Below are 72,089 nucleotides of genomic sequence, written 5' to 3'. Positions count from 1 at the left end.
GAGGAATAAGGGGTAGGCTTGCAAGCCGAAGAACACCATCCCAACCGTGAAGCACGGGTGTGGCAGCATCATGTTGTGGGGGGTGCTTTGCTGCAGGAGGGACTGGTGCACTTCACAAAATAGATGGCTTCATGAGAAAATAAAATTATGTGGATATATTGAAGCAACATCTCAAGACATCAGTCAGGAAGTTAAAGCTTGTTCGCAAATGGGTCTTCCAAATGGACATTGCATACCCAAGCATACTTCCAAAGTTGTGGCAAAATGGCTTAAGGACAACAAAGTCAATGTATTGGAGTAGCCATCACAAAGCCCTGACCTCAATCCTATAGAAAATGTGTGAGCAGAACTGAAAAAGTGTGTGCCAGCAAAGAGGCCTACAAACCTGACTCAGCTACACCAGCCCTGTCAGGAAGAATGGGCCAAAATTCACCCAACTTATTGTGGGAAGCTTGTGGAAGGCTAACTGAAATGTTTGACTCAAGTTAAACAATTGAAAGCCAATGCTACCAAATACTAATTGAGTGTATGTAAACTTCTGACCCACTTGGAATGTGATGAAAGAAATAAAAGCTGAAAGAAATCGAACTGACCTAAGACAATGAATTTTTACTAGGTTTAAATGTCAGGAATTATGAAAAACTGAGTTTAAAACCTGTTATGGCAAGGCGATCCCCGACATCACAATGCTGTAGAAACCTTGGGGAATACGTAGAAAGCGTAAAGGTGGCGCAGGGAATTCAAAAATATTCTTTAGAAATATTTAACTTTCACACATTAACCTTTTGTAACTAGGGGCAGTATTTTTATTTTTGGATAAAAAACGTTCCCGTTTTAAACGGGATATTTTGTCACGACAAGATGCTCGACTATGCATATAATTGACAGCTTTGGATAGAAAACACTCTAACGTTTCCAAAACTGCAAAGATATTGTCTGTGAGTGCAACAGAACTGATGTTACAGGCGAAATCCAGATAAAAATCCAATCAGGAAGTGCCCCATATTTTGAAAGCGCTGCGTGCCAATGACTCCTTCTATGGCTGTGAATGGGCTACGAATGAGCTTACGCTTTCTACGTATTCCCCAAGGTTTCTACAGCATTGTGATGTCTTTTTACGCATTTATGTTGAAGAATAGCCGTAAGGGACCACATTGAGCAAGTGGTCACATGATGGCTCCCGCAGAAAATCTTGCATAAAGTACAGAAGTAGCTATTATTACAATCGCTTCTAATGAGAAACCAATTGTCCCGGTGGATATATTATCGAATAGATATGTGAAAAACACCTTGAGGATTGATTCTAAACAACGTTTGCCATGTTTCTGTCGATATTATGGAGTTAACCTGTTGGATCTCTAGGGGCGCTATTTCATTTTTGGATAAAAAACGTTCCCGTTTTAAGCGCGATATTTTGTCACGAAAAGATGCTCGACTATGCATATTCTTGACAGTTTTTGAAAGAAAACACTCTGAAGTTTCAGAATCTGCAAAGATATTGTCTGTAAGTGCCCCAGAACTCATTCTACAGGCGAAACCAAGATGATGCGTCAACCAGGAAATGAGCAGAATTTCTGAAGCTCTGTTTTCCATTGTCTCCTTATATGGCTGTGATTGCGCAAGGAATGAGCCTACACTTTCTGTCGTTCCCCCAAGGTGTTAGCAGCATTGTGACGTATTTGTAGGCATATCATTGGAAGATTGACCATAAGAGACTACATTTTCCAAGTGTCCGCCTGGTGTCCTGCGTGGAATTCGGTGCGCAATTGCCAGCTGCTTGTACTTTTCCATTTGATTGAGGGGAGAAACCATGCTCCCAAGAACGATATATCAATGAAGAGATATGTGAAAAACACCTTGAGGATTGATTCTAAACAACGTTTGCCATGTTTTCAGTCGATATTATGGAGTTAATTTGGAAAAAAGTTCGCGTTTTGAGGACTGAATTTTCTGGTTTTTTGGTAGCCAAATGTGATGTATAAAACTGAGCTATTTCTAATACACAAAGAATCTTTTTGGAAAAACTGAGCATCTGCTATCTAACTGAGAGTATCCTCATTGAAAACATCAGAAGTTCTTCAAAGGTAAATGATTTTATTTGAAGGCTTTTATGTTTTTGTTGAAATGTTGCGTGCTGGATGCTAACGCTAATGCTAACGCTAAATGCTACGCTAGCTAGCTACTTTTACACAAATTATTATTTTCCTATGGTTGAGAAGCATATTTTGAAAATCTGAGATGACAGTGTTGTTTACAAAAGGCTAAGCTTGAGAGATGGCATATTTATTTCATTTAATTTGCGATTTTCATGAATAGTTAACGTTGCGTTATGGTAATGAGCTTGAGTCTGTATTCCTGATACCGGATCCGGGATGGGGAGATCAGAGAGGTTAAAAAAAAAAAGTTCGGAAAAAAGTTTGGCGTTGCAGTGACCGCATTTTCCAGTCGATTTCTCAGCCAAATGTGAAGAACAAACGGAGCTATTTCGCCTACAAAAATAACATTTTTGGAAAAAAGGAACATTTGCTATTCTAACTGGGAGTCTCGTGAGTGAAAACATCTGAAGTTCTTCAAAAGGTAAATGATTTAATTTGATTGCTTTTCTTATTTTCGTGAAAATGTTGCCTGCTGCTAGCAGGGAATAATGCTATGCTAGGCTATGATAAACTTACACAAATGCTTGTCTAGCGTTGGCTGTAAAGCATATTTTGAAAATCTGAGATGACAGTGTGATTAACAAAAGGCTAAGTTGTGTCTCAATATATTTCATTTGTGATTTTCATGAATAGGAACATTTTCTAGGGATATTTATGTCCGCTGCGTTATGCTAATTAGTTTGAGGCGATGATTCCGCTCACGGATCCGGGATGGGTAGTATCAAGAAGTTAACAAGTCCAATACAGCAAATGAAATATAAACATCTTGTTCATCTACCCATCATGTCCGATTTTTTTAATGTTTTACAGCGAAAACAACATATATTTATGTTAGACCACCACCAACTCAAAGGAAAAACGCAGCCATTTTTTTCCAGCCAAAGATAGCGTCACAAAAGCAGGATTAGAAATAAAATTAATCACAAACCTTTTGAAAATCTTCATCAAATGACACTCATATGACATGTTACACAATACATTTATGTTTTGCTCAATAATATGCACATTTATATCCACAAATCTCGGTTTACATTGACGCCATGTTCAGAAATGCCTCCAAAATATCCAGAGGAATTATAGAAAGCTACGCCAGATAACAGAAATACTCATCATAAACTTTGACTAAAGATACATGTTCTACATATAATTAAAAATACACTGGTTCTTAATGCAACCGCTGTGTCAGATTTTTTTAAAACGTTACGAAAAAAGCCTACCATGCAATAATGAGACAGCGCTCAGACGTAAAAGTATTTCTCCGCCGTGTTGGAGTCAACAGAAATACGAAATTACATCATAAATATTCCCTTACCTTTGATGATCTTTCATCAGAATGCAGTGCAAGGAGTCCTAGTTCCACAATAAATCATTGTTTTGTTCCATAATGTCCAATACTAGTGTCCAATTAGCTGCATTTGCTAGCACTTTCAGCTCACGTGCCCAAAAGCTGACGCTGGTCCAGGACAACTCACACGAAAACTTCAAAAATATATATTCCAGGTCAAATAAACTGGTCAAACTAAGTAGAGAATCAATCTTCAGGATGTTATTTTCATATATATCCAATAACGTTCCAACCGGATCATACGTTTTCATCTGCAGCCAAATGGAATGACAGTGGCACCCACAGAGAAATGCGCCACAGGGAAATTGCATTCTGCCAAGACCGTGACTATTTCCCCTCCCATTCGGTCAAAGTTCACACCAGAAGCTCCATTCCACATTCTACTGAATGAGGACATCTAGTGGAAGGCGTAGGAAGTGCTACCAGATCCATATCTTGTTTGGAAAGGAAGGGGCGATGACGTCAAATTTGACCCACATTCAGAATTTCACTTCTTGTTTGGAAGATTGCCTGCCCTATAAGTTCTGTTATACTCACAGACATAATTCAAACAGTTTTAGAAACTTCAGAGTGTTTTCTATCCAATAGTAATAATAATATGCATATATTAGCAATCTAGGACAGAGTAGGATGCAGTTCACTATGGGCACGCAATACATCCAAAGTGAAAATACTGCCCCCTATCCTCAACAAGTTTTAAATGTATTTGGCTAAAGTGTATGTAAAACTTCCGACTTCAACTGTAGCTCGAGACATAATGTTTTAAATTCAGGGATTAAATACATATACTGGAATTAGTTATGTCATGTTGTGATGTGAGCCCTGTACTAAACACTATCAAGCCAATTCTCATTGAACGTCAAGAAAGAAGTAGGACCCCATGGGCACATCAGTCCTGCTGTGGTAAGAGAGTTTGATCAACCAGTCACAATAAAACTGTCAGAGTTCATACAATCCTGAAAGTCTCAAACTTCTTCAGACAGCACATCAAAAACTTGACATGTGTCTAAGTGCGTGCACACATGCATGAGGGCTTACGAATGATGAGTGAGTGATTGAGAGCGAGCCAACAAATGGATAGCTGTAGTGTAACAAGACACAGTACAGACCCAGAAACTGAAAGTTACACTGTATTCTCCATTGAGGAAGGAGCAGAACTTTTCCAATGGCTAACAACCATATGATACCGCAATAGAGGCTAACATGTCCTAATTGACTGTATTTTCTCCTGATACTGCTAAAGAAAAGCAATAACCAGACAATAAGTCTACAATGCCATTTGCGGAGGAATAAGAGTGGAATGCAGCCCGGGGTTTTGCCTTGAGGCCACACGAGTAATTAGCGAACACTGAACAACATGTTTATCTGTTTTTCCATTGACAAGTGTTCCCCAATTATTCTAGATAGCAGAAACAAGAGAGGAAGTGGGCAGATGTGTGTGTGTGTGTGTGTGTGTGTGTGTGTGTGGAGTAGGGATGGGGATAAGTGTGTGTGTTCCCGTTGAAGCAGCTTGAGTGCAAGTCCACTTCTCCCCAATATGTTGAATCACATACAAAACCTAGGTAAGTGGCAGATTTTCACTCATGGTGAAAATAGTATAGGTAAATGTAGGCATAATACTGTTTGAGCTTTCTCAGAACAGTTTCTTATCAAAATCCTCAGGCTTACTTCTTCCTCATCATCGCCAGCCCTCCAGGCTCCAATGTCACAGTGAGGATGACAGTGGGGAAAATACAAGGATATTTTAAGATAAAAGCCTATCCTATCGAGACAAACTTCAAAAATGTCAAGTAAAATGTTTGAATGTTTATGCAATTCAAGCCAAGGCAAGTCCCAGTATTGAGATACTGTTGTTGTTTGACAGTTATGCATCATTTAAATGCAGAAATGTAATCTGAAAATGACAATGGACCATAAAGTATTCTTCCACTTCAAGTATAGTACAGTACAGACAAGTTTTTCAGACCACAAAAAACAAACAGTTAGCCAAAATATATCTCTAAATGCCTTGTGGGTACCAGACACTCTGTAGTCTAAATATTCCAGAACTTGCCTTTGCTTCAAAAATGCCAGGCATGTGTCAGCACTGTAGCTATGAGGCCACCTATACCTATTGTCACACCTGCACGATTCAATGAGCCTAGCTTAAGCCTGTCTCTTTGTTTAGCTTTAAAGTAATGCTGCGCACCGTGCCTGGATAGCTGAAATTCATCGGGATGCAGCTCTCACTCAGGCATTATTAGCCAATAGGATGATTTTAAATGTGAAGCTTACTCACATCCTCTATTCTATTCTCTACAGAGGAAGCTGGGAGAGAGGGAACAACACAACATATGAAAACTGTGCGGAACTGCAAAGACGAAATATACAGTGCATTCGGAAAGTATTCAGACCCCTTCCACTTTTCCACAGTTTGTTATGTTACAGCCTTATTCTAATATGGATAAACAAAATGTTTTAAAAAATCTACCTAAACACAATAATAAAACATTTAAAACAGAAATACCTTATCTACAGTTGAAGTCGGAAGTCTACATACACCTTAGACAAATACATTTAATTTCACAATTCCTGACATTTAATCCTAGTAAACATTCCCTATCTTAGGTCAGTTAGGATCACCACCTTATTTTAATGATGTGAAATGTCAAAATAATAGTAGAGAGAATTATTTATTTCAGCTTGTATTTATTTCATCACATTCCCAGTGGGTTACAAGTTTACATAAACAATTTAAAATACTAATTGAGTGTAACGTGGGTCAAACGTTTCGGGTAGCCTTCCACAAGCTTTCCACATTAAGTTGGGTGAATATTGGCCCATTCCTCCTGACAGTGCTGGTGTAACTGAGTCAGGTTTGTAGGCCTCCTTGCTCGCACACGCTTCCCATTTCTGCCCACAAATATTCCATAGGACTGAGGTCAGGGCTTTGTGATGTCCACTCCAATACCTTGACTTTGTTGCCCTTAAGCCATTTTGCCACAACTTTGTTAAGTATGCTTGCCGGTAGCTGAATATCCATGCCATCCTTCAGCCACGATTCCGTGAAACATAAGATATTACAGTTTTTGATGTCCCGTTGGTAAGATATTTGTGATCTTACCTCGTCTAATTTATTATCCAATGATTGCACATTGGCGAGTAGTATTGACAGTAACGGCAGCTTTCCCACTCGCCTTCTGTGGATCCTTATGAGGCACGCCGCTCTGTGTCCTCTGTACCTGAGTCTCTTCCTCTTTCAAATAACTGGGATGTTGGCCTTGTCGGGTGTTTGGAGAATGTCCTGTGCGTCCTGCTTGTTGAAGAAAAAGTATTTGTCTAGTCCGAGGTGAGTGATAGCTGTCCTGATATCCAGAAGCTCTTTTTTTGCGGTAAGATACGGTTGCAGAAACATTATGTACAAAATAAGTTACAAATAATGCAAAAAAACCAACATAAAAGCACAATTGGTTGGGCACCCGTAAAACTGCTGCTATTTCTTCCGGCGCCATTTTATTGTGCCAGGTCAGCACGGCGCTGAAATATATACAAATTACTGCAGATATAAGGAAACGTGACTAAAAGTCTTAAGTGACTCATAAGGGTACTCTTTACTACTTCTCCAGAGTTCATTGGCATTTTCAAAACCCATTCACTTATCCTTTTATTTAGTAAGAGCTTTTATATTGAATTAGGCTTCGCTGGTGAAACGCAACCCTAAAAACCCAACAGATCAATACTAGGCATACAGTATGTTGTTTTCCCAGTGTACAGTATGCAACAGCTGCTGTTCTGTAAATGGCAGCAGTCACTTTATGCGTAGTTATGCAAACATTTATACATAAATGCATAACTGGTCAATAGACGTTCGTGGTACGCAAGGATTCAAATGGGTATTTATTGCTCCAGGTAGTCAAAAGATATTGTTAGACATGAGAATGCTGTAACACCCTGGTAAAAACGCCTTTGACGACAACAAGTGAGAGATTATATCTTCAGATGCAATTTATAGAACTTCACCTAAATGACCAAGCGAACAACCTTTCCTGCTTTACTACGTGGACCTGACAGATCAAAGCGAGCACTGATGAGGCTGCCAGGTGCCGTTGATGTAAATCACAAGAGTGACATTCTATGGAAATATATTTCAGAATTTTCTTTTTCTCTAACATTGATATTAGCCTATTATTACAAACTGTGTGTGTTTATGTGTGTCATCAATGAAGGGAGTTAAACATGAATGTCCTCACTATGAGATTACAGTGTCTCCATCCTTTCAGGATCAGTGACCATCAGAAGGAGCCTGACCTGTGTGAGCCAACCAGGCCCCATACTTCACCACTGCAGCCCCCCTCATCATTTCTCCTGACAGAGTCATTATGCGCCTTTAGGGCGGATCGTAGGCGCAGGCAGCCAACCGCAGCTCATCTGAATACTGATGCAAATGAGACTTTTGCCATAACTAAATCGTAATTTAGGCCAAGTTCCCCACTTTTAGTCAGGCCGGCCTCTACCATACTAATTATAAACCACATTGTTTAAATGGGTATTTATACCCCCACGATGCTGTACCTGCCACATGCCATTAGTCCTGTGTGCTACAGATGTCAGGGCCTTGAAAAACACTACACGTCTATTGATCAGTTATGCATTTATGTATAAATGTTTGCATAACTACGCATAAAGTGACTGCTGCCATTTACAGAACAGCAGCTGTTGCATACTGTACACTGGGAAAACAACATACTGTATGCCTAGTATTGATCTGTTGGGTTTTTAGGGTTGCGTTTCACCAGCGAAGCCTATTTCAATATAAAAGCTCTTACTAAATAAAAGGATAAGTGAATGGGGTTTGAAAATGCCAATGAACTCTGGAGAAGTAGTAAAGAGTACCCTTATGAGTCACTTAAGACTTTTAGTCACGTTTCCTTACATTTGCTGTGATTTGTATAGATTTCAGCGCCGTGCTGACCTGGCAAGCCTTAATGGAATTACCAATCTCCATAAGGTGTCCATTTTAGAACTTCCTTTCTAAATGGACTCCATTAGTTCAAATCTTCAGGTTACATTGTCAAACCAACAAATACAGTAAGAGGTATCCGCCTCAGAGATACTAACGGCTGAAAACACAGGGGTCAAATCTTTACAGAATTGTTTGTGGATGAACATGAATCTACTAACAAGAGAGTATTTCTTCCTTGGTGGATTGAGGTGTGCAATCATCTTAAAACAGAATGGGCATGCTGAAAGGGCTTTATGAATTCATATACAAACACTGATAGTTGCTTCTGGGATTTATCTAACTTGGTGTAGAACATGAGAATATATCCATATATTATCTACCTCCTTTTGACACTAACGTTTTCCTTTGGTCATGGAATTGAGTGTTCTATTGAGGTTAGGCCTAGAACACATCACATTTCCTCTGTCTGTTTAGGCTTACAATACCAGTGAATATGAAAACAACTAAGTCTTATGGGACATCACTTGAGTATTTCACTACCTACAGCACTGGAAAAATCACCATGTCCAAGATACAAATCTAGCAGCTTAAACGGTGCCTACGCCAAAGGCATGTACATCACTCATGCATATACATTTCACTTCAATACACATTACATTAAGTCATTTTATTTGAATTACTTTATATGCCTTTGTTTTGTCATGAATCTGCTTCCATACAGGGGGAGTAAAAACAACTATCTTGAATGCAAGCATTTTACGTATATTTTCTTTGTGTAATTTAGACCATTAAGCAGCCGACATTTGATGCGGTCATCTCTATGCAAATACATAGACTAAAATCTGATATCCTTTTATTTAAAAAAAGTTGCTCTTAAATTAACAAAGTAATCAATGTCTCTTTGAGCAAAGAAAAATATAGAATAGAATGAATTACGGACACAGGAACAAACTCCTTTCAAATTGTTCTCAAAATACAATTGGTGGAAATAAATGATTTAACATTTGAATTAAATACAGAAGAAATATATCAAAAGTTAGGTGATATCACTAAAACTTAATGAAAAGCATTAACAGTTCACCATGGTACCAAAACCCTAGTAATTCATCCCTTTAAGGCAAAGTACCACACTAAGTTGGTAGAGTACCCATCATGACAACATAGGATGGGGACTGGAGCACAATGTTGTTTGACTTGTGCTGTTGTTCTGAAGGCCCAAAGGTCAACAACATAATTATTTCCTGTTATAATTTAGTTATGATGCTTTCCTCAAAATATCACATGTATCAAGAGATAAATATTGCACGTATTACTCAATTCTGCCTGGAGTCGCCCTTGAAAAAGTAATTGGACAGGAAGTAACGTTACTGGGGCCTATTAAATCGTTGGCTTAAAAAATGCATTTGTTTTGTGATTGTGTGACTCAGTGTCTCTCAGTTTGTGTCTACCTGGAGCTATTTAAATGTCTTCTGTGTTGTTCAGCCATGCATTATGCATTGCAATATGTTAAAGGTCAAATTCCTACGCCTCAAATATTTCAACATATTACGTGCAGTGGAAGCATGGGCGCGGCATGTGGTGACTAAACTTAAATGTACATAATGAATGTTGGAGATGTCATGGACATTGAGCATAAAGTAAGAACCAAACAAATTAATCTTGACTCGAGAAACACCTAGAGCATATGCATGGTGAGCGATATGGACCTGTTCTGCCAATATGCAAATGTATGTTAATCAAGTAAGCTCACACGGATACCAATTCAACTGACAAATTATGGACATTATCTTAAAGAGAGGTCTGATTACATGTGGCGACATGCAATTATGCAGACAATGTAAATTACATAAAAAACAGACTTAAGTCTAAAGTAAAGACCTATTTTGCTTTCCATACAGTAGAAAATCCCCATCAATCTCCACTCAGACAGTGTTTTAGTCTGTTTATAAGATGCAATGGATTTCCTAGTTAGTGGGTAGGTGGCCGTATAAGGGAGAAGGTGATGATAAAGAGCTGTGCTTTCTGAACCTGGCACCAGCACACAGTCATGTTGCCTCTTGGCTATTCTCAAACAGCCCTCTGTACTAGGCCTTGTGGGAACATCTCCCCTCAGACTGTATATTGTGGAAATTTCTCTGGAATGTGTTTCTCTTAAACTCAGCCAACAAGCAAAGTCCTAGGAGGGTTAGATTACAGCTTTTCAAAATTAAAAAAAGGGGAAATAAACAGCTGCCATTACGAAAGAGTGAGTGATTTATTTACCCCTAACAGGCAGTTTTATCACAGCAATACATACACATTTCTATGTTCACCTAGGGCCTATAAATGTGGTTTCCCTTTTTAACCTGAGTCTTTCATTTTATAGACGATAACATTGGAGTGACCTAAGCATGTATTCATGTGACACAACAACCAACCACACAGCGTTCACAAGGTTGAGCCCACACTTCAATCTCCACAAATGGATGAGTGAGATTTATCTTTATAGATGGAGGAGCGGGTATAGCGGTGGTACAATCGGTTGGTTTAATGTCAGCCTTGACTGGGAGAACTCAATTTCATGTCTGTATTATAAAATGGCTATAATTTGCTCATGGTGTCATAAATCTAAGTTGCTATGATTTTAACTCATTAGTTTCATGTCTGAGTCAGCAGCTCTGGTAGAAAAACAGAAGGGAAATGAACAAAGAAAATCATTCTGTTATTCCATCTGAGAATTCAACCCTGTTAGACATTAACAATGCTGTTGTGAGAGAAAGAATCAAGTACTGCAGACGATTTCAACCAGTTACAGTACGAATAATGGTTTATAAATATGTGTTTGACCGTGATTAATAGACTAGACTGTAGATGCACTTAGTTCCAGGCACACAGGTATTACTGTTACCGTGGTCAGTCTGTTGCTCAGGCCTTATGTTTTGCTGTGGTTCAGACTACACATAGATCCAGGCTACCCAACTCATCTCAGAGTACCCACCCAACACATGGAATATTCACATCCAGCAGCCAATTTAGAAAATATTTTATTCAAAATGCATCCACAACTGAACTGGGGGTTACACTAGAGAGCAGGCCGGGGAGGTTCCGAAAAGCTCCATAACATTTAGCTATTAGCAGCGAGAGGCAGAGGGGCTGGTGGGTGTGACTGACTGATTAAAATGGCATTTAATGTGGCAAGTGTGTGCTGTAGGGGGATATCACCTCTCAAACAGCCACTGCATAACATATCTTCAAACCTAATGTAAAGTATATCTACAAACCTAATGTAAAGTATATCTACAAACCTAATGTAAAGTAGATCTACAAACCTAATGTAAAGTAGATCTACAAACCTAATGTAAAGTAGATCTACAAACCTAATAAAGTAGATCTACAAACCTAATGTAAAGTAGATCTACAAACCTAATGTAAAGTAGATCTACAAACCTAATGTAAAGTAGATCTACAAACCTAATGTAAAGTAGATCTACAAACCTAATGTAAAGTAGATCTACAAACCTAATGTAAAGTAGATCAACAAACCTAATGTAGTGCATTAGGCCTCTGTTGCTCTGGAATATAATTTTGTCAATGGATCAGCTACATGTCTCTTCAAGTGGCAGAAGAGATTGGCATGAGGCATTACGTTACATTAGACACAGTCAGAGAACAACCACTCATAGGGATTGGGAAACCAAAATGATTTGCTCGCCGCAGATGCTCAGTCTCACACTACTGAGATTGTAGTGTGAGCTGTACGGAATCCATATAAGGAACACATTAATTCCTCCTGAACAGGTGAGGGGTGAACATTTTCCTAATACGGATTCACTACACCTACTTGTCAACATTACTAGAGCTAAAACCCTGACGATCGATAGACATAACCACAGTCAGGAGTGTGCCCAGTCAGCCAGCCAGATGACCTTGGTTCATTGGTAGAGTGAGTGAGTTGGTGTGTAAGCAGGCAGTAGCACCACACTGTAGAAAGCATGACCACCCTTATCAACCTGGACGGACATGACTGTGGAACATAGACAACATTAACACTATGAATGACAGGAAAGGTGACAGACGCAATGTAAAACATGTCCACACACAGGATCATGAACTTACACAACTTGACTTTGGCACATGTACTTGTTCATGGTCAATATGGTATAACCGAAAGGAAAGGTGACACAGGCATTCCCAGAGGACCATTGTAAAACATGTCCACAGATAGAAACATGTTCTGCCCTGAGGGTGGTGTGAATCAGTAAGGGCTAGCTAACTTCAAGACCATGGACAGCGGTCGCTAAGTTGTTGACTCATCTACCTGCCATAGAATAGACAGCCAGGCCCCCTGCGACACACACACAGGTTAATCCATAGCTGCCAGTCACAAGGGATTTCCTATTCTGAGGGGACATCTTTAGAGCACCACATGTAATCTAAATGAGAGGAGCAACTTTTTCACAAAAGAGAGTTGTCACATGGTTATAGTTTGTTTGTAGTCCAGGAGCCTTGTTGACACCCTGCACTGCTTTACAAGCATGCATTTTTGATAAAAGTTAGATATTTTTGTTGGCAAAATAAATTAAAGATAAATGTAAAAACATGGGTGACAAATGCCTCCTGCATTAATATGCAGGTAACCGCCAAAATAAAGGAAACACTTGAGTAAATGAAGGATACAAAATATATTGAATACAGCTGCTTCCACACAGGTGTGGTTCCTGAGTTAATTAAACAATTAATGTTCCATCATGCTTAAAGTCATGTATAAAAATTCCCAGTGGCCCATTATTTTGGCTACCATGGCTAAATCCCCATTTCACAACAATCTAGTTTTTATTTTATTTGTATTTTTTCATGTTTTATTTTTGGTCTCGTCTCCTTCGCTCCTTCTGTGCTGTGTGCACCGTCCCATTTACACCAGAGATCTGTATATAATAAGGAAATGCACGTGTCTCCGCCCTAACAATGGGAGTCGTTGTCCCAAAGGCGGCAAGGCAGGTGACAAGCGTTGGTCCAAAATAAGCCCACAGAAATGCATTGGCCTCATTTTGGACATATTTTAGCGCGATTGAAACCTCTAGCTTCGCCCTCTTCCTTTGGTTTATACACACACACGCACACACAAAGCCCTCACCACAACAAAGATGAGAGATCACTTCTTCATCTCTGACAAGCGGTTTCAATTCGCTATTTGACGTTTGGTCCAACAGAATCAGTCATACAGACACCAAAACACATTGAGACATTATGTACCGTAATAGAGACGTTAACCTTTCCAATTAATTTTTTTCTAACAAATTGCATGCAAAGCAGACTACTAAAAGGAGAGTATTAATGAACTGGGTTTGAATGGTTGTTGCTGATGGATTTAGATTAGCTAAACACTCTGCAGTTAGTTTGAGTAATCAACTATGTTCATATATTGGAGCAATGTTAATTAGCATATTTTAATCACAATAATCCTCAAGGTGTTGCTCCACATATACTAAACTCAGCAAAAAAATAAACGTCCCTTTTTCAGGACACTCTCTTTAAAAGATCATTTGTAAAAATCCAAATAACTTCACAGATCTTCATTGTAAAGGGTTTACACGCCGTTTCCCATGCTTGTTCAATGAACCATAAACCATGAATAAACATTGCACACAGCACCTGTGGAACGGTCGTTAAGACACTGTGGAACGGTCGTTAAGACACACAGCTTACAGACGGTAGGCAATTAAGGTCAGTTATGAAAACTAAAGAGGCCATTCTACTGAGTCTGAAAAACAACAAAAGAAAGATGCCCAGGGTCCCTGCTCATCTGCGTGAATGTGCCATAGGCATGCTGCAAGGAGGCATGAGAACTGATGATGTGGCCCAGGCCACAAATTGCAATGTCCGCACTGTGAGACGCCTAAGACAGTGCTACAGGGAGACAGCACGGACAGCTGATCGTCCTCGCAGTGGCAGACCACGTGTGTCAACACCTGCACAGGATTGGTACATCAGAACATCACACATCACAGGATGGCAACAACAACTGCCCGAGTTACACCAGGAACGCACAATCCCTCCATCAGTGCTCAGACTGTCCGCAATAGGCTGAGAGAGGCTGGACTGCGGGCTTGTAGGCCTGTTGTAAGGCAGGTCCTGGGACCTGTTGGATCAGAGGGTGAGGGCTTCGGCCATTCCTCCCAGAAATGTCCGGGAACTTGCAGGTGCCTTGGTGGATGAGTGGGGTAACATCTCACAGCAACAACTGGCAAATCTGGTACAGTCCATGAGGAGGAGATGCACTGCAGTACTTAATGCAGCTGGTGGCCACACCATATACTGACTGTTACTTTTGATTTTGAACCCCCCTTTTGTTCAGGGACACATTTTTCCATTTCTGTTAGTCACATGTCTGTGGAACTTGTTCAGTTTTTGTCTCAGTTATTGAATCTTGTTATGTTCATACAAATATTTACACATGTTAAGTTTGCTGAAAATAAATGCAGTTGAATGTGAAAGGACGTTTCTTTTTTTGCTGAGTGTAGATCCATGTTGGCTAAACTTGAAATATAAATGATCTGGTTACGTGGGTTTGTGCTTGAGAGATAGGTCTCATAAACAGTGTTAATTTTCTAGAATGCCTGCTACAAGAAGTTAATAACTTCACAAGCCCTGAATTCATTAGATGATTTCTGACTGTTTGAAATGCAGTGCATTTGACCTTTAAATTGCACACAAAGCTTATTTGAAAAAAATAGAGGCACGCTTTTTAGATTATATCGCCCAGCCCTACCATGGCTAGAAAGAAGAGATCTCATTGATATTGAAAGAAGGGTCTCAAAGGAGCATAGGGGATTTAAAGTGTGTGTGTGTGTGTGTGTGTGTGTGTGTGTGTGTGTGTGTGTGTGTGTGTGTGTGTGTCTCCCCGTCACCAGATCTCAACCCAAACGAACACTTATGGGAGATTCTGGAGCAACCCTGATACAGGGTTTTCCAACAAAACACCAAATGATGGAATTTCTCATGGAAGCCTCCAGTAGAGTTCCAGACACTTGTAGAATCTATGGCAAGGCACATTGAAGCTGTTAAGCCGCCTCGTGTTGGCCCAACGCTCTATTAAGACACTTTATGTTGGAGTTCCCTTTATTTTGGCAGTTACCTGTATATTAGTCAACCTGATTTGAGAGTATTCCAATGCACAGAGGTAATTTTAATTTTTAGAAATGGGGGAAATTAAAACTTTCCTCATGTTCTCAGTGGACTGCGAAAGATTAAATCCCCAATGAAAAATTCAAGAAAAGTACTTATGTGACTAAAATGACCCAAAACAAATTATCTGGAAATGTAGACACGATCAGCTCCAATGGATATGCTACTTTTCTCAGGGGTGTGTTAACTGACTCAACATGTGTTAGCCTTTAGCACCATTTCCCTGCAAAATCATTAGCATGAGTTGTGTGGAATTCGTTGCCATCCTTCTGGAAACAAAGAAATGACTGTCGTCATATCAACAGTATATTCCCTTAAGCAATTGGTTACATTTAACAGTGGTTCAAGATATCCTTTGTCAGGTTCGTTGAGTCTGGCAACACCAGAAAACTATGATATAGACAATTGAATTGTCCTAAAAACGTGTTACAGTGGATTGTGTGGTTGGCTGGAGTTCACAGCGGCAAAAAACTAGTGTCGTGGCCCCCACTGAATTTCTATTTTGTGTAAGATGCTGTTTGTTAAGAACTTAACACAATAACTCGCCCTCAAAGGTGAGTATGAGGTGAATTGAAAATGTGCAACAAAGCATTGTAAACTTTAATTTTGGTCCGATGGATGGTCAGTCTGTGGCCATGACTGTCTGTGAGTGGTTGTATTTCTCCACCCCTATCCTTCGTCTGTTTACAGGAACAATGGCAATGTGATCGCTCTGTTCCTGTATTAACTACAGATTGCCCTTTAACCTTTGTACCCTTCTGCCCTGTTTTGGAGAAGCCTTAATTTTCCAGTTGATTTTCTTGTAAGAGTGTGTGTGTGTGTGTGTGTGTGTGTGTGTGTGTGTGTGTGTGTGTGTGTGTGTGTTGTGCCAGCGGCGGTATGCAGCACTGATGGGGTGTGTGATCAGAAGGCTGCTATTCACAGGCCCAGGTGGGACTATGCTATTAGGAACTTCTTCTACATCACAGAACAATATCCATGTTTTGGAGAATGTGTAAACGGTCGGTGGAGAAGCCAGCTACGACCCGGTCCGTTTTGTATCATGTTTGTGACCTCATGATACAGCTACATTACCATAACTCCGTTATGAGGTTTGCATCTAATTATTGTATAAAATGAATGAGTAAAGATGAAAGTATTTGTGAAATGATGTAATGCTATGTTAAACCATTAATGAGAGAATTGTATTCCCTTTAAAGTTTAACTAAGTCATTGGCCCGCCCCCATGAGCACAGACATGATCAGGCTCATGGGACAGTCCTTTTCTACTGTTACGAATAAAACCCCCACCTAGAGAAATCCTCTTCAGACCATGCATACCTCAGTCAACTGAGGGGGCAAAGGCTTGAATAAAGACCACAAAAAACTCTGTTTAAGTTAAGGTTGTAATGGTTGTTGAATTCCTAACCATACCATGTGGAGCATTGGCTACACGGGTGGAAATGGTTCAACTTTGAGACTATCGATCCCAACAGAATAGGAGCAAATCTTAGATACTAATTACTAGTCTGAAGCTAGAAATTAATGTTAACCTGGGATGCAAAGACCGACAACCGCCGAACATCTATTCTATGAGAACATTTCTGAATGGTACTCTGAAGTATCCATTCGAACCATGGAATACTTCAGGGAAGCAGAGATGCTCAGATGAACAGAAAGACGGACGATTCCAACAGATATCACAACGACACACTAAACGTAAATATGTATTGATTGCAATTATTCCCGAATGAGTGACCATTCATGTGCAAAAGATAAGCATTTATTTTTGTCTTTCCCGCCCTTCTCAGTCCCAACCCACTTCCATTGTCCACCAAGCCGTCATATCGGCTTAGCCCACTAGGGAACCTCCCCTATAATTTCCTTGTAACTGTCGGGTTCACCTAGGGATCGTGGAAAGGGTTGTACCAAAATGTTTGATGTATTTGAAAAATGTATTATGCTTATGTTTAATTAATAGAAGGGGAGGGGTTACAAGACCCCTCCCTACTTACATTTATAGGGTTTTAGACTACAGATTAACAAGAATTAACAATTAACAATAATTAACAAAAAAATCATTGTAGAAGTTTAGTATTGTTCTACAGTTGTATTTTAGTTCTCTCACTCTCTCTTTCTGCCTCATAAAGAGGCCCCTCTTAGAAATGTGTGACTTAGAACTCTGCAGGGGAGTGAAGGAGATAAGACTAGGCTAACATTCCACAATAAATAAACTTTGGGGGAAGGGGACATTTACTGCTAAGTGTTTAGCTAACAATAAAGGCCCTGTTTATACAGCTTTGTAGTCATGGTTTTGGTCCCAGGGGTAGAGGATGATGACCTAAGCAGTGACATCACCAGGGCGCGACTTAGGGTTGAATAAAACAACTGGAGACCTTTTGTTTGATGCAGAACTTACTCGGAAACATGCGTGCTATGTTCCTGATTGTTAACTTATGTCTGCAATTGCATTAATAAAGGTTTTTGAATGATTTAATTAAATATATTGGTATAATGCTAATTTCACCAATGAGCCAATGATGATTGACAAGGAAGAAAGGAACGAACCATAACATGGTTGATTCATAGTAATGGCTGGGTTTGTGCAGATAACCAACAATTTACGACGTTTGGAACGGGACTAACGTGAGGTAAAGAATAATTCATTAATTAGAAGACTAATTGATCAGACAATAAAATATATGAAGAGTTATATTAGGAAAATTATAACTTTGTAATCTGAAAATTTTCCTTGGTGCCCCAACTTCCTAATTAACTACACTTACATGATTAGTTTAATCACGTAACAATAATTACAGAGAATTTATTTGATAAAATAACAGTCTTCAATTTAATGATGCCAATGATAGTTTGTTGATATACTGTTGATATGATGACAGTAATTTCTTTGTTTCCAGAAGGATGGTAACAAATTTCACACAATTCATGCTAATGATTTAGCAGGGAAATGGTGCTAACAGCTATCACCTGTTGAGTCAGTTAACACTCCTCTGAGAAACTAAGTGGCGTATTGCACCATCGAACACGAGTTCACAAAAGAGTCCTATCCCTTTTAAATCAGTGCCATACTCCAGAAACCACCAGGACATAGGAATGACACTGAAACGCAGCCAAACAACATACGTCAGAACCGATACCACTGGATCGGGAACATTAGTGAAGTCAAGTGACTCTCAGGCTTCTTGCTGAGCTGAACATAAGAGTCCTTTAAATTTTGCACTGAACAATGATAAGGGGGGAAAACAGTACATTTCCTTTCTGAGCTTTCAACTGAAATAATGTGATTCTAAATGAACGTTAATTAATTAATTCCAATTCAAGTCAATACATTTCATTACGAAGCAAGTAACAAAACACAACCTCTTTGACAAATTGAAAAATATGGTCACTTCAATTTGACACACCGTCTTTCTTATACAAATAATAAACGTTAAGTTGTCAGTTATCAGGTTAATTGACTCTTCTCTCAAGAGACCTTATGCTGCCACAACCACCAACATGAAAATCTAGATGAAGCACACGATGAGCAATGACGACAAGCTGCTTTCTATCCTGGTAATACGATCTAAGAACATTTGTTCCATTAGCGTCAAGGACGAACCAAGTTTTGGTTCTACCAACACAGCAGAAAAGCTATGACTGATTCACGCAACAGGGCCGACCTGAAACGTACTGTACTGGTTTGAATATTTTATTATCATCATTATCCTTTCCAGCATGGCGGAAATGTAACCTCTAGGCCAGCCCAGTAAAGCTCAGCTCGGTTCGGTTTGGCAAACAGTCTGGAAAACATCATCTTTACAATCGAATACATTTCTTCAAATTCTGTACAACTGTATGAGTCACAGTAGCATGTCAATACTAGTTTACAAGCCTGGCATTAGGGCATGACAGAAAGGTCATAGTGAGGTCAAAGTAGCACTGTGCCACCACGGCTACATCCTCTAACCCTGCAGCTCTGTTTCTTCACACACTCAGGTGCTACACCACGCCACAGTGTGATCAGACAGAGTCAGAAGACAGGCGGTGGGATGAAAGAGTGTTTGTGTTATGTCTGCTGTTACATAACATAACAACAGGTTCATCTGGAAGTCATTTGTCACGGTGCAGGACTTACAACCACACTTCGGGGCACTAACCAAACAATGTCATAGTGGCCGATTGATTAACTTAGCACCGTGTAGTAGGGGATGGAGAGGGGATGGAGAGAGGATCGATGGGGTTAGTTCCACAGGCAGAAAGGCAATCAGGTCTGCCATGTCAGGAGTCCAGCCCTCCAGCACAGTACCGTTTCAGACGATCAGAACGGGCATTAGTGGAGCAGAAATACACTATAGTGCATTCTGAAAGTTTTCAGACCCCTTCACTTTTTACACATTTTGTTCTGTTACAGCCTTATTCTAACATGGATCAAATACATTTTGATCCACACCATACCCCATAATGACAAAGTGAAATGAGGTTTTTAGAATAAAAAAAATTAAAACAGAAATACCTTATTTACATAAGTATTCAGACTCTTTGCTATGAGACTCGAAATTAAGATCACGTGCATCCTGTTTCCATTGATCATCTTTCAGATGTTTCTACAACTTGATTGGAATCCACCTGTGCTGAATTAAATTGATTGGACATGATTTGGAAAGGCACACATCTGTCTATATAAGGTTCCACAGTTGACAGTGCATGTCAGAGCAAACACCAGGCCATGAGGTCGAAGAAATTGTCCGTAGAGGTCCAAGACAGGATTGTGTCGAGGCACAGATCTGGGGAAGGACACCAAAAAAAATGTCTGTAGCATTGAAGGTCCCCAATAATACAGTGGCTTCCATTATTCTTAAATGGAAGAAGTTTGGAACCACCAAGACTCTTCCTAGAGCTGGCCATCCGGCTAAACTGAACAATCGGGGGAGAATGGCCTTGGTCAAGGAGGTGACCAATAACCTGATGGTCACTCTGAACAGAGCTCCAGAGTTCCCATGTGGAGATGGGAGAACCTTCCAGAACGACAACCATCTCTGCAGCACTCCACCAATCAGGCCTTTATGGTAGAGTGGACAAACAACTCAAAAGGCACCCAAAGGACTCTCAGACCATGAGAAACAAGATTATCTGGTCTGATGAAACCAAGATTGAACTCTTTGGAAACCAGGCACCACTCATCACCAATACCATCCCTATGGAGAAGCATGGTGGTGGCAGCATCACGCTGTAGGGATGTTTTTCAGCAGCAGGAACTGGGAGACTAGTCAGGATCGAGGGAAAGATGAACGGACCTAAGTATAGAGAGATCCTTGATGAAAACTTGCTACAAGAGCTCTCAGGACCTCAGACTGGGACGAAGGTTCACCTTCCAACAGGACAATGACCTTAAGCATACACCCAAGACAATGCAGGAGTCGCTTCGGGACAAGTCTCTGAATGTCATTGAGTGGCCCAGCCAAAGCCCGGACTTGAACCCGATCGAACATCTCTGGAGAGACAGAGCTTGAGAGGATCTGCAGAGAAGAATGGGAGAAACTCACCAAATACAGGTGTGCCAAGCTTGTAGCGTCATACCCAAGAAGACTTGAGGCTGTAATCATTGCCAAATGTGCTTCAACAAAGTACTGAGTAAAGGATCTAAATACCTATCTAAATCTAAATACATTTGCAAAAATAAAAAATTGCTTTGTCATTATGGGGTATTGTGTATGACTTGAAGAGGGGAAATAACTATTTAATTGTATTTAATTATTATTTCAACCACACCCATTGCTGACAGGTGTATGAAATCGAGCACACAGCCATGCAATCTTCATAGACAAACATTGGTAGAAGAATGGCCTTACTGAAGTGCTCAGTGACCTTCAATGTGGCACCGTCATAGGATGAAACCTTGCCCTGCTAGAGCTTCTCTAAGTGTTGTTATTGTGAAGTAGAAACGTCAAGCAGCAACAACAGCTCAGCCGCGAAGTGGTAGGCCATACAAGCTCACAGAACGGGACAGCAGAGTGCTGAAGCACGTAACGCCTAAAAATCCTCTTTCCTCAGTTGCAACACTCACTCCCGAATTCCAATCTGCCTCTGGAAGCAACGTCAGCACAATAACTGTTCGTCGGGAGCTTCATAAAATGAGTTTCCATGAAAAAGCAGCCTCACACAAGCCTAAAATCACCATGCGCAATGCCAAGCGTCGGCTGGAGTTTTGTAAAGCTCGCCGCCATCGGACTCTGGAGGAGTGGAAACGCGTTCTCTGGAGTGATGAATCACGCTTCAACATCTGGCAGTCCGACAGACAAATCTGGGTTTCCAGAGCATGGTTCGGGCCCCTTAGTTCCAGTGAAGGGAAATATTAACGTTACATTCTATACAATTCTGTGCTTCCAACTTTGTGGCAACAGTTTGGGAAAGGCCCTTTACTGTTTCAGCATCACAATGCCCCCGTGCACAAAGCAAGATCCATACAGAAATGGTTTGTAGAGATCTGTTTGTAAGAAATTGGCTGGCCTGCACAGAGCCCCGACCTTAACCCCATCGAACACCTTTGGGTTGAATTGGAATGCCAACTGCGAGACACACACACACTGCAAGTCGAGGAGAATACAGGCACCTTGTGTGATCCTCCCCCATCTTTCAATTTGTGTTCCACATTCACACTCATTATTTCTAATGGTAGTACAGAGAAAAGTACGTCCTTGCTACTGTATCATTAAAGGTCCTTTCTGACCTTAATGTGACTGGTTTAATGTGAGAGGGAGAATCTCCAGGCACCCAGTGGTGAGGCATAACATTTTGCACTTTGCAGTGAAATAAAAACAATGCAATGGAGGTCTAAACCTACAATTTGTAAGTGCACAATAGCAATCTGGGGCTAATTCTTGCCTACCGACTGGAAGATCCAGGCTATAGATCCGCAAGGGGCATTGCACTGTTGATACATTGGAAAAACATTTAAAAAAGTGGTTTAAGCTATACTGTAATGTTCCAGTCTCAAGATCTTCCATTACATGCAGCTCATATTTTTTTATCTAACCAAGACAAAAGGCAATTATCTGAGTAAAATAATCAGGACCCCATACTGCTGTGCTAGATTACTCTGAATAAACAACAAATTAACTTGAAAGACCTCATCTTTTCATAGTTTAGTGGTAGGAAAGTATGAAGCGAGCACACAGTGCAAACTTATTTCACAGAGGAGCCGATACAGAGCTTAGTCAAGTTTAAAAGGTTGAGGCACAGACAATTAAACATCTTTTGTGATATCATGATGCCTTACTGTCAGAGAAAGCTACACCCAAGCCTGAATCCACAGGGCACATCAGGTCAACTCACTCCCACACATACAGATTCCTACAAAGCTCCTTTCATCCCTCAGCATCCTATGTTATACAGTTTACTGACACTGGCCACATTCACCGAGTGCTGAGCGTTCCTAAATTCATCCATTATTCTGCACTCTGGCACACACAGACGAGAGCGCTCTCAAATCAGAGTAGATAGCCAGAGTGAATTTACAAACGCACCCAATACTTGGATAATCATTATCAATAGTGCTGATCCCAGTGTTACTATAGATACTGTACCTGGGCAACAATAGCACCTATTCCAATTTGTAGGACTGCCACAGAGTCAGAAGGGTACAGCGCCACGTCTCTCCACTCGTAATTAAACATCTTGATCTTATAAATAGTTTGGGTCAGGGTTTTTCCTGACTAAGTGGCCAGACCAGGAAAAACTCTGGGCCTCAAGTATAAGCTACAACTAGTCAGGCCATACAGTCCTTGGTCCTTTCAAGTCTTGGATAAAACTGGCCCCATCTATTTGTGGGTAGTATTGTTACATAAAACTAAATGTTTTACATACTCTATAGCCATACAAGAGCTCTATTTTGATTTGTTTAAAGGAATTTGTGGTTCTCTCTGTGGACGCTGTTGTGCTTACAGAACATTATATTTGAAATTGATGAAATGGCCTCCTAATTAAGCCTCCAGATAGGCTTAAAACAGTTGACCTCCATGTACAAATTTACTGTCATGCATTTTTTATGGTAATGGTGACTGGCTGCAATCCCACAGATTGTGTCTGACACACACACACAACTGAGGAAATACTTTTTTTTAATAGTTATAGCAAATCATACTATTTTCTTATGTGGACTATCCTATGTGTATGTGTATACTGTATCAGTACTATAGAGTGTTTTCTATGTCTCACGTAACTCCAACCAGTCTTGATATAACACACCCACTTGATATGACTTCCACACAATATCAGTTAAATGACAGCAACAGAGAGCTGTGTCACAGTATGCCATTGTGTGGCAGGCCCTTTCAGCCAGTTGATTGGTGCTATCGGATCTCCCTGTATTTCTTTTAGAAATGCAATCATGTGCGCTAAGCTAGCTAGCTGGGGTTAACTAATGAGGATCTGCATTCTGAGGCAGAGACACACGCCCAGCCACACCTGCCAATTTCAACTGCTCCGTCATATTGATTTACCATACACCATTTCAACAGCAAAACACTTCCAACCGCTAACATCGTAATTTCACCATGGGTATATTATTCAAATGATCCACTCTCCCGGAGACAAACACATTTAACAGGAGGGGCTCACGGTTCAACTTGACAAGGTGCTTTTACATAATGCTATTGAGAACCAACGATTTCCTGTCAGCCAAGAAGAAGGGGATTAGGTAAATATGACAAGAATATCTCAAAAGTATTGATATTGTAATAATTACCAGTCGTTATTCAAACCATATCGACAACATAGTCCTTCTCCGAAAACCGAAGTTCAGCAGTATTCAGTACTACTCTGTCACTATGTATTATCTACAGAGCAGGATGTGTTTGTCTTCTCAAGTTCTTCACCTCTGCCAGGTACTGCATTTACTACAGAGGCATTTCTTTGTGTGCCTCTGTATACAGTATATAGATATTATCACCCTGTTTTTTTTTTTTTTATCTAAGGGAGTTTACACAACCTTATTCAAGGTTACAAACAATTCAAGGAACAAACAATAGCCAAGGAACAAACAACAGCCATATCAGGTAGTTTGTCTGCTTCTCTGCCTGTGTGTATCTGACACTACATTCTGATAAACCAGGGGGAATATTTTAACAGATCTCCAGTAGCAGTGTGTGGGTAAAATCCCTGGGGAAGCCAAGCCAGGAAGAAAAGCCACATTGCAAACTATGTATTGTGATAATTGCGTTGTTTGCTTTATAAGCTGTTAGTTCATACATCTTTGTGATTATATAGGCCTAAGGTAGAGACAATAATAAGACAGTGGCAGAATAAATCCAACCACACATTTGTTCCATCACAAAACCGGAGAGCAACATCGTTTAAGTCCACAAAACCTGTTGCATGTAACAAACAGTTACACCACTGGTCAAAAGTTTTAGACCACCTACTCATTCAAGGGTTTTTCTTTATTTGTACTATTTTCTACACTGTAGAATAATAGTGTAGACATCAAAACCATGAAATTACACATATGGAATCAAGTAGTAACCAAAAAAAGTCAAACAAATCAAAATATATTTTATATTTGAGATTCTTCAAATAGCCACCCTTTGCCTTGATGACAGCTTTGCACACTCTTGGCCTTCTCTTAAACAGCTTCACCTGGAATGCTTTTCCAACAGTCTTGAAGGAGTTCCTACAAATGATGAGCACTTGTTGGCTGCTTTTCCTTCACTCTGTAGTCCTTTCATCCCAAACCATCTCAATTTGGTTGAGGACAGGGGATTGTGGAGGCCAGGTCATCTGATGCAGCACTCCATCACTCTCCTTCTTGGTAAAACAGCCCTTACACCGCCTGGAGGTGTGTTGGGTCATTGTCCTGATGAAAAACAAATGATAGTCCCACTAAGCCCAAACCAGATGGTATGTAATGACGTATCGTAGAACATACTGGTTGATTTCTAAATAAATCACCAGCAAAGCACCCTCACACATTAATACTCTTCCTCCATGCTTTACGGTGGGAAATACACATGCGGAGATCATCCGTTCACCCACACCGCGTCTCACACAGACACGGCGGTTGAAACCAAAAATCTTCAATTTGGACTCCAGACCAAATCCAGACCAAAATTTCTGAGGCTGGTAACTCTAATGAACTTATCCTCTGCAGCAGAGATAACTCTGGGTCTTCCATTCCTGTGGGGGGCCTCATGAGAGCCAGTTTCATCATATTCTTTGCGACTGCACATGAAGAAACTTTCAAAGTTCTTGAAATTTTAAGTATTGAATGACCTTCATATCTTAAAACAGGAATTCCCAAATTCCCAAACGTACGGCAATGCTGTGATTCACATTTTTTTATTAAAAAAAAAACATGTTTTTTTGTGTTTTTTTTAATCTTCAAATGTTCAAACAGTCCATTTATATTTTTCAATGGCGCTATACGTTTGGGTGTCACGCTCTGACTTTAGATATCGCTGTTATCTTTAATTTTTGGTTTTGGTCAGGGTGTGACGAGGGTGGGTATGCTTGTTTTTGTATTGTCTAGGTATTTGTATGTCTATGGTGGCCTGATATGGTTCCCAATCAGAGGCAGCTGTTTATTGTTGTCTCTGATTGGGGATCATATGTAGGTAGTAGCTATTTTCCCTTTAGAGTTTGTGGGTTCTTGTCTGTGTGTAGTTGCCTGCTAGCACTCATTTTATATAGCTTCACATGTCGTTTTGTTATTTTGGTTAGTTTGTTCAGTGTTCATTCTTAAAATATAAAGAAAGTACGCATACCATGCTGCGCCTTGGTCTCCTTCGTATAACGAACTGGGGGTGTTTTTTTAATCACCTGAGTAGACTCCTTTCACTGCCTAAAATGAAACCATCTGGTGTCCAGGGAAACAATCATTTAAAATACAGGTAGCCTAGTCAAATAATTAACATCCAATCACATTAACCATTACTCTCTCGTGGGAATTCCACTAACGGTCTGAATGCAGCCAAACATAGCTGCTTGTCATGTTGGTATCTGCACTGATGGCGCAAAAGCCATGACAGGGAGACATAGTGGAGTGGTAACGTGCGTGCAAGCAGTTGCTCCCGACGCCCCTTGGGTACACTGCAGCATCCACCAAGAGGCTCTTGCTGCCAATTAAATGTCTGACAGCTTGAAAGACGTTTTGGACACAACAGTGAAAATGGTTAACTTTGTTAAAGCAAGGCTCCTCAACTCTTGTGTCTTTTTTGCACTATGCAATGTTATGGGCAGCGACCATGTAACACTTTTACAACATACAGAAGTGCGCTGGTTATCAAGGGGCAAAATATTGACACATTTTATTTTAATTGAGAGCTGGGCTTAAAGTTTATACTGACCATAATTTTCACTTGTCTGACCACTTGCATGATGACGAGTTTCTCACACGACTGGCCTGTCTGGGTGGTTTTTTCTCGCCTGAATGATCTGAATCTAGGATTACAGGGACTCTCCGCAACTATATTCAATATGGACGAAATTGAGGCTATGATTAAGAAGTTGGAGCTCTTCTCTGTCTGCGTTAACAAGGACAACACACAGGTCTTTCATTGTATGATTTTTTGTGTGTGCAGAGGAACTCAAGCTTGCGTACAATGTCAAATGTGATATAGCGAAGCACCTGAGTGAGTTGGGTGCACAATTACGCAGGTACTTTCTCGAAACGAATGACACAAACAACTGGATTCGTTATCCCTCTCATGCCCTGCCTCCAGTCAACTGACCGATATCTGAACAAGAGAGCCTCATCGAAATTGCAACAAGTGGTTCTATGAAAATTTAATTTAATCAGAAGCCACTGCCAGATTTCTGGATAGGGCTGCGCTCAGAGTATCCTGTCTTGGCAAATCGCGCTGTTAAGACACTGATGACCTTTGCAACCACGTGCCTATGTGCGAGTGGATTCTCGGCCCTCCCTAGCATGAAAACTAAATACAGGCACAGAAAATGATTTAAGACGGAGACTCCTTTCAAGCACACCCTCATTAATCTGTGGTGAGTTATTCACTATTTTCAATGAACAAATAAAGTGTTATATGTAAGATGGCTATATAAAGAGCAAAATTATTGATTATTTTTATGAGCCAGGTTGTGACAAAAACTCACACTCATTCTTATGTTTAATAAATGTATCGTGTGTGTGTGTGTGTGGCAGGCTTACAATGATGGCAAAAAAACAACATTTGAGAGTGCGCTGACCCTGGTGCTAGAGGGGAAACTCAGCTGGAGGTTGAATGTTTGAAGGGGTAAGACTATAAAAAGTTTGGGAACCATTGGCTTAAAGTTATGATGGACTGACATTTCTCTGTAATTGTTATAGGGTTATCTTCTGTATACCACCCCAACTTGTCACAACACAACAGATTGGCTCAAATGCATTAAGAAGGAAAGAAATTCCACAAATGAACTTTTAAGAAGGCACAGCTGTTAATTGAAATCCATTTCTGGTGACTACCTCATGAAGCTGGTTGAGAAAATGCCAAGAGTGTGCAAAGCTGTCATCAAGTATCGCAAATATCAAATATATTTAGATTTGTTTAACACTTTTTTGGTTACTACATGAGGGGCCAGAGTTGTGCTGTTTCGCTCGCTCTGATTCTTTTCCAGTGAGATACATTCAGCCTCTTGCAAATTGAAAGAAATTTATGAAGCAGAGAGACTAAAGAAAAATTATTTTATGGGGAAGCCTGGCTTCCCTTGGCCTCCATGAATACACGCCATTACAGATCTCAAACAAATGTACTGTCCTGTAGATAGAAGGCCGTTTACATTTTATTACAAGATGAGGCGGTGCCACTTTTTAATCTAGGAATGTTGTAGCCCTCCCACCTTGACTTTGTCTCCTCTATGAGCATGGTGTAATGTAGGGGTGCCAAACTCATTCCATGGAGGGCCTAGTGTCTGCTTTTTCCCTTTCAATTAAGACCTAGACAACCAGGTGAGAGGGGTTTGTTACCAATTAGTGACCTTAAATCAATCAATCAAGTACAAGGGAGGAGTGAAAACCAGCAGACACACGGAGCTCTTTGAAATGAGTTGAACACATGGTTTAATGGCTGCAAATGTCTCCTTTCAATATGTTTCGGCAACAAAACAGGATAAAACATTGTCGTTATCTTAGCTAGAGTACTCATATTAACAGGGGAAATCGAATGAAGGTGTAACAAGTTATTACATGTTTTTTTGTTATCACCCCTTCACATCAACTCCAAAGTGTGGCGTCAGTCCCACATTGAAAATCCTCAATTCAATGACAAATATGAGTCAGTTAATAGCATCACTTTAATGTCTTTATCTGCTGTCATTATCACTCTTTCTGGTTGTGTTCCCTCTGAATTGAAGATCAGGACTAATCCTGGGAAACTATTAGGAGAAAACACACCAAAAAATGTTTATCCAAAGGAACTTTCAGCCTGCCTTAAACGAGTGTGTCCATGATTGATCCATGATTATGATACTAAATGACTCCATTCTGCTTCATATTGAATTACTATGGAACCTTATTGCTGAATTACCTCATTCTGTTAATAATGAGAATGATTGTTATGATTTGACTTTCTGATTTGAATTTGATTGTATACATGTTATTTTCTTTCTTTTGTTATGCAGCACAGACAAACTACCCAGTAAATATACCACCATGTGGATAAAGGAATTCCTGACTCAGTCTCATCCAGTCCTGTCACCTGACCCGTGAACACCTGTTTACCTTCACTATTGTCAGTCATTCAACCTGTCCGGCTACCCACACAGATTCCAATAATCTTCAATCTTCAATCGTAACAATCTGTAGGTAAAATGTCGCCGTAAGTGACTAGTATAATATATGCCATTAAGCAGACACTTTTATCCAAAGCGACATAGAGTCATCCATGCATACATTTTACGTGTGGGTGGTCCTGGTAATCACACCCACTGTCATGGCGTTGTAAGCAACATCTTCTACCAACTGAGCAACAGAGGACAATTTATAGTGCATTCAGAAAGAATTCAGACCCCTTGACTTTTTCCCCGTTTTGTTACGTTACAGCCTTATTCTAAAATGTATTAAATCATTTTTCCCAATCTACACACAGTAGCCCATAATGACAAAGCAAAAACAGGTTTTGACATTTTTTTGAATGAACTGAAATATCACATTTACATAAGTATTCAGACCCTTTACTCAGTACTTTGTTGAAGCAACTTTGACAGTGACTACAGCCTCAAGTCTTCTTGGGAATGATGCTACACACTTGGCACACCTGTATTTGGGGAGTTTCTCCCATTCGTCCCTGCAGATCCTCTCAAGCTCTGTCAGATTATATAGGGAGCGTCGCTGCACAGCTATTTTCAGGTCTCTCCAGAGATGTTTGATTGGGTTCAAGTCCAGGCTCTGGCTGGGCCACTCAAGGACATTAAAAGACTTGTCTCAAAGCCACTCCTGCGTTGTCTTGCCTGTGTGCTTAGGGTCGTTGTCCTGTTGGAAGGTGAACCTTCACCCCAGTCAGGAGGTCCTGCGAGCTCTGGAGCCGGTTTTCATCAAGGATCTCTCTGTACTTTGCTCCATTCAGCTTTCCCTCGAGCCAGGCTAGCCTCCCAGTCCCTGCCACTGAAAAACATCCTCACAGCATGATGCTACCACCACCATGCTTCACCGTACGGATGGTACCAGGTTTCCTCCTGATGTGACGCTTGCATGGAGACCAAAGAGTTCAATCTTGGTTTCATCAGACCAGAGATTTGTTTCTCATGGTCTGAGAGTCTATATGCGTCATTTGGCAAACTCCAAGCATGCTGTCATGTGCCTTTCACTGAGCAGTGGCTTCTGTCTGGCCACTATCATAAAGGCCTGATTGGTGGAGTGCTGCAGAGGTGGTTGTACTTCTGGAAGGTCCTCCCATCACCACAGAGGAACTCTGGAGCGCTGGGTTCTTGGTCACCTCACTGACCAAGGCTCTTCTCCCCCGATTGCTCAGTTTGGCGAGGTGGCCAGTTCTAGGAAGAGTCTTGGTGGTTCCAAACTTCTTCCATTTAAGAATGATGGAGGCCACTGTGTTCTTGGGGACCTTTTAATGCTGCAGACATTTTTTGGTACCCATCCCCAGATCTGTTCCTCGACACAATCCTGTGTCTACGGACAGTCCCTTCGACCTCATTTCTTGGTTTTTTCTCTAACATGTACTGTCAAGGTGTGTGCCTTTCCAAATGATGTCCAATTAATTGAATTTACCACAGGTGGACTCCAATCAAGTTATAGAAACTTCTCAAGGATGATCGATGGAAACGGGTTGCAGCAGGGCTCAATTTCAAGTCTCATATCAAAGGGTCTGAACACTTACTTATAAAGGTATCTGTTTTTATTTTTAATAAATATGAAAAGAATACTAAACCTGTTTTCACTTTGTTTTATGGAGTATTGTGTGTAAATTTGAGGAAACTATTTTATTTAATTCATTTAAAAATAAGGCTGTAACAAAATGTGGAAAAAGTCACGGGTCTGAATACATTCCAAATGCACTGTATACTACAGAATACCATTTATATAGAACATTTTACTGTAACCGTAACTAATGTCAGCTTAGGTGACTGTTAGTGGTACACAGAAAAGTAATGACACAACCAATTGCCTGAAAAGCTTGAGACTCATTTGTTTTCCCTAAATCCCTTATTCATAATCAGTAAAGAGCTATATTCAATGAACAGCGACCAGAATTGTGAATATAATATAATTGTCACTATATTTGGAGCCACATGAATAATGTGATATTGAAAGTGCCAGACAGCCTCCCAGCCAACAACTTCAGTGAACTGCAATGCCACTTGAAATGTCAGTTTTTCTCTCTGCATTTCCAGTAAGTTTTGAACATTGCAAGAAAAGATCAGTATCAATATTATGATTCACATATATATATTTTTTATGGCACATGAGAAACCTGTCTTATTCGCGCCCATCTCCGTGAAGTAATCCGCTGAGGAAGCCGGGACTAATCCATTGCAGAGGCGAGACGAATCCATTGGAGGCCACAGGGATAGCACAGTACAAGAGGAGTGTGGCAGTACAATGCACGTCTCACTCCAACCATTGGAGTGCACATTCATTGTTTGTATGAATTGTTTGCATTTAATTGTTAGTGTCTATCAATTCCCCATTACATACAGTACCAGTCAAAAGTTTGGACACACCTACTCATTCAAGGGTTTTTCTTTATTTTTACTATTTTCTTCATTGTAGTATAATAGTGAAGACCTCAAAACTATGCAATAACAAATATGGAATCATGCAGTAACCAAAAAATGTTACATCAAAATATATTTCAAAAGTAGATTCTCCAAAGTTGCTACCCTTTGCCTTGATGACACCTTTGCACACTCCTGGTATTCTCTAAACCAGCTTCACCTGGAATGCTTTTCCAACCATCTTGAAGGAGTTCCTACATATGCTGAGCACTTGTTGGCTGTTTTTCCTTCACTCTGCGGTCCAACTCATCCCAAACCATCTAAATTGGGTTGAGATCGGGTGTTTGTAGAGGTCAGGTCATCTGATGCCACACTCCATCACGCTCCTTCTTGGTCAAATAGCCCGGAGGTGTGTTGGGTCATTGTCCTGTTAAAAAACGAATTATAGTCCCACTAAGCGCAAACCAGATGGGATGGAGTATCGCTGCAGAATGCTGTGGTAGCCACGCTGGTTAAGTGTACCTTGATTTCTAAATAAATCACTGACAGTGTCACCAGCATAGCACCTTCACACCTCCTCCATGCTTCACGGTGGGAACCACACATGCGGAGATCATCCGTTGACATACTCGGCGTCTCACAAAGACAGTGTTTGGAACCAAAAATCTCAAATTTGGACTCATCAGACCAAAAGGAGAGATTTCTACCTGTCTAATGTCCATTGCTCGTGTTTCTTGGCCCAAGCAAGTCTCTTCTTATTATTGGTGTACTTTAGTAGTGGTTTCTTTGCAGCAATTAGACCATGAAGGCCTGATTCACACAGTCTCCTCTGAACTGTTGATGTTGAGATGTGTCTGTTCTTGAACTCAGTGAAGCATTTATTCGGGCTGCAATTTCTGAGGCTGTTGGCTCTCATGAACATATCCTCTTCATTTGAAGAAACTCTGGGTCTTCCTTTCTTGTGGCGGTCCTCATGAGAGACAGTTTCATTATAGCGCTTGATGGTTTTTGCGACTGCATTTGAAGACACCTTCAAAGTATTTTCCAATTGACTGACCTTCTTGTCTTAAAGTAATGATGGACTGTTGTTTTTCTTTGCTTATTTGAGCTGTTCTTGCCATAATATTGACTTTACCAAATAGGGCTATCTTCTGTATACCACCCCTACCTTGTCACAACACAAATGATTGGCTCAAATGCATTAAGGAAATAAATACATTCCACTAATTAACTTAACAAGGCACAAATGTTAATTGAAATGCATTCCAGGTGACTATCTCATGAAGCTGGTTGAGAGAATGCCAAGAGTGTGCAAAGCTGTCATCAAGGCAAAGGGTGGCTACTTTGAAGAATCTCAAATATAACATATTTTTTGATTTGGTTACACTTTTTTGACTACATGATTCCATGTGTTATTTCATAGTTTTGATGTCTAAACTCTTATTCTACATTGTAGAAAATAGTAGAAATAAAGAAAAATCCTGGATGATTAGGTGTGTCCAAACTTTTGACTGGTACTATATATCACCAGTTAATTCATTTACTGATCATTTCTAATCTATAATGTTTGTTTGGTTACGGTAATGTATGTTAATGCATTCAATATATTATTATTCCAGTCTTTTGCCATTCTCATTGTCGGAGTTGACACATTGTTGCAGAGCGCAAAACCTATACTACACTATTTCATTGCATTTTCGAGTTGTGTCGATTTAGTCATTGTCCCTTTGTTTAGAGCGTTCCTATTAATGTTGAGTAAAGACGTGCACCTGATTACGCATATAAGTAGGCCTACCTGGCCTGCGCGCAAATGTAGGTATATAAATGTGCCCATTTGAGGATCTGATAGTATTTCTGATTGGCTTAATGAACCATCACTAATGAGCAGTGGCTTAAAGTACTTCAAAGTACTACTTTTCATTTAACCTTTATTTAACTAGGCAAGTCAGTTAAGAACAAATTTGTATTTATCTACTTAAGTATTTTTGGGGGGTATCTGTACTTTATTATTTATATTTTTGACAACTTATATTTTTAGTTGTCTACATTCTTAAAGAAAATAATGTACTTTTTACTCCATACATTTTCCCTGACACTTGCTTAATATATGGAATTTGGAAGGATTTATACTTTTAAGTTTGATACTTAAGCATATTTTAGCAATTGCATTTACTTTTGATACTTAAGTATATTTTAAACCAAATATTTTTTTATTTTACTCAAGTATTATTTTACTGGGTGACTTTCACTTTACTTGAGTCATTTTCTATTAAGGTATCTTTACTTTTACTCAAGTATGAAATTGGTTACTTTTTGCACCATTGCTAATGAGTTGTGGAGCTTCTCAAAGTAATGTTTTCTTCCCCTCAATCAGCAAGCAAACAGTCTGTTTTTAAATATTGAGAAAGATGTTAATTCCTCAATGCATTTGAAAAATAATTCCAGCTCTCTCCCTTTTGATAACCACTCAGCATGGAAGGGAAGCATGTCATGCTGGGATCCAGTGGAAACAGTCATAAAATAGGTCTAATACCTGGGGCGGCAGCTAACCTAGCGGTTAGAGCGTTGGACTAGCAACCAAAAGGTTGCAAGATCAAATCCCTGAGTTGACAGGGTAAAATCTGTCATTCTGCCCCTGAACAAGGCAGTTAACCCACTGTCCCAAGGCCGTCATTCAAAATAAGATTTTTTTCTTAACCCGACTTGCCTAGTAAAAAAACGTCTTATCCCTTCTGCAAACATACTACAGCTGTGTCTGTCCTAAACTCAAAATAGCCTACAGCGGTGTCTGGCCCAAGGGGAAATAATATTTTATACAATGCTGCAAGGAGCTTTAGGCCGCATCCAGGTTAATAGTTGATACAATGTTTCAAGTTTGTTGACTACGCATGGACTGTCTGCAATGTGATTTATAGGATATTTTTTTCAGGATATTTTCTATCTGCAGGCTGCAATGTTTTTATTTGTTGGCTTTATGCTATTTTTACATAGTTGGCAATAGAAGTTAATTGTTAGGTTTGTATAATTTTCATTAACCACATGACAAAGATTTTGAGATACGAAGACATTAGAAATTACATGAAACTGTCCCATGACAATGTGCATATGAAAACCATAACTGGAAAGCAGATTGGTGGAAATGGTGAGATAAATTGGCATTCCACATGAGAAAGTTTGCCGACTCATGTAGCCTATTACCGACAATTTCAGGAGAGGGAGAATCTGGGAAAGCCAGTAGGAGCAGGAAAAGGGTGGTCTGGATAGGTTCTTGATCCCTGGCTCCCTCCTGATTAATTTGTGTCTTACTTCATCAACGAGAGAGCTTAAAGCATCAGACAAGCTCAATGCATATATAGTTACATTTTAAAATAGGTTGTGTTTATATATGGAAAAATACACGCCTTAAAATAGACTACTTTCGGTCGACTGCAAAAATATTTGACCAGGACAGCCCTAATCAATATATCAATGCAGCATAGCCTGTTTGTTGACCTATTGAAAATGGAATTCATGAGCAAAAATCTGAAAACAAGCTTTTGTTAATGTTATGTTGTATTGATAAAGCTTTGGGAAAGTGAAACAAATAACTATATGGTAGCCTATATTCTATTTTCACCCAATTTCGTGGTATCCAATTGCGATCTTGTCTCATTACTGCAACTCCCCAACGAGCACGGGACAGGCGAAACTCGAGTCATGTGTCCCACAAAACATGAACCGCCAAGCCTTGCTTCTTAACACCCGCTCGCTTAACCCGGAAACCAATGTGTCGGAGGAAATGGGTCAAAGGAAACACCGTTCAACTGACGACCAAAGTCAGCCTACAGGCGCCCGGGCCGCCACAAGGAGTCGCTAGAGTGCGATGAACCAAGTAAAGCCCCCCCGGACAAACCGTTCCCTGACCCGGACGACGCTGAGCCAATTGTGTGCCGCCCTATGGGACTCCCGGTCATCGGATCGAATCCCAGGCTGTAGCGACGCCACAACACTGTGATGCAGTGCCTTCGTCCGCTGCGCCACTCAGGAGACTGGTAGCCTATATTCTAATCCTTTTCAATATTAGATTAAATGCCACACTTTTGCTTCATATTATCAGCACATGGGAAACTTCATAATTTTTTTGCTGTGGTGTTGGTCATGGTGTCGGAGGTGTTTGACAACGAAACCCCAGATACAAATCAACAGAGATTGACAGTTTTATCAGCTGAATTTACATGGACATTAAGACTGGGGCATGAGGCAACAACAGGGGAAAAGCAGGCATCATTAAGCACTTTGACAGCATGCATCTGTGATGTGTTATGCAGTCTTGCAGGAGGCTGGCTAACACACCTGTCTATCTGTTAGAACATCATTGCCTCGCTTCCTTTGATCGGACCATCCTCTTTATTGACAGAAGGCCTAACAGCTAAATTGTGTGTGAGTGTGTACGGCCTCAATGGATGGGGGGGCCGGGGGAGGGGGGGGGGGGCAGAGCTCCAGCGAGCCGCTCCTTCCAGAGAGACAGGGTTAATGCCTGAGCCCCCATCCCAGCGGAGTCCCATACCCCAGGGCCTGCTTGCCTGCTGGGCTGGGAGAGGGAAAACTGAGCCCTGGGTAGATGTCTGTCACAGTGAAAAGTCTCCTCTCTGTGTCTCGGCCACACAGCTTCACTCTCTTCAAAGCCTCCTGCTGGGCATTAAAAGATCCTCCTATCTATCTCAAACGTGCCTGGGACTGAAGCACATATTATAGACACCATCTTTTACATAGGTAATTGGAAAATGACCGATTTTTCCATATTACAATAATTCTCAAAAGTGATATAGGCACTTGATATAGGAACATTCACAGGGGAAGCAACACCAGCTTTAACATGTATTCAGATGCAAAGTACAACTCGATGGACCAGAACTTATTTCATACTATCAGCCAGTGCAGATATTCTAGAGCAGTGGTATTCAACTCTTACCCTACGAGGTCCAGAGCCTGCTGATTTTCTTACCCAGGTCTAAAGCAGTTCCTGATTAGAGGGGAACAATGAAAAAAAATCAGTGAGCCTGGCTTTGAGGTCCAGAGTTGAGTTTGAGGGTTCTAGAGAGCTGCCGAACAGCAAAAATGGTCTGTGCTCCGCTACTTTTACAGTTTCACCGTGCCAGGATTGCAATGTGGCAACGAACCAAGTGAACAATAAGACAATTAAAGACATCTGTTTCAGAGGCTAACAATCCATTGGCCCTACAACATGGGCTTTGGACTGTCAATACAAAATCATATACAAGCCAACATGATAGAAATACAAAATAGTTGTGGCCAGTGAGGCCCTCCTAACTCCTATGGAATATAATTAGATCTGTAACAAACCACTGTCACTGTTGCAGAAGCCAAAAACATGTACTGTAAATCATTTTAACACAGTTTTTTTGTTGGTTAATTTTAGCAATAGGCACCTGGAGATCACCCAGGTCTTCAGGTCGAGACACTAAGCGATGATGACAGAGGAAATTAGCCATGACATCTCAAAATGCCTCTTGAAGGCTATTTTTCAAGAACATTTACCAAAACGCCATCTATGTTTCATTGCTTGTGAGCTGGGATCAGAATAACTTTAATCTATCTGGCTTGTACAAGCCATTGCAAAGAGTTTTTTTGTTGTTCAACTTTTTTTTATACATAGTCGGTACAGTGAGTATAAAAAAAATGGGATGTTTTATCATCCATGACAACCCTAGTTCAAGGACAGAGCGGTGCAGCTTTGCCACAGTGGTGTGTCTCCTGGTGAAAGGGATTCTGCTCTCCACTGCTTTGCTTTCACACAATAGAATGCCAGCACTACAGGGGACCCCAAGCGCTGGGCCGAGCCAAGGACATTTGCGCAGTAAAAGTAAACAACTGCACCATCCCACAGATTGAGATGCCTTCCATTTCTGGCATCATGTGGCTGTGTGATCAATGCCTTGCAAAGTCCCCCCACCCCCTTCTCCGTCCCCCCCTTCCAATGTGTGTGGTGGGCCACTTTACCTGCCAAGAACGTAATCCTTCCTCTGTTTTGCGTAAAGCCAGTGTGGCTCTCATCAATGCGATGGACACACCAGGGAACACCTCCCGTCATTGATCACAGATGTCCACTCGCAGATTTCGATTGGATTCTGGATGCCACATAGGGATGAGGAGCTCCAAAACAATCACTCCAAATCAACAATAAAATCAACCATAATTCACAAAAGGGACAGATTTGGTCTAAACCAAATAGCACTGGAACCAAGATGAAAGTTAACCAACCCAATGTAACACTGTATATTAGTAAGACCACACACACAACACAGACCAATAGATTAACATATTTTGGGCTATGATGACACTAAAAGGGAATACTGTAGGTTAGATTGGGTAACTAAATCTTCTGACAACAGGATCCAATACTGCAGTATGTTTGAATCATAGATCATCATGTTTGAATGTAACATGATACAGAATTCTCATGTTAAAGCAGATCGACTGGTGACTGTCATCGCTGCTTGCAGCCATATTCATCATCTGATAATGTATCAATTTCAAATCTCCACAGTCAAATGAATGCTTCCTGGAAAATATTATGGTAATTTGGCTGTTAAGTGACAAAATCCTGATAAAAGACCACGATGGAGTCCCTGAATCTCATATTGATTAACATTTCAAAGCCCAGGGTTTGTTAGTGTCACATAGGGAGGCTGCTTTTAAGAGTTCCCCATTAACAAGTCAGTCAATTATTCAAGACTAAAATCATGCTGGCTCATGGTGACATGATATCTGCGAATGCTCAAAACTAATTTTAATTTGATGACAATAATATGAGCAAGACTTGTGCTTGAACACCAAAGCAAGCTAGACCAGCCAGAGGACAGTGCTAGATGTGGGGAAGATAGCATGATTAAATGTGATAGATCGTCTTTTGTATTTCTCTGGACATATACAGTACAAAGACGAGACAAATTACCCCCAAGAGTCTATCAAATGCTTTGTGTTATGTGGTATGTATTTACCTCTTTAATAATGGTAATTAAATGCTTTGACTGACAAACAAAAAAAATGTCCTGGCTGGTACTCAAATGAATGACCTCTAATGCGCAATGCTGGTCTTTGACCCAAACATAGGGGCTCATGGTAGGAGAAACTATGGCTGTCTGAAAACATTCCTAGCTGTCAAATCCTTGCTTCCCCTTGTTCCTCAATTCCTCTCAAAGTTAATTTGAAATTGGGGGGAAAAAAGGAGGCAAGAAGTTTACAGCTAATAACGCTTTCAGACAAAGACTATGTAGTCTATTGTTATGTCTATAATGACTGCTTTGTTGCACTCTCCACTTGTCTGGAAAAAGACAAGACAAAAAACTCCTTCAACCAGTCTGTATAAAATGTTCAAATACAATTTTAAATCTAAATGCTTGTTTCATACCTTTAACACAAGTACCAGGCTTCAATTGTTTTTCAAAGTCAGTGCCTCTAGTAATTAAACCTCAACCACTCTGGGGTACGATGCTTATATATTTTGAGAACGAGGGCTTGGTGTATTCAAACCACCAAGGGTCAGTGGCGTAAAGTACTTTGAAGTATTTCTATACTTTACTATTTATATTTTTGGCAACTTTTACTTCACTACATTCCTAATGAAAAGTACTCCATACATTTTCCTTGACACCAAAAACGACTTGTTACATTTTGAATGCTTAGCAGGACAGGAACATTTTCAAATTCACACACTTATCAAGATAAAATCCCTGGTCATCCCTACTGCCTCTGATCTGCCGGACTCACTAAACATAAATGCTTAGTTTGTAAAGATGTCTGAGTGTGCCCCTGGCTATCCGTAAATAACAAAAACAAGAAAATGGTGCCGTCTGGTGGGAAAAGTACCCAAATGTCATGCTTGAGTAAAAGTAAAGATACCTTAATAGAAAATGACTCAAGTAGAAGTGAAAGTCACCCAGTAAAATACTACTTGAGTAAAAGTCAAAAGTATTTGGTTTTAAATATACTGAAGTTTTAAAAGTAAAAGTATAAATAATTTCAATTTTTAATATAAGGAATTTGAAATTATTTATACTTTTACTTTTAAAACTTCAGTATATTTAAAACCAAATACTTTTGACTTTTACTCAAGTAGTATTTTACTGGGTGACTTTCACTTCTACTTGAGTCATTTTCTATTAAGGTATCTTTACTTTTACTCAAGCATGACATTTGGGTACTTTTCCCACCACTGCCAAGGGTGTTCTCTCTTAGTAGATGCACATTGCTCATTGAGGCACAGCAAAGCAGTATCAAATATACAGGAAGAAAAGGACCAGTGAATGTGTCTCATAACAACTGTCCCTACATGAGGTGGAAGCCTCATTTAGATTGTTTTGATAACTGGGGGAGGAAGAAAACTGGGCTGCTTCTTTATTTTCCATGTGGTTCCAAATGCATTTTCAAGTCTCTCTCTTTTTATTTCCATTTTGGCTCCTGAAGGAGGACTGCTGGGCACAATGTCATCCAAGCTCACCCAGAATTTCCTTACAAACCAATTAAGGATTCCTTCCGCGTTCCCGCTGCCAGCTCTCTGCTCCCACTCCCAGCTCCCTGTAGGAATGAAAAGGAGCAGGAGCAGACCCGAAGCAGTCATGCCTGGGAAATATAATAAACCTCAAATGTGTTATTAGTGGCTGTCATAATGAAGAAATTAAGAACATCAGACCGCCGAACCCAATGACACAACAGACTGGTGGAGCAGTTCTTAACAGGATCACCGTGTCAGCATACTGATTAAGAAAGAAAGAGAGATGAACACCCCATCATTCTTGTCAGAAGAAGAATGTCTTTCCTTCAGCGCCCAAACAATAGTACTCTACAAAATGTGTTTATGAAGTTGTTATAATGTAATAAAGCTCATAGATTCTTGATCTTTCTCAGACGTACTGCTCTGTTGCCAGGTTACCTCATATTGTGCTACTTTGATAAACTATCCTGTTTGGAAGACTGAAGAGATCTACAGTCATACCTTCTGGATATTCCTGTTGCTGAAGGAGTAGCTAATGATATCCCATCTTTGTGTTGATATAGAATTTGCAAACACAAACACACACACAGAGTACATCTAAACCAGCTATTATCTTGACTCCATAATATTGTCAATGATTTATCTTCAGTCAATTAGCCGACCTCACAAAAGGGATCAAGTCATTACATTAATTGATACTAGAGGTCGACCGGTTAATCGGAATGGCCGATTAATTAGGGCCGATTTCAAGTTTTCAAAACAAATGGTAATCGTTATTTTTGGACACCGATCATGGCCGATTACAAGGAGACTGCGTGGCAGGCTGACTACCTGTTATGCGAGTGCAGCAAGAAGTCATGGTAAGGTGCTAGCTAGCATGAAACGTATCTTATAAAAAAACTCTCTTAACATAATCACTAGATAACTACACATGGCTGATGATATTACGATTTTATCTAGCTTGTCCTGCGTTGCATATAATTGATGCGGTGCCTGTTAATTTATCATTGACTCATAGCCTACTTCGCCAAACGGGTGATTTAACAAGCGCATTCGCGAAAAAAAAGCACTGTTGTTGCACCAGTGTACCTAACCATAGACATCAACACCTTCTTAAAATCAATACACAAGTATATATTTTTAAACCTGCATATTTAGTTAATATTGCCTGCTAACATGAATTTCTTTTAACCAGGGAAATTGTGTCACTTCTCTTGCGTTCATTGCACATGTAGCGTGGTCCATTCGTTCTGTGCAACAGAGTCAGGGTATATGCAGCAGTTTGTGCCGCCTGGCTCGATGCAAACTGTGAAGACTATTTATTCCTAACAAAGACAGCCAACTTCGCCAAACGGGGGATGATTTAACCAAAGTGCATTTGCATAATCGTTGCACGAATGTACCTAACCATAAACATCAATGCCTTTCTTAAAATCAATACACAGAAGTACATATTTTTAAACCTGCATATTTAGTTAAAAGAAATTCATGTTAGCAGGCAATATTAAACTAGGGAAAATGTGTCACTTCTCTTGCGTTCATTGCACGTGTAGCGTGGGTCATTCTGCGTTGTGTACTTTTAATTAGGACGCTGCCACAACTGAAGGTCTGCTAGTTGAATTATTTGTATTTGCCCTGCACACGAAGAGACAACACACATTATGTTAACCCTTGGCGCAGTCCTAGTTCTCAGGCACCTTGCTAGCTGAAGGTCAGGCAAAAGAGCGCCAAAAGGAAATAACAGGTGCTGCGTGCACAATGCACAACAGCACAACATACATGTAAAATGATACAGAACATAATTCGGACAAAATAAAAGACATACCTGCACACGAAGAGACAACACACATTATGTTAACCCTTGGCGCAGTCACTTAGCGAGCTTTGTGAAACTTGTTAACATATATCTTTATATTATCGACATTGTAACAAACTTATGGTAGCATAACAGTACATTGTGTAACATTATGACGGTTTTATATTAAACAATTTCGGAGCCAAGGACAACATACCTTGCTAGCCGAAGGTCAGGCTAAAGAGAAGAATAAGGGGGTACGGAAATACAGATAACCCACGATGGGCCAAACCAAAATATACAAAACTTTTACAATCACATGTATGTACAATATTGATATGAAAAAGTGTTTGTACACCAATGAAAAACATTAGCTATGCAGCTGCAATTAACTTTACAAAAATACACTGAATTATTATTATTATTATCATCATCATCATCATCATCAAATTATTACCATCCCCTCTTGACCTGGCCTATTTGAATTGGTCCTTGCGTGCAACTTGGTGCATGATCTAGGGGAACAACATCACACTGCTACATTCACCCCCACTGTTTTACACTAGATTATAGGCACAAAACACATTACCTCGAAGGTAACAAAGCAAAGAAAGAAAGAAAATGTTTCACACCCACAGGGCGACAGAGTAACCCAGTGTAGTCCCTTAAATTCTAGACCCACAAATGGTCGATCAGCTGAAAAGCTATCCCGCGAAGGATTAGGAAAAGGGGTAGTTAATCCCTTATTCAACCGTATACGAAAAATGCCACGTACATTTTATGCAGATGGACTACACAAAGTTACATGAATTGTCAAGTATATTAGACAAACCCACAAATCATTCTAAGACGCACTTAGATTACTACATATATATAAAAAATATTTCAAAAGTAGGCACTATCCTACCATCACTGAGAAACCAAGAACTGTTTCATTTCCTGTGGAGACAGTTTGGATTAGCCTATCCACTGGCTTAATAAATCTACAGAGTCTAGTCCGAACACCCTCACCCAAAAACCTAGCAGGAATGTCACAGACAGCACTAACCCTGCTCCAGGTACAAGCCTAACTCTGTAAACAAGGGCACCCTCATAGACGTCATCCTGACCAACTGGCCCTCCAAATACACCTCCGCTGTCTTCAACCAGGATCTCAGCGATCACTGCCTCATTGCCTGTATCCGCTACGGAGCCGCAGTCAAACGACCACCCCTCATCACTGTCAAACGCTCCCTAAAACACTTCTGTGAGCAGGCCTTTCTAATCGACCTGGCCCGGGTATCCTGGAAGGACATTGACCTCATCCCGTCAGTTGAGGATGCCTGGTCTTTCTTTAAAAGTAACTTCCTCACCATTTTAGATAAGCATGCTCCGTTCAAAAAATGCAGAACTAAGAACAGATATAGCCCCTGGTTCACTCCAGACCGGACTGCCCTCGACCAGCACAAAAACATCCTGTGGCGGACTGCACTAACATTGAATAGTCCCCGCGATATGCAACTGTTCAGGGAAGTCAGGAACCAATACACACAGTCAGTCAGGAAAGCTAAAGCCAACTTCTTCAGGCAGAAGTTTGCATCCTGTAGCTCCAACTCCAAAAAGTTCTGGGACACTGTGAAGTCCATGGAGAACAAGAGCACCTCCTCCCAGCTGCCCAATGCACTGAGGCTAGGTAACACGGTCACCACCGATAAATCCATGATTATCGAAAACTTCAACAAGCATTTCTCAACGGCTGGCCATGCCTTCCGCCTGGCTACTCCAACCTCGGCCAACAGCTCCCCCCCCCCCCCCCGCAGCTACTCGCCCAAGCCTCTCCAGGTTCTCCTTTACCCAAATCCAGATAGCAGATGTTCTGAAAGAACTGCAAAACCTGGACCCGTACAAATCAGCTGGGCTTGACAATCTGGACCCTCTATTCCTGAAACTATCCGCCGCCATTGTCGCAACCCCTATTACCAGCCTGTTCAACCTCTCTTTCATATCGTCTGAGATCCCCAAGGATTGGAAAGCTGCCGCAGTCATCCCCCTCTTCAAAGGGGGCGACACCCTGGACCCAAACTGTTACAGACCTATATCCATCCTGCCCTGCCTATCTAAGGTCTTCGAAAGCCAAGTCAACAAACAGGTCACTGACCATCTCGAATCCCACCGTACCTTCTAAGCTGTGCAATCTGGTTTCCGAGCCGGTCACGGGTGTACCTCAGCCACGCTCAAGGTACTAAACGATATCATAACCGCCATCGATAAAAGACAGTACTGTGCAGCCGTCTTCATAGACCTTGCCAAGGCTTTCGACTCTGTCAATCACCGTATTCTTATCGGCAGACTCAGTAGCCTCGGTTTTTCGGATGACTGCCTTGCCTGGTTCACCAATTACTTTGCAGACAGAGTTCAGTGTGTCAAATCGGAGGGCATGCTGTCCGGTCCTCTGGCAGTCTCTATGGGGGTGCCACAGGGTTCAATTCTCGGGCCGACTCTTTTCTCTGTATATATCAATGTTGTGGGCGATTCCCTGATCCACCTCTACGCAGACGACACCATTCTATATACTTCCGGCCCGTCCTTGGACACTGTGCTATCTAACCTCCAAACAAGCTTCAATGCCATACAGCACTCCTTCCGTGGCCTCCAACTGCTCTTAAACGCTAGTAAAACCAAATGCATGCTTGTCAACCGTTCGCTGCCTGCACCCGCACGCCTGACCAGCATCACCACCCTGGATGGTTCCGACCTTGAATATGTGGACATCTATAAGTACCTAGGTGTCTGGCTAGACTGTAAACTCTCCTTCCAGACCCATATCAAACATCTCCAATCGAAAATCAAATCAAGAGTCGGCTTTCTATTCCGCAACAAAGCCTCCTTCACTCACGCCGCCAAACTTACCCTAGTAAAACTGACTATCCTACCGATCCTCGACTTCGGCGATGTCATCTACAAAATTGCTTCCAACACTCTACTCAGCAAACTGGATGCAGTTTATCACAGTGCCATCCGTTTTGTCACTAAAGCACCTTATACCACCCACCACTGCGACTTGTATGCTCTAGTCGGCTGGCCCTCGCTACATATTCGTCGCCAGACCCACTGGCTCCAGGTCATCTACAAGTCCATGCTAGGTAAAGCTCCGCCTTATCTCAGTTCACTGGTTACGATGGCAACACCCATCCGTAGCACGCGCTCCAGCAGGTGTATCTCACTGATCATCCCTAAAGCCAACACCTCATTTGGGCGCCTTTCGTTCCAGTTCTCTGCTGCCTGTGACTGGAACGAATTGCAAAAATCGCTGAAGTTGGAGACTTTTATCTCCCTCACCAACTTCAAACATCTGCTATCTGAGCAGCTAACCGATCGCTGCAGCTGTACATAGTCTACTGGTAAATAGCCCACCCATTTTCACCTACCTCATCCCCATACTGTTTTTATTTATTTATTTTTCTGCTCTTTTGCACACCAATATCTCTACCTGTACATAACCATCTGATCATTTATCACTCCAGTGTTAATCTGCATAATTGTAATTATTTGCCTACCTTCTCATGCCTTTTGCACACAATGTATATATAGACTCCCCTTTTTTCTACTGTGTTATTGACTTGTTAATTGTTTACTCCATGTGTAACTCTGTGTTGTCTGTTCACACTGCTATGCCTTATCTTGGCCAGGTCGCAGTTGCAAATGAGAACTTGTTCTCAACTAGCCTACCTGGTTAAATAAAGGTGAAATAAAATAAATAAATAAATAAATAAAAAACATTGAAAATGGTTTGAACCTTAGCGGGGTCAGTGGCTACACCCTTCTGAGAAATGATGTGGCCCAAAAACTTAACAGACCTCCTCAAAAACTTGCACTTAGACGGAGACAGTTTAAGATTGTGCTCCTGCAACCGCTGAAAAACCATCTCAAGTCTCTGCAGACTCTCTTCCTCGATCTTAGCAAAAACCATAAGAAATTAGAAATATTTGGTCCCCAAAGATGGTCAGCATTATTCTCATAAAAGTAGCTGGGCTATTGCAAAAGCCTTGAGGTAACCGATTGTACACGTGCAGACCTAAAGGAGAGGAAAAGGCAGTGTATTTCTTATCCTCTTCATGCAGTGGCACATTGTAGTACCCTGATGTCAAGTCCATTGTGCTGAAGAAGGCATTACCTCCCAGCGCAGCCAGTACATCAGCCTGATGAGGCAGGGGATGAGCATCCTTTACTGTGTGGGCGTTTAACCACCTAAAGTCAGTACATAGACGCAAGTCCCCATTCTTTTTCCATACCAGCACCAATGGTGAGGCATACTCGCTGCTGGATTTTCTGACGATTTCCTTTTCCTCCATATCACCCAAAAGATCCTGTACCTCACTGACATCACCTCCCCAACATTCTCAGACCCAGTGTAACCCCCCTTCTCTAGGTAGACTCCCATTAGCTCCTCCCACTCCAGGACAGAGTACTTATCTGAGCCGTCACCCCTAAAGAAAGGTGGAGCACTAACCTCCGACTTCACAACCAGATTCAGCTTGGACGCATCAATAAAAGTTGACCCACGTTGTTCAGGCAGGGGAAACTGCTGGGATTGGTGAGGGTAATGGGCAGGAGAAAGACTTGAAGCCCCAGGCTGCAGTAAACTTGCTCTGATAGGTTCGGAGATTGGAGAATCTATCTTCTTAATAAGGTCACTAAGCTGACTCGGAGGTGTCCCATTATTACCGAGGACTGGGGATGATGGTACATCAAGAGACAGAGAAGGGATACCCTGGTCATGTGGAGTAAACAGCCTACCCCTCCCAGTGCTTGTAAACTCAGGACTAGCAAACACTCTACTCCCAGGAGGTGACTGTACAAATGGTGTAACTGCAAGGACACCCCTCCTTCTACCCACACTAAAATCCCCAGCATAACTCATTTTATGAACTTGAGTGTTCCATGGCTCAATAGAGCACTAAAATACAATGTAATTTACTGCAGACAAATACAAAAAAAATGCAATAAACAAATTCCCTCAAAACATGTGAATATGCTCCATTCACCTTCACTATTTACAGAATACATTCATTTATAGCAAACCATCAACAAGTGCGCATGCGCAGATCGCACATCTCCTCCACATGCACAGCTCCTGTGGTCGGCTACCCACGCAGAGTCGGGGTATATGCAACAGTTTGGGCCGCCTGGCTCGTTGCGAACTAATTTGCCAGAATTTTACGTAATTATGACATAACATATTTAGACTTATGGATGCCACCGTTAGATAAAATACCAAACGTTTACGTATTTCACTGAAAGAATAAACGTTTTATTACCGAAATTATAGTTTACGGATTTGACCATATTAATGACCGAAGGCTCGTATTTCTGTGTGTTACTATGTTATAATTAAGTCTATGATTTGACAGAGCAGTTTGACTGAGCGGTGGTAGGCAGCTGCAGGCTCGTAAGCATTCATTCAAACAGCACTTTCGTGCACCTGCCAGCAGCTCTTCGCAATGCTTCAAGCATTGCGCTATTTATGCCCATCAACTCCCGAGATTAGGCTGGTGTAACCGATGTGAAATGGCTAGCTAGTTAGCGGGGTGCGCTCTAATAGCATTTCAAACGTCACTCGCTCGGGGACTTGGAGTAGTTGTTCCCCTTGCTCTGCAAGGGCCGTGGAATTTGTGGAGCGATGGGTAACAATGCTTCGAGGGTGGCTGTTGTCGATGCGCTCCTGGTTCGAGCCCAGGTAGGAGCGAGGAGAGGGACGGAAGCTATACTGTTACACTGGCAATACTAAAGTGCCTATAAGAACATCCAATAGTCAAAGATATATGAAATACAAATGCTATAGAGAGAAAGAGTCCTATAATTCCGATAATAACCTCAACCTAAAACTTCTTACCTGGGAATATTGAAGAATTAAAAGGAACCACCAGCTTTCATATGTTTTCATGTTCTGAGCAAGGAACTTAAACGTTAGCTTTTTTCAATGGCACATATTGCACTTCTCCAACACTTTGTTTTTGCATTATTTAAACGTGTTTCATTATTTATTTGAGTCTAAATTGATTTGATTGCTGTATTATATTAAGTTAAAATAAGTGTTCATTCAGCATTGTTGTAATTGTCATTATTAAAAATAAATCGGGGGGCGAGAAAAATAATTGGCCGATTCATCTTTTTTTAGTCCTCCAATAATTGGTGTCGGCGTTGAAAAATCATAATCGGTCGACCTCTAATTGATACCGTATCAATCATCACCTGAGCCAGAAAGAGTTATGATCAGAATCAATTGCCATTACAGGTGCTGTGTAGTACCTAGAGATATCTGGGCAATCATAATTATGTTCCCCTGTGTCAAACTCTATAGTGTTAATAGTCCAGGTAGGCCTCTGTGCTTCAGCAAACAAGGGAAATAGGAGGGGTGCTCAACAATGACAATCCAGTGATAGAGTTTACCCATGGAAAACATCCCATAATGACTAATTCCTGGTAAACAAGTTAGAGCACTCAGTAAACAGGCAGAGATAAATATCTTCTTAACTCAGACGTTATTCTATGATCAGACGTGTACAGGTACTGACGTTTAGACGTCACATGACTTCTTTCTGAGAGATCCATTTTTAATGTCTCACTAGCATTCCAATGTGGGGACCAGATTACCACAGCTCAGGTCCCTTTACAATGGTAGGCAGTGTGTGTCTCACTGTTCTTTATGCAATAGTCATCTAATTCCATTCGTGCATTGGGATTTGGTGATTCATTATCGGACTGGTAACAAGATCAAGTTTGAGGAAAACAGAGCTTACCAACATTTTTTCTACAACTGAAGCGGAAAAGCTACTAATGAAAATTACGAAGTGTAATTTCCTCTAATTAAATCTGAAATCTCCAGAGAATAGGTTAGGCACCTTGATAAACAAGAAAATAGAAAACACTCCCTGCTGAACTCATATCAAACTAACATGCTGTCTGGCTGGTGGAAAGACTGGATACAGAACTAAAACTAAAAGCCTCAGGTTCATTATAACTCTCTAAAGCTCTAAATATTGCAAACAGAACACTCACCAAGACAGCACTGTCTGTCTGTCAGTGGTTGTTTCTTATAGTCTATAACGAGGGAAACCGTGGACTGAAACGGATACATTCTTACATTTATGAAGCCAATCTTAATTAGGGAGCTTTGGGAAAACAGTTAAGGGTCTGGATTCCAGAGGAGAAGGATGGCGGTGGATATTAAAAGAGAACATGAGACAAATTGCTTCCCTGCAAGGTTCACCACACCCTAACATGTCTTGAGACATTTTGTATGGTTAATAATCTAGAGATTAATAACAATTGTGACTGACCGGTTTTATGTGGCAACATTTGAAATAGGATAAATTGGATAAAAGTAGAGACTCAGAGCTACAAAATGGTTTATCATACATTGCATTTTTGAGGAACAATGGGAAAGTCATTCTGCTTTGAATGTTGATAAACTTGTAAACTCACTTTTCAGAAAAGGGCCTTTGAATATTTTGGTCTCTACTGGAGAGCTCCCCTTTGGCTACACCCATTCAGCATTGTTCACACCCTCTTAAACCAGCCCCACCCATCTCTTTAAGGATTCACATGAGAGGTCATGTGCTAAACAGTGAGTAGTTTAGTAAAGATCAAGACTAAAAGTGATAGTAACCTACAATAAGGAAAAATTCCGGGTAAACAGAAAGTGTCCAGATAAATATATTTTATAAATATTAGATGACACCCAGAAACACTAAATTGATGGGTCCTGTGAAACAAATGCTATAAACCCAGCCACATCCAGTGGTGGAAAAAGTACAATTGTCATACTTGAGTATAAGTACAAATCATTTCAAATTCCTTATATTACATCACACGGCACAATTTTGTTTTGTACTTTATTTTTACAGATGGATAGCCAGAGGTACACTCCGACACATAATTTACAAATGAAGCATTTGTGTTTAGTGAGTTTGCCAGATCAAATGGAGTAGGGATGTTCTCTTGATATGTAAGTGTGTGAATTGGACAATTTTCCTGTCAAAATGTAATGAGTACTTTTGGGTATCAGGGAAAACGTATGGAGTAGAAAGTACATTATTTTAATTCGGAATGTAGTGAAGTAAAAGTTGCAAAAAATAAAAATAGGTAAGTACAGACACCCGGAAAAAAAGTAAGTAGTACTTTAAAGTATTTGTAAAGTACTTTACACTACTGCCCAAATGCCTTAGCATACTTTATATACTGTTACACAAATACTTATCAAGAAGTATTCAACCACTCCACACATTTCTTGTTAATAAACTATAGTTTTGGTAAGTCTGTTAGGACATCTACTTTGTGCATGTCACAAGTCATTTTTCCAACATTTGTTTACAGACAGATTATTTCACTTACAATTTACTGTATCACAATTCCAGTGGGTCAGAAGTCGACATACACTAAGTTGAGTGTGCCTTTAAACAGCTTGGAAAATTCCAGAAAATTATGTCATGGCTTTAGAAGCTTCTGATAGGCTAATTGATATCATTTGAATCAATTGGAGGTGTATCTGTGGATGTATTTTAAGGCCTACCTTCAAACTCAGTGCCTCTTTGCTTGACATCATGAGAAAATCAAAAGAAATCAGCCAAGACCTAAGAAAAAAATTGTAGACCTCCACAAGTCTGGTTCATCCTTGGGAGCAATTTCCAAATCCCTGAAGGTACCACGTTCATCTGTACAAACAATAGTACGCAAGTATAACCACCATGGGACCACGCAGCCGTCATATCTCCCAGGAAGGAGACACATTCGGTCTCCTAGAGATGAACGTAGTTTGGTGTGCGAAAAGTGCAAATCAATCACAGAACAGCAGCAAAGGACCTTGTGAAGATGCTGGAGGAAACAGGTACAAAAGTATCTATATCCACAGTAAAACAAGTCCTATATCGACATAACCTGAAAGGCCACTCAGCAAGAAAGAAGCCACTGGTCCAAAACCGCCATAAAAAAGCCAGACTACGGTTTGCAACTGCATAGGGGTCACAAAGACCTTACTTTTTGGAGAAATGTCCTCTGGTCTGATGAAACAAAAATAGAACTGTTTGGCCATAACAACCATAGTTTGGAGGAAAATGGGGGAGGCTTGCAAGCAGAAGAACACCATCCCAACCGTGAAACACGGGGGTGGCAGCATGATGTTGTGGGGGTGCTTTGCTGCAGGCGGGACTTGTGTACTTCACAAAATAAATGACATCGTGAGAAAGGAAAATTCTGTGAATATATTGAAGCAACATCTCAAGACATCAGTCAGGAAGATAAAGCTTGGTCGCAAATGGGTCTTCCAAATGGACAATGACCCCAAGCATACTTCCCAAGTTGTGGCAAAATGGCTTAAGGACAACAAAGTCAAGGTATTGGAATGGCCATCACAAAGCCCTGACCTCAATTCTATAGAAAATTTGTGGGCAGAACTGAAAAAGCGTGTGCAAGCAAGGAGGCCTACAAACCTGACTCAGTTACACCAGCTCTGTCAGGAGGAATGGAGGAAATTTCACCCTAATTGTGGGAAGCTTGTGGAAGGCTACCCGAAACGGTTGACCCAAGTTTATATTATATTAACCAAATACTAATTGAGTGTATGTAAACTTCTGACCCACTGGGAATGAAATAAATTATCTTAAAATAAAGTGGTGATCCTAACTGGATTTTTACTAGGATTAAATGTCAGGAATTGTGAAAAACTGAGTTTAAATGTATTTGGCTAAGGTGTATGTAAACTTCCGACTTCAACTCTAAGTTAAGGCCATTCAACCTGAATTGAAACCTGAGTGAGGTGCACATGTACAGTACATAAACAGATGCATGCGCCATATATTTGTGTGGTGGACACTTGATACAGTCACATGATATTGTTGTGGCATGTCACAAAATCATGTTACGACCACACATAGCAAAATAATGATATATAAAATTAATATTGATAAGTCTTGCTAAGTGGATGGGTCTCTACATAAGGTGTAAATGGTACAGCCAAATGGTTACTTGCATAGTAGCCATATCAGAAATAGATAGTGTCAATATAAATAAAATCATATACAGTATTTTCAAGAAGAATATCAATAACGATATCAGTGATAGACGAGGTAGTTATATGTATACAAATCGGGGTAAAGTGGCTGAGCAGCAGGATAATTAATAGTAGCCGCAACGCATGCCATGTGTGTTAGGAGAGAGCCCATTACTGTCCTGCAGTTGACTTTGGTGCAGGGCATGAGATGTCCATAGCATCTTCATTGCAAACCTCCCTGATCTTCTCAAAAAGTTAATTTTGTCTATCTGTGTCCAGTCCAGGTGGTGCTTGTACAGGCAGACCATCTATGGGAGGAAGCATGTCAGCGTTGGGACCAAGTTTCAGCTGCTGCGCGACAGTCCAAACGCTCCTTGGGGACAACACCAGGCTCCAAAGCACCGAAGCTGTAAAACAGGGAATAACAACAACAACATAAAATCTGAAGACATTACAACCTTGCACAACATCAATTCACCTCCCAAGTTTAGATAATAAGAATAACCTCATACAATGCAATGAAAAGTATTTTTACCTGAAGTGCTGGTACTGCTTGATCTTTACGGAGTCAGGTACGGAGTACGGAGTCAGGTGTTGTTGCCAGCCATAGCTTTCCACCAGCACCGTACTATCCTCCAGTCCAACCAGCTGTGGGATGTTGACCCCTGTCACAGTGCTGTCCTTCACAACACCAGCCATCTCAGACAAAGTATTCACGCTGGTCTTTCTGAAGCGCTGCTTGATGAGGCCGAAGCACCAGTCGGGGGCAAACTTGGTGTGGCCTGTGATCAGGAAGTGAAGGTCCAGACTGTGGTGGAGCTTGTGCATGGTCCGCCAGGCACAATACCAGAGCACAAACATGTTCTTGTTTTGGCCACTGCAGTTATCACAGTTCAGGTCCCCACGTGTTTTCCCAACTCCGTAGTTGCTGAAGAAATGGTGCATGAAGTTGATGACTGCGCTGCTGCGTTTGCATGCTTGGGCCAGCTCTCTTTTTGATGGGAGGCATGAGACAATTGTCCTTGTATGACTGGTTGAGGAGAGTCAGGCGTGTTCTACTGATGCTGAAAGACAAATTCCAGACAAATATTTTAGAATTATTATACAATAAATGCGAAATGGCATTCAGAGATATCAATACACACAGTTCATACACGTAATGTTAGCTAGCTAGCCAGTCATCTAACAGCAAGCTTTAACTAGCAATACAAACCGATTGTCATAGCTAGCTAAAGTACAAATTGGTTCAATGTTAGCTGAGGTTAGATGGCTGGCTTGCTAGCTAACATTAGCTAGCTAACAACAAGCTTTAACTTTGGGGCTTTTGTTAAGACATGTCATATTAACTAGCTAGCTAAAAAATTAACTAGAATCCCAATAGCAATACAAACTGATTGTCATAGCTAGCTAAAGTTAACCAAATAGGTTCAATGTTAGCTAGCAAGCCAGTCATCAAACTCCAGCTGGCTAGCTAACAGCAAGCTTTAACTTGCAATGAAAACAACCTTCTGACAAAATGAGAAACGTATAATATTTCAAACTGTAGCTAGATTCTTACCCGTATACATGGATGAAAGCATCACGGCAGACTGCAACCCCTTTTATTAATGAAGACGTCCTGTGTCATTTCCATTTAGTTTGCACAGCTTGTCTGGCCCGTTGTGTTCCACCGATTTCAAAACTCAGTCAAGTTCTTCCGTGACAACACTGTTGATCGCCGTTTCTTCCCCATCACTGTCATCCGAAGACTCTACAATGTCTTCTTCAATTATTATTTTTTTAAACCTAAATCAGGTGATTTCCTCATCGTCTGATTCATTTTTCAGTGTCAGAGAGATTCAGCATGGCACGATCGTCCTCCAGAAAGTACTCCATCGCAACTTTTTCCCACTGATAAATTCAGGGCAGCAATGTTATTGAGAGCAGTAGCAACATATTTGCAGTTCTCCATGGCTAACGTTATATATTTTGAAAAAACTACAATTGAAAGGATTATCTATGCATAACGAGCAGCTGATTTTATAGACAAGATGCTACACCACAGACCAATCTGAAACCCCGCTCACTATCTCAGCCAATCTCGGCAAGCGGGAAGGTTCCTGACTTTTCTTTGGCTAAACCAACTAGGCTCGTAATTTAACAACTTTATTTCTATTTACAAATGGCATAAAGGTCTGTTATTAAGGCACATGAAAGTTCACATGTTTAAGAAGGCATTTCTGCCCAAAAACTCGTTTTGAATAAAAACCTTTTATTTATGTTCAGACGGCTCTCCTGTGAAGTCATGACTTGCGACATACGCCTAGTTTCCTGAATCGGGTCACTGACATTTGCTAGTGTATAAAAATAGCTTTAGTGTGCAAGAATCAATTCCAGGTTGAATGATAACCCGTTGCTGGAAAAAATAGATCACTGTCTTCCGTGAATGTTGGAGATGTGCGCATCTGCCAGTAAAGCCAAGATAAAATCAGAAGGCTTGGAACTCAAGAAATGGAGCCAAGGAAGAGTTTGTCAAACATTATAAAGAGACAAAATGGAGTATGTGGTCGGGAAACAAGCAGGGTTTTAAGTCCTCCAGTGTTTTGATATCTTAACGTTGTAAAAATTACACTCTGGTAGTGAGCTGGAACCTGACAGATGAAACATGTTTCCGACCCTATTCTGGAGTCACTGAAGCACACTATTAAGTATGCCAGGTGTTGTAGAGAGGACTGGTAAAACAAAGGCTGAGAGAAAGACACGTATTAGCACAGGTACCAAACAGAAACATATGTCCCTTAACATGTCCTTTCTCCTGATGAAATCTAAGTGCCTGTAAGACACACCAACAACATCCTCAGCCAGCCAGACAGCAAACAGCTGGGCAAAAATGTACTTAGCATTGCGTTGATGAAAAATGCAGCGGAGTGGCTGAGTAGGCTGGTTATAGAGGTCAGGAATCAGGAACAGACCGGCTTATCCAAGACACACACAGAAGGAGTATTGCTGTTAAGTACAAAAGTGGTACACTACTTCTATACAAGCAAGTGAAAGATGGAAGGAAGAAAAACCTCTTTAGTTGGACTTCAATATAAACATAAGTAGTATAGTATCTATCTGCCGAATTCCAACATTGTGTATGAAGATAAATTAATTAGATTTTTGCATGGGATATATTTTGCTTTCCCTCTACTCATTCATATAGCTTCTCCATTTTCCTATTTCAGCCATGATGAATACAGCATGTCAGTTTGCCCTGATAGAACAAACAGAAAAACAAAATGTGGATTTCAACTGCATGATAGTTCTAGCCATTATGATTCTCGCTGGAAGAGGAGTGTTCTACACCTGCATTGCTTGCTCTTTGGGGGTTTCGTCTCGGTTTGTTATATTTTTTTGTACTTTTCTCCCCAATTTCGTTATTTCCAATTGTTGGTTACAGTCTTGTCCCATCGCTGTAACTCCTGTACAGACTCGGGAGAGGCGAAGGTCGAGAGCCATGCGTCTTCCGAAGCATGACCCTGCCAAGCCGCACTGCTTCTTGACACACTGCTCGCTAAACCAGGAAGCTAGCTGTACCAATATGTCGGGAGGAAACACCGTACAACTGGCGACCATAGTCAGTATGTATGCCCCTGGCCCGCCACAAGGAGCCGCCAGAGTGTAATGGGACAATGACATTCCAGCCGGCCAAACCCTTCCCTACTTCATCAGTCTTAAAGTTATTGAAGGAAGCCCTCAAATTGAATAAAGAAGTCCTTGTGGACCGCTCCCAGCATGGCGGAAAACCTTGCGTCCTTGTGGCTAAACTACTATCAGGATTATATTGATGTTCTTCGTCATCCTAGAGAATTTATCCTACTTCGACGCAACGGTGAACCCATCTCTATCGTCCCAGACTATGCCCTCAGCATTGGTCGTAACCGTGCCGCTTTCAACGTTGTCAAGAGTGTGCTCCATGGACGGACTGACGTTAGGTATGGTGTGGCTTTTACAAGCACGGCTCCGTATAACGTACAACGGCAGGAGAAAGACACCCATAAGGCGATCTTTGTATAGGCGAATATTCTACCGAGGTTGTAGAGCCTCCAGCCCCGCCCTAAATGCCTTATATAGCTATTTTGTCGCACCCTCCACACGCAGAGAACTCCCATGCCTTAACTGATGTCTCCAGAGACGCAACCGCTCTCATCGTTACTCAATGCCTTGGTTTACCTCCACTGTACTCACATCCTACCATACCCTTGTTTGTACATTATGCCCGGAATCTATTCTACCACGCCTAAAAATCTACTCCTTTTATTTATTTCCTCAGAAGACCCTGCCTCATGGCCACACAGTATTAGAGAGAGGGTAAACTTTCAGAGAACAAATGAAATCCTTCCACCTCACAGAACTTGAGGTACGAACAAATTTCATGTTCCAGAGAAAGTGTAAAAGATCGGTGAAGAATCCAGCTACAAACTGGTGCGTTTGTCACAACTTGGGAAGCTCAGGAGAGACAGTGTGGCCACATTACCATAACGCTGTTTATATAATAGCCTCAGATATGAGGTTTACATCTAATTGTTGTATAAGATGAATGAGTGAGTATGATACTGTTTGTATAATGGTGTAATATGATTGTGGACTGTTTAATGACGAAAAATACAATTCCCAATTGGATTTGAACTAAATCAGAGGACCGCCCCTGGGACAGCCCTTTTCTGCCATTCCGAATAAAACCCAACTTTGAGAAATGATCAGCAGACCAGGTTTTTCTCCATTAGGAGGGGGACAAAGGTTGTAGACCAAGATTACCTCAATTACGAGAGGGCTAAAAGGTTTAGACCATTGCTGAATCTTTTTAACCATACCACGTGGTTAAACTCTTAGACTATCGATACCGACAGAATAAGAACAAGTCTTTGATACTAATTACTAGTCTGCAGCTAGAACGACAACCTCCGAAACAACTATTCTATAACAAATGTCACTTTGAACTATCCCCTCTAACCAAGACAGAGAGCGAGAGGGAGAGGAACGGACAATTCTACAAAATAAATACTTTTTACCAGCGATCAAGACGACACACTAAGCGTAAATATATATATATATATATTGATTGCAATTGTTCCCGAATGAGTGAGCGTTCATGTGTAAGGGATTAGCATTTTAATTGTTATAATTAACTCTGTAGGGACTTCTTAGTCGACCCCCCATTGCCCCTTTGTCTAACAAGCTGCCATGCCGGTTTAGCCCACTAGGGCACATTCTATCTTTTCATGTAACCATATTTACTGTTTGTTTATGCATTTCAGTGAATTACTTAGTTAGTAATAAATAAATTATTTAAGACTCATAGTGAAGACTGGATTCGTGCAGATAGCCAACAAATTACGACGTTTGGAATGAGACTAACGTAAGGTAAAATAAAAAATCATTAATCAGAAGACTATTGATCAGATATGAAAATATCTGAAAGGTTATATTGGGAAATTATCATTTTAATCTGAATAATGTCCTTGGTGCCCCAACTTCCTAGTTAATTACAGTTACATGATTACTCAGTTTAATCGAGTAACTAATTACAGAGAATCTTTGATAAAAACGAAGTCTTCAGTTTAATGATAGTAAAGACAACACCACATTTGCACACACTGTACCTATACTTATTCTATTGTGTTACTGACTGTACGTTTGTTTATCCCATGTGTAACTCTGTTGTTGTTTTTGTCGCACTGCTTTGCTTTATCTTGGTCAGGTCGCAGTTGTAAATGAGAACTTGTTCTCAACTGGCCTACCTGGCTAAATAAAAGGTGAAATAAAAAATATATAGAAAATGTTTGAATGTTCACCTATTTGGCGACAGTCTATTTATTGATGGTACCCGTATCCAGAGGAGATAAAGCACAGTTCTATTATTAGGTTGTGTCATTTCTTTAAAGAAGTTGCCACTTCTTACTTACTTCTTACTTGCTGTAAGATGCTATTTATAAATGTTTTATACTTTCTTTTAAAAACAGCTTTTTTTTTCTTTTTCATACCAGACTTCAGAGTAGTTTTTTATTTATTTTGTATTATTGTATTTGCTATTTTTTGGAATGTTAAATCTTTAAATCACCCAGTGAAACGTAAAAGGGCTCTTTCTCATTTAAATCAACTTAAAGTAGATATCGCCTTTCTTCAGGAGACACATCTCCGCAATTTTGACCACTCTCGTTTAAAAGGAGTGTGGATCGGTCAATCATATCATTCCAATTTTCATTGTAAAACTATAGTAGCATCTATTGTAATTGGTAAAAACATTCCTTTCACAATGTCAAGTGAAGAGACAGACTCAGCAGGCTGAACAAAAGTTCAATATTCCTAGATCCCATTTCTTTAGACACCTGCAATTGCGTAGTTTTGTATTATCTTCATACTTTAGCCACTTCCCATCATGCCCACCTACCTCCCATCTAGATTATATTTTTTAAAGTGAACCCTTATATCAAAAGGAGGCATAAGCATGATCAATATGGTATTAAACTCGCACAGATCTGGATTCCCTGACCTCTATTAAGAACCAATGGGAAGAGAATTTAGGTGAACAACTTTCAGACGTAACTTGGCAGAGTATGCTTCAGAGAAAACATTCTTCATCTATATGTCTAAGACATGCTGTAATTAAATTTAAAATAGTTCATCAGCTGCATTGGTCAAAAGCAGAATTATCCAAGATTAGACCATAAATAGATCCCACTTGTTATTGATATAAGCAGGCTCATACTACCTTATTACATATGTTTTGGAAATGCCCGAAATTGACAGAATTCTGGATATCAATTTATGAGATGTTTTCTAAGATACTGGAGAGACCTTTACTGCATTATTTGGAGTGGCACCACAGGAGGCCCCTCTAAACAGTTATATGAGCAAATGCCGGCATGTACTACTCTTCTAGCTAGACATTTGTATAATATTTAAAGTGGAAGGATCAGTTTCCTACTACTTTTAACCAGTGGATAAAGGAAGTTATGCAACTTCTCAAGCTACTCTGATAGGGGATCCGCAATTACATTTTATAATATCTGGCAACCTTTCCTATTCTTTCTAGAAGACATGGACTCAGCTAATTTCACAACTTCATAAACCAACCCAAATTAGAATTTGTATCATAATTTTTACTTTGTATTTACTATTTGATTATATTACTCATTGTATATCATGCCTGCTTTAATTCTGGATTTGGGGTGGGGCTCTGTTAGAGCATGGGGGAGGGGTTGATTTGGTAGGGGGTCTGTGTGTGTTCTGCCCTTTATCTGTATAATCATTAAAAAAAGGCAAATTTAAAAATAACTGGATTTTTTTGTATTTTTTATATCAACAACAAAAAGCCCAAGATGGCCTCGGTGGAGTATATAAAAAAGAAATATATGTGAGAGCTTGAAATTGATGTAACCTCTGTAACCTATTTGTCTAGGAATTCGACATTTCAGTCGCTTTCATGCGTTTCAACCTTCTGATGAAACTGCTACATGCTTTGGTGTGCTGCTCAACAGCATTGAATTATATTGTCTACATGAATAGGCAGTTTGTTTGCCCTTGAACTTTGTAGCGTGTGAGCAGGGCCGTAGCTACATATGGAGGACAATGAAGTACAGACCTCTGTGTCTAGAATTGTTGGAAATTAGCTATTAAAACTGCTAAAATATAACCTCCACCGGACCTCACTAAAACTCAGATCCTGGCTACGGCCCTTGTGAATTCACAGTGAGTCTTACGTGTTATATGCTTTCACTTTGTGAAGGAAACGTCAGCTAAATTCAATCTGCTAACGTTAAAATGTGATAGTAATAGACCTAAATACAGTCAACAACACTACCCTATATGCCAAAGGTCAGGGGTATATAGACTCAGTATAAAGTGGTTTTCATTTCCAAACCTCTTCAAAGTGAACAGATTCTTCTCCTGTGCCCACCTAGCCTGCACTCTGGAAAACCAACAACCCCACTGAGCACATCAAGGTCCTGTAGTGCTAACCTGGAGGAATGAGGAGAGAAGCCCCTCCAACACACACCATGCTTACGGTTAGCGATCCATGTTTCACACCAAAGTACCGGAGGATCACAGGCACCAGAAGCCTTGTACAGGGAACACAGAGCTAATTGCAATTTTCCTGGTACGGGGCTCTGAGTAGGGAAGCGTTGCAGACATTAAAGAGGACGAAAGCGTGGTGGCACGGAGGGAGTATAAAGGTGTATTGCTGTGGCTCCGCTCCATTGTGTTTTATTCCAGACCCAACTCAGAACCTGTCTCTGCTTCCCTCTCTCCCTTCCTGTGGCCACAGCACAGCATTTACATAATTCACAAGCCCAGCACATCCTGCCTACAACCAACCACAGAGACATGGTTGGAATACAGGAAGACCCAACAAAACACACTGGAGTCAATTCAGTCAGATCAGTTTAAATAGAGGGAGTCTGTGGACGCCACAGTGGGGAAGAAAATCACTAGTCCCCAAAGAGAGATCATCGTGGACTCCAGTGAAAGGCCCGGCGAGAGAGAGCATCAATACAAATTCTCCAATTTAATTAATTAAATCGGACTGTTCAGATCAATCTTTCCAATTCATTTGTGAATGAGTGTATATTCCCTATGCGCCTGACATTCTGAAGGAGGTTTATTTCATGGGTATTGGGTAATGTTTCTTAGTTCTCCGTCCAAGGTTGTTTTGGGGACAGCTCTAGAGTCCATTCCAAACAGATTTTATTTAAGGATCATTCTCTTGTTTCCGGGGTGATGGCACTATTTTCCTTCAAATAAGCATATTTCATAATCGTCTTCCTCTCAGGGGCCTAGTGTGCATTGATCACCACATGAAAGGCAATTATTTGTATTACTGGAAAAAGATGAAGAAATCAATTATATCCACAGCTATGCCATCTCTTTTCCTCAGAAAAGATTAACAGCATCTACACCATTAAACAACTCTGTATCTCAAGGTTCCTAATACTTTCCATCAGAAAAGGATGAATCAAAAAAGAAAGAAAGACAATGCATGGCACAAGGCCAAACTGTTATTTTTTCAACTGAGAAGTCATGTTTCTTTTTCAATGTATAGTATGTAAGGGGACAATCTACTTTTGTATAGTACGAGCTATGAAAGCCCTAAACAGTATATGTGCTCTATGAAGAGCAAACATAGTACACACGCTATATGAAGCAGCCATACTAAAAACTAGACTTTCTCCTGACTACGATAGTAATCTATGGTGCAGTTTCATTACTAGTTACGTGCATTGCACTCAGAAGGGGCTCCTTTCTCCACAGAGAAATGAACAGTTGGCATATAGAGCAGCATCTTGCCCTGCCTACCCCAATTCATTAAACAAATTAGCATTATGTTAATACACTAATAAGGGTAATTTAAAGTTAGATGAAGAGGAAAAGTGGGCCAGCGAGGTGGGCCCGACGTGGTCGACGCCACCGACCTATGACACCGCCCCCAAGGCGTGAGACATGGCCAGACTGGTTAAGCATACAGGGTTCTGTTGGAGATCAATGTCAAAATGCTGCTGTGTCTGTCCTGCTGGGGGTTCCATGTGTGCGCCACAGCACGTGTGCGCCTAAGTTGAAAAACGGAGCCGCACACAAAGAAAATGTAGGAGTAAAATGAAAAATATTTGAGATATTAAAGCTAGAATCTTTAATTTTTCTGGGCGCACTGTTGCTCCTAAATAAAATTACAACTCGCACAGCTAAATATTTGGGCAGATATGCGAGTAAAAGGGTTGCACTGTAGAGTCCTGCTAGTGTTAGGAAGACCTCATATGACAGCCCCTGGCAGTTGTTTATAACATATATTCTGCTGTCATAAGGCCGAATCATGCATTGCATTTCATAGAGAATATATTAAACATTTCATAAGTGAGTGCTGGAAGCCCCGAATGTTGTGGTTTCATTCAAAGCCATTTTCAAATTAAGCCCCATTGAGTTGTGTATTAACTACAGCGCTGGGTTTGACAGCACACCATAACGACACACACACAACTCCTTTTAAAATCACCCAATTTACCAAATTATTTCACTAGTCATGTCACAATGACAATATTTGACCAAATTAGAATTAGTCTGCACACAGGGGTCATTGGCCATCATCAGGAACACCCCAAAAAACACTGAACCTCTTGGCAACAGCATAAAAAACGAAGTTGGACTGAGAGCCACAAGGTAGGGGGTTCAAATCCTGTGCAGGCCAACCATCGAATTTGCTACATTAGTGTTAATAGTGGGATGCTGCAATGAGGCCATCAGAGATGTGCCCAGGCATGAGTCGCATTACCTTAGTACAGCCCCAGAAATCTGTTCAATGGAGGCCTATTGGTGTTGTGTAGATGTTGTATTGCACATACCGTCACAAGAAGCTGTCTGAAACCAGGCAGGGATGGGACTGGTTGATCCTTATATGGGAGATGGAAAGCTACTGAAAGTGGGGTTGGAGGGCCAGTAGGGTAAACTCTTCCCTCTGGTCTAAAGGAGACCCAAATGCCCCAGGGCAGTGATTGGGGTGAGGTCACTTCCTTCAAATGGTTCCATCCCTCAAATGAGACATAGCACCCAAGATCTGACTCTGTGAAAATAGGGGTCCTGGCTTATTTCCAATACCATCATACTATTTGGGGATGAATGAACTAGCTCCCACTTGGTTCATTCAACCCCTCCACTGTCCTTCGCTCGGCAACTCTTCCCCAGGGTGGTTATTTAATTTTAAACAGTTCTCTGATTTAAAAAAAAAAAAAAAAACTTTATAAAACTAAGCAAGTCAGTTAAAAATAAATATTGTTTTACAATGAAGGCCGACACCGGCCAAACTCTGACGACGTTATAGCCTAAATGTATTCTCAGGCAAATCCCATTGTAAACTAAAGCTTGAATAAATTAATATTAGACACTTATGTATCATTATTTAGGTTACTGTATCAATTAAATCACTTGACAATGCACCACGTTGCAACTTCAACCAACCTGTCTGATACTTAATTATTAAGCTACGGTGAGATCTCCCCACAAAGTAGAATTTTCAGTACGTTACAGTGACAGATGAAGCCATCAGCTTCGAAAGCTAGCAAAATCAGACAGACATGAGTGTCATTAATTATACAACCACAAAGCGGTGCACAGAAAAAATATTGCAACAAGATTCAAACTCAGCTGGGACATCGCAGACATGTCACTTAAGAAATAATTTAAAAACTTGTGGCTTGAGCAATTTCCCATGAACTCTCGCCATTGAATGTGTCCTCCGCCACCCCACTCACTTTGAATCGTATTGCTGTCAAGTACTTTTGAATATCTCCCCCTCTGCGTGTGTGTAAGTGTAGCCTAGTTATCTATGTATGCATAACTACACAGTGTGTCAAGAGAGCATAAAATAGGCACGGGTGAAAGTCATAAATATGGGGGATAAACAATAAGTAGTAGAAGACACCAGATGTAGCCGATCAGAGCTTCAAAAGCAGACGCCCAGCAGGCGTAAGAACACAAAAGGGATTCCTCTGTAACTCCAAACTGAAAAGAGTCATGTGACTGGTAATCTAAAGCAACATAATTATATAAAAAAATAAATAGAATGCAACACGTACCTTGAAATCCAAAGACTAAAAAGAACCCCGGTATCCAAATTGTGTGTATCCAGAAGGAATTCATGTTGTCCTCGTCTGCTTCAAAACCTCTCCTGATAGTCAATGTATTTCAAGTGCAGGTCTCTTGCAATAATTTCGTGAGCAGGCAGTATCGTTTTTTGATAGAAATGATGCTCAGAGGGCGTATAGCTCGAAGGCTATGTCCTAATGCTGCAGAGCACTATACTATACATCTCAAGTGCTCGTGTGCTAAACGCAGCCTTTTTTGAAATCACGAATAGTTGTGCGCTTCAGCGCTTGCCTCTCCTGGTCGTCACTGTCACCTAGTGGTTAAGCAAGTACCTAGAAAATCACAAGTTGGACATCATATTCTGATTATTGATAAGGATACGGACTCATTCTGAACGGGGGAGTCACCAGTCAGCCTATGTTCCATCTGTGTTTATTGTTCAATTTAATTTTTTTATTTAATTTTTTTTTTTTTAAAGCAACGCTGTATGGATCGAAGGTCACACGAGTGCCTGTCATCTAGAATAGCATTCTGAAACATTGCATAACATCTGACATGACCTGTTAAATTTGATTAATGATTTCACATCTGACATAATCTAATGAATGTGTGTCTAGATCCATGTACATGCTTCCATGATCTAGTTTGCCTATGAACACCAATGTAGCTACTCCAGCCATTACTTCCATCACTTTTTTCATAAAGGTGGAAAAAAAAAAAAAAAAAACTTCCAGGTCTCTCTGATGCATAGTCCACTACAAAATCAAGAAAATAAATCAGGACAAATGCACACAATTACAGTTATTACAACAACTTAATCTAGATTGATTCTCTCGTTGCATGTGATGTGCAACCTGTGATAACAATACCATTATTTTCAAAATAACCCTTCAACACCTCACCAGCCACACAGCAGTCCTCAAGAGAGGAATGACCTTTAGCTACCCTCTGTAAAAAAAAAAAACAATGAAAAAGGTCTGTGGAATACTAATAGTGACATTTGGTAAGACACTTCTTCATTCAGCCTGCAGGCAAGGTGAGGGCAGGCTGTTTGTAAAGACACAAGACTAATCAAAGTCCAGGGGCCCTACTCACTAGAAAATGGCCTGTGAGAGAGAGGACTGAGAGGGAGAAGGGGACAGGAAGGGAGGGAAAGTGTTTCCTCTTTAACATGCTCTATCCCTCTCTCTCTCTACTGCCTGCCAAACACCGTCCTCTCAACTACCGTTGTACATGTCCACGACTGACTGCAAGGATAATTCAGACAAATCCTGCATTTTCATTCAGCGTGGCAACCCTGTCTTTGTTTGTAATCAAGCATTGTTTTTTCTTCCTGAATCTTACTGGATTTTATTGTGATGGCAATGAAAGCAGATGCTGCCTGAACGTGCCGTTGTATTCCCTCTTCCACCGCTCAGTCTCCTCTTGTAAACCATGGTGAGCTAAATGACTGGTGTTGCTGAATTCAATTATGCTCAGATCCTAGTCATTTGTTAAGTATGAATGCCAAAGACATTACAGCTTCAATAATTGAAAAGAAAAACAAAAGTGGCTCAGGAGGATGTCTGGATGTGATGTGTAACACCTTATTAAATACTGTTCTCTACCTGATATACACCACCATGTGAACCACAAGCTTTTCATGATGCATGTTCTGCTAGAGAACCCTTGTGTGTACACAATTCACATTCAAGGCTGACTAGTATTTCTGTTACTGTCTTATATAGTAATCAATGAGATCCCTGCAGTCTAGCATGCAAAGCCAAACGGTACCCCATTAGAATGTATTTAAGAGCAGCATGTAAGAGCAACGGGCTGTCAATTGTCATAATTCTCAATTGTCTGTATAAATTATTTCTTTCAGCAACACCTCTCACATGGTTTGTCATTTCATTGGGATATTTAATTGAAGACATGCAGGTCGCAGTGAATAACCATGAGGCCACCACAGCTCGCCTCCTGAACCCAAACATGCCATGTGACACAATGTGAAATGTGTGAAATAGTGTGTTTCTCATGGCAATGCCTGTTATCTGTGTGCAGATAAAAGTATAAACTCCATACTTCCATTCATTTGTATGGGTTACCTTCGGACGAGTCCCGTGACGCTTGTGGGGGTCGTTGAGCAAAACGGAGAACACTTGTGACAGTATCCCCTTTCCAAAGTGGGGTTTTAGTTTGTAGCCCAAATGTTTCTGACACCACAGACAGAAGTTGGCACATCTGCGTTGCCCACTTCAGGCCAAACCGTTCGGACGGTACAGAAGATGTCGAGATGTCTCGTGGTCTGACAAAAATCGCTATAGCTCGGCACCTTCCACTGTAGATGCGGAAGACCGACATAGGCGGATGTAGTGAATTGAGACGCAGCCCATGCAAAGAAACAGATATGTCTAGTTTAAGCTGACGGATTTTGTTATGTTACACGGGTGAGTCAATAGACTTTTAAGGATTAAGTAGTGATGGTAGGCTCATTAAAAGTACATCTTGGGCTAATATAGTGCCTGCCTTAAAAAGCTAAATATTTGTTTTATATAGTCTGTGTACTCTGTTGTTTGGAAGAAAGCTGAACGAAATACCAAAACCTTCTCTTTGAACGCAAATAGGACAGAAGAATCTAAAAAAAATCTGCCATGATTGGGATAGTCTCAAAAACGCAGGACAATATTTTTAGCCCCTCCCACGATTACCCCTCTAAGGCCGGGGACCTAGCTGTAGGAAAACAGATGGACACATTCAGATGAGCTGTCGTTCATCCGGCAGTGGATAAAGCATTAGCTCCATCCAAAAATGTCGGACACAAAATCCCAAAGTGTCTACTATTTTTTTTGTTGGTCCCTCCACATTTCTTCCATTCACAACAAATACAGGCTCAGTGTGACGAATGCCTGAATGCAATTTGAGTGGCAACTTTTTGAGGGGGTGTGAACAAAATGCTTGGACTTGTGGAAGACTGGCCATAGTGCAGGAGTCCAGAGTACTGCTGGTTTTCTGTTCTACCTGATAATTAATTGTACGCACCTGGTGTCCCAGGTCTAAATCAGTCCCTGATTAGGTGAAGAATCTGAAAAGCAGTGGAACTGGCTTTTGAGTCGACTCAATGGAACACTCAATAGAGGGTTAAGGGCTTTTTTTCTTTCAGACCATTTATCTTAAGACTTTTTCACTGACTATGCTTCCCCAAATATTCATCTTTGAGTAATGACAAATTACAGTAGGTTTTTCCATATTATAATTGGCTTCAGCAGCAATTCCTTCACAGCCGACTTCAATCATTGGAATAAGGATAGCCTGAAACTGCATGCAGACAATTCCATCAAGTTAGACATTAAAGAAAAACGAATTAACGTGGAGTCAGTCGAGCACTACATGTTAGTCCAGAGTAGATCGATAGCCTTGATGAACTCTGTTTGAGTTGAGTATTCAGTGCTGTTTGAAAGACATATGGAAAAATAAGCCACTGGATTTCTGCACATTGAAAGCACATTCCTTCTGTCAGAACTAGTGGCACTAAACATAAAAGGCTACTGTGATCAGGCTAAATCTTTCCCACATACACCCCTTCAGAGAGCAATGAGGAAGAGACGCATGTAAGTCGTCTGAGGCTCTTTCAAAGACACTTTGTTCTTCCTAGGACTGGGATAGTGTCTCTGACAGGCCTGTAATCCTCCTATTACTAATCTTTGGAAAGGGACATGTCAATTCAAATAAAAAATACTTAGAAGGATTGTCAGTTACTGTAAAATAAAAAGTAACATGGAGTTTTGCTATTTTTCCTACTGAATATTATGGATCACAATTAGAATATTCACAACATTTAGCCATGACACATACAGGACTTACTCCTGAAAGTCTTTTGATTGAAAGCAGTATGAATGAGACAGACTCACAGGAGCATCTAATCCCAATTCAGTCTGGTGAATATCTGATGGTATTTCCAATTCTAATGTGTATGTTTTATAAAAGCAACCTTAAGGATGGCTCTTAATTCATGCCATTACTGTATGAGACCTGTGTCATATTCATAATGATTTGGGATGCTATGATTACGACATAAACTACACAGCTTGCTATCAAATTATACTGCAGGAAACAGCTATTTAGGTTAGATTTGACATGAAATGGCACCCTAACCTGGGTAACTGTCTGTTTGTGCCATCATGCCATTCCTTGTCATACCAAGTTCAGGTACTGTACACAAAAACACCCTAATGCGTCACACTAACGTTGGGTACAACTGAACAATAAAGATTCCGTGGGTGCCATTAGCCAGGTCCCATATCTGTTTGTGCTATCAGTCTGGTACCCATGTTTGACATTTCATTGTATTTTATTTATCCATTATTTTACCAGGTAAGTTGACTGAGAACACATTCTAATTTATAGCAACAGCCTGGGGAATAGTTACAGGGGAGAGGAGGGGGGATGAATGAGCCAATTGGAAGCTGGGGATGATTAAGTGTCCATGATGGTATGAGGGACAGATTGGAAATTTTGCCAGCACACCAGGGTTAACACACCTACTCTTACGACAACTGCCTTGGGATCTTTTAGTGACCAAAGTTAATCAGGACACCCGTTTAACGTCCCATCCGAAAGACGACACCCTACACAGGGTAATGTCCCTAATCTCTGCCCTGGGGACCAACCAGGACAAACAACCCTGCTTAGCTTTAGAGGCAAGCCAACAGTGGGATGTATAGTGGTATGTTGCTGACATAAATATAAATACATATACAGTGGGGAGAACAAGTACTTGATACACTGCCGATTTTGCAGGTTTTCCTACTTACAAAGCATGTAGAGGTCTGTAATTTTTATCATAGGTACACTTCAACTGTGAGAGACGGAATCTAAAACAAAAATCCAGAAGATCACATTGTATGATTTTTAATTAATTAATTTGCATTTTATTGCATGACATAAGTATTTGATCACCTACCAACCAGTAAGAATTCCGTCTCTCACAGACCTGTTAGTTTTTCTTTAAGAAGCCCTCCTGTTCTCCACTCATTACCTGTATTAACTGCACCTGTTTGAACTCGTTATCTGTATAAAAGACACCTGTCCACACACTCAATCAAACAGACTCCAACCTCTCCACAGTGGCCAAAACCAGAGAGCTGTGTAAGGACATCAGGGATAAAATTGTAGACCTGCACAAGGCTGGGATGGGCTACAAGACAATAGGCAAGCAGCTTGGTGAGAAGGCAACAACTGTTGGCGCAATTATTAGAAAATGGAAGAAGTTCAAGATGACGGTCAATCACCCTCAGTCTGGGGCTCCATGCAAGATCTCACCTCGTGGGGCATCAATGATCATGAGGAAGGCGAGGGATCAGCCCAGAACTACACTACAGGACCTGGTCAATGACCTGAAGAGAGCTGGGACCACAGTCTCAAAGAAAACCATTAGTAACACACTACGCCGTCATGGATTAAAATCCTGCAGCGCACACAAGGTCCCTCTGCTCAAGCCAGCGCATGTCCAGGCCCGTCTGAAGTTTGCCAATGACCATCTGGATGATCCAGAGGAGGAATGGGAGAAGGTCATGTGGTCTGATGAGACAAAAATATAGCTTTTTGGTCTAAACGCCACTCGCCGTGTTTGGAGGAAGAAGAAGGATGAGTACAACCCCAAGAACACCATCCCAACCGTGAAGCATGGAGGTGGAAACATCATTCTTTGGGGATGCTTGTCTGCAAAGGGGACGACTGCGCCGTATTGAGGGGAGGATGGATGGGGCCATGTATCGCAAGATCTTGGCCAACAACCTCCTTCCCTCAGTAAGAGCATTGAAGACGGGTCGTGGCTGGGTCTTCCAGCATGACGACGACCCGAAACACACAGCCAGGGAAACTAAGGAGTGGCTCCGTAAGAAGCATCTCAAGGTCCTGGAGTGCCTAGTCAGTGTCCAGACCTGAACCCAATAGAAAATCTTTGGAGGAAGCTGAAAGTCTGTATTGCCCAGCGACAGCCCCGAAACCTGAAGGATCTGGAGAAGGTCTGTATGGAGGAGTGGGCCAAAATCCCTGCTGCAGTGTGTGCAAACTTGGTCAAGAACTACGGAAACGTATGATCTCTGTAATTGCAAATAAAGCTTTCTGTACCAAATATTAAGGTCTGCTTTTCTGATGTATCAAATACGTATGTCATGCAATAAAATGCAAATTAATTACTTAAAAATCATACAATGTGATTTTCTGGATTTTTGTTTCAGATTCCGTCTCTCACAGTTGAAGTGTACCTATGATAAAAATGACAGACCTCTACATTCTTTGTAAGTAGGAAACACTGCCGATTTGGCAGGTTATCAAATACTTGTTCTCCCCACTGTATATATATTGTTACCTTTATTTAACTAGGCAAGTCAGTTAAGAACAAATTCTTATTTACAATGACGACCTACCTCAACCAAACCCGGACAATACTGGGTCAATTCTGCATCGCCCTTTGGGACTCCCAATCACAGCCGGACGTGATACAGCCTGGATTCGAACCAGGGACTGTAGTGACACCTCTTGCACAGAGTTGCTGCGCTACTCGGGAGCATAAACTGATCTGGGACCAGGCTAATGGCACCCAGGGGCCAGGGCATCCATATTGTTCTTCCTACCCAATAGTAGTGTGATACATTAGTGTGTCCTTGCATACGGTACCCATAGGAAATCAAATCGAATTATCAAACTGAAAAAAATACACACCACATTGGAATGATCAAATGCTCAAATGTTTTCCTCTCATGAGGACTTAGGGAGGAACTGTAGGCCTAGAAGACCTCTGCTTCAATTTCCACATTTCACAAAAGCTCACTTTTAAATTCTCTCTGACATCTGATCAATAATCCATCTCTAAAACCATAAAACTGTCATAAAACCGGTAAATATTAGAGCAGATGTGTCAGGCCAGGATCGTATCTGTCACAATGACAAAACCTGACTTTGTATGAGAGCAAAAATAATACATTTAATACACTTTTTATTTTAGGGAGAATGTTCATGGGCTGATTTTACTCTAACAAGGGATTGCTTTGGGCTTTGAAATAAAGAGAGAAGTAAAAAAAACTATAATTAAAAGTTTAGAAATACACTCAAGGACGTACACTGTAAATACAGACAATATTTCCAGTTTGCGTGTAAATGTGACAGTTTTAATTATTCAAGCCTATAAAGTGTTTGTCAATCTGCTGTGACTGTGAGCGTACACACATGTAACCAATTTGCTGTGGTTCCAAGACACAGAGAGAGCTTCTCCATACTGACTTCTTTGCACAGCAATGTACCTCATCTAAATCAATCATCTGCTCTTTTCCACTGAGCTATGGTGGAAGTCTGGGTTGATGCGGAAAGCTGGTCATTAGAGGGAAAGTAGTTGAACCAAATGACTACTAAACTCACTTCTTACAGTGGGAGATGGGGAGGAGGTCGAGGGAGTTGGAACCACATGTTTATATAAAAACTCTCTTTGTCAGTGCTGAGATGTACAGGAAAATTTGGTACAAACATATGGGAACGTTCTATGGTTCAAAATAATCCCAGTTTACCATGACGAGGTGATGAGAGAGTACACTTTACACAGCACATCAAAACAAGGATCTAAAAATACCTAATGTATTATGAATTTTGTATATTGCGAAGAAGATGCAAGATTTACATGACCAAAGAAATGCCACATTTCTCTTTGAGTCAGAATATAGACTCAAAGAACACTTCTTGTGAATTCAATGTAAATGATGCCTGGCCTAGCAAATATCCTTTCATGAACAATTCATGAGTCGACTTGGTATCTGATTGAGAGATAATATGCAGACTGCACGACGGGGTGTGCATGCAATGTAAGACAATGTTCAGGTTATCTTGACGTACACAGTGACGGGATACTCCACATAGGGCTGTGGAATGGGAGCGGTATCACATTCTCTGAGCCACCTGTGTACCGTCCAATGGTACGACCTTTAATCACATTGTAAGACCTGCTGTAAGACCTCCATAACATCTCATTGCTCCCTATAAAAGCATTGATGGATGCACCATATGAGACGTGAGATGTGCAAGGTTCTTCGAGTGTGAATTCTTACATTCAGGCAGCCATCCATTTTACCATAGCAATACGTTGAGTGATGTGTAGCATCTTTTCTTCAGTAATTTCTCTCGAGCCAAGGTTCTTCAAGTCTGAATTCCTACATTCTAGCAAACAGACAGTCATATATTTTACCATAGCAATTTCATGTGCATTCTTCTCTTTCATTTAGCTAACATTGTGTCTGTAGCCTATAGCCAAGGTTTGTCAAACCCCTAATGCTCCTGCTATTGAAATCCTTTTGAGCTAATTATGTTTAAACCCGCCATTAGACAAAGCTTTTGTAACAGAAAACATTTGTATTTCTGTGAAACCATAATCCCAGGGTTGGTTGTAGAGTTTGGAGATGCA

The sequence above is a fragment of the Oncorhynchus clarkii genome, chromosome 24, assembly GCF_045791955.1.
Source record: "Oncorhynchus clarkii lewisi isolate Uvic-CL-2024 chromosome 24, UVic_Ocla_1.0, whole genome shotgun sequence".
NCBI lineage: Eukaryota > Metazoa > Chordata > Actinopteri > Salmoniformes > Salmonidae > Oncorhynchus > Oncorhynchus clarkii.
The sequence above is the reverse complement of the archived record's forward strand: the minus strand, read 5'-3'. Positions refer to the sequence as shown.